We start from the raw sequence: 72,089 nt of genomic DNA, 5'->3' as shown, positions 1-72,089 counted from the left end.
GGTAATGCAGGAGTAGGTTTAATAATGAATAAGAAAATAGGAGTGCGGGTAAGCTTCTACAAACAGCATAGTGAACGCATTATTGTGGCCAAGATAGACACAAAGCCTACGCCTACTACGGTGGTACAAGTTTCTATGCCAACTAGCTCTGCAGATGATGAAGAAATTGATAAAATGTATGATGAGATAAAAGAAATTATTCAGCTAGTGAAGGGAGACGAAAATTTAATAGTCATGGGTGACTGGAATTCGAGAGTAGGAAAAGGGAGAGAAGGAAACATAGTAGGTGAATATGGATTGGGGGTAAGAAATGAAAGAGGAGGCCGCCTGGTGGAGTTTTGCACAGAGCATAACTTAATCATAGCTAACACTTGGTTCAAGAATCATAAAAGAAGGTTGTATACATGGAAGAATCCTGGAGATACTAGAAGGTATCAGATAGATTATATAATGGTAAACCAGAGATTTAGGAACCAGGTTTTAAATTGTAAGACATTTCCAGGGGCAGATGTGGACTCTGACCACAATCTATTGGTTATGAACTGCAGGTTAAAACTGAAGAAACTGCAAAAAGGAGGGGATTTAAGGAGATGGGACCTCGATAAACTGACTAAACCAGAGGTTGTACAGAGTTTCAGGGAGAGCATAAGGAAACAGTTGACAGGAATGGGGGAAAGAAGTACAATAGAAGAAGATTGGGTAGCTCTGATGGATGAAGTAGTGAAGGCAGCAGAGGATCAAGTAGGTAAAAAGACGAGGGCTAGTAGTAATCCTTGGGTAACAGAAGAAATATTGAATTTAACTGATGAAAGGAGAAAATATAAAAATGCAGTAAATGAAGCAGGCAAAAAGGAATACAAACGTCTCAAAAATGAGATCGACAGGAAATGCAAAATCGCTAAACAGGGATGGCTAGAGGACAAATGTAAGGATGTAGAGGCTTATCTCACTAGGGGTAAGATAGATACTGCCTACAGGAAAATTAAAGAGACCTTTGGAGAAAAGATAACCACTTGTATGAATAACAAGAGCTCAGATGGAAACCCAGTTCTAAGCAAAGAAGGGAAAGCAGAAAGGTGGAAGGAGTATATAGAGGGTCTACACAAGGGCGATGTACTTGAGGACAATATTATGGAAATGGAAGAGGATGTAGATGAAGATGAAATGGGAGATACGATACTGCGTGAAGAATTTGAGAGAGCACTGAAAGACCTGAGTCGAAACAAGGCCCCGGGAGTAGACAACATTCCATTAGAACTACTGATGGCCTTGGGAGAGCCAGTCCTGACAAAACTCTACCATTTGGTGAGCAAGATGTATGAGACAGGCGAAATGCCCTCAGACTTCAAGAAGAATATAATAATTCCAATCCCAAAGAAAGCAGGCGTTGACCGATGTGCAAATTACCGAACTATCAGTTTAATTCTAAAGGTGGCAGAGGTAAAATACAGAGAGCAAAAGGCTATTTACGATTTGTACAGAAACCAGATGGCAGTTATAATAGTTGAGGGGCATGAAAGGGAAGCAGTGGTTGGGAAGGGAGTGACACAGGGTTGTAGCCTCTCCCCGATGTTATTCAATCTGTATATTGAGCAAGCAGTGAAGGAAACAAAAGAAAAATTCGGAGTAGGTATTAAAATCCATGGAGAAGAAATAAAAACTTTGAGGTTCGCTGAAGACATTGTAATTCTATCAGAGACAGCAAAGGGCTTGGAAGAGCAGTTGAACGGAATGGACAATGTCTTGAAAGGAGGATATAAGATGAACATCAACAAAAGCAAAACGAGGATAATGGAATGTAGTCGAATTAAGTCGGGTGATGCTGAGGGAATTAGATTAGGAAATGAGACACTTAAAGTAATAAAGGAGTTTTGCTATTTGGGGAGCAAAATAACTGATGATGGTCGAAGTAGAGAGGATATAAAATGTATACTGGCAATGGAAATGAAAGTATTTCTGAAGCAGAGAAATTTGTTAACATCGAGTATAGATTTAAGTGTCAGGAAGTCGTTTCTGAAAGTATTTGTATGGAGTGTAGCCATGAATGGAAGTGAAACATGGACGATAAATAGTTTGGACCAGAAGAAAATAGAAGCTTTCGAAATGTGGTACTACAGAAGAATGCTGAAGATTAGATGGGGAGATCACATAACTAATGATGAAGTATTGAATAGAATTGGGGAGAGGAGGAGTTTGTGGCACAACTTGCCTGGAATAAGGGATCGGATGGTAGGACATGTTCTGAGGCATCAAGGGATCACAAATTTAGCATTGGTAGGCAGCATGGAGGGTAAAAATCGTAGAGGGAGACCAAGAGTTGAATACACTAAGCAGATTCAGAAGGATGTAGGTTGCAGTAAGTACTGGGAGATAAAGAAGCTTGCACAGGATAGGGTAGCATGGTGAGCAGCATCAAACAAGTCTCAGGACTGAAGACCACAACAACAACAACAACAACGGTAAGAATCCTAAATAACAGTAATAGGTCACCCAGCGAAGAGAAGAGTCCGCGTATTGTCTCAAGTTCTTGCAGTTTGATATTAATACAGTTCCCGATAGTTTCACACTAACGGGTTCTTTTGGCTATCGGAATACTCATATGGGAATTATAAATGTGTAATTGCTAGAACGCTAAACTACCTTAATAACACCTCATTCTGGATCGAATACGCCTCGGAAAGCGACGTTAATTTGACGTTTCCATCCATCTCCTGACGTCTTACTGAATGAAGTCTGAAGTGCACGCACAGTTGTGTTGCCTGCCGCATGGGTTCTGTGAAGTGTTGTGGCAGATGGCAGTCATTGCTGGACACAAACATGTGTAAACATCACCACTGCTTTAGGGGAAATCGTCTTTGTTGCATATTTTTCCATGCCGTAATTAGCACAATAACATAAGGCTTGTTCTGCTGAAGAACTTGATGCCCAGAAGTCCTTAAATAAGAATCTCCTAGAGGGAGTAATGCATGAAAGGAGACAGACTGTTGGACAAAAGAATGGACAGCTCCCTGCTTTTTGCGTTTCCGATAGCGCCTACTATAAGAATCTGGTGTCATATTATGCTTCACAACCTTAAACTGTTTTTTTCTTTTTTTTTTTTCACACTACAACAAAAGTTATGATACGAGAAGAGGAGATGACTGATATGCTTCTCAGGAACTTTAGTTTTACGTGTTTATTTTCTCACTTCATACTAAAACAAGGGCGTTAATATGAGAAGAGGAAATGAAATACACGCTTCCAAGACATAATATTTCCTTGTGTGCTACTACTGCATACATGAAAGCCCTGCAGTTAATTTTTGTATGTTGGATAAATTTTGATATCACCTCACATTTCTTTGTGAGAAGGTTCCTATTTTGTTGGGATTCAAATAGAGTGGACATTTCATCACTGGTTAATATTCTGATGACTAATGACGTGATACCCGTTGCAATTGCTACATGGCACCTGTGAGTAGAGTCTCACGTTGGTTACTATAAGAACACGCAGGCAGTGATATCCGCTCACTGCAGTCAGAGCGAAGGTGATTTCTTTCTGTTTGTGGCGAAGCGTCTGCTGCAGTGTCCACGCTCAGCCAACATAAACAAATCGCGGCGGCATTGGGCACTGCCTATCGCTGCACTTGTCTCGAGCCTCGACAACAAGTGCGCACTGTCTCTGCTAACGATACTATGGAGTTAATACATCTTACTTAACGCAATATGCAGGTCGTGGGTTGGGTAAAAATTCAGTTTTTAGCTTCCCATATTTGATGCAATATTTATTGTTGGTTGTCTCTCTAACGTTAATAGTATTGATTTAGATTGTGCGTGAACACGAAAACACACACACAAACAGTCATTGATTCCAGTGAGGGTGACAACTACTGTGTGTTGAAGATCACATGCACCAGTCAATTCCTCAGTTGGCGTCGAGTGGATGAGATTTTTCAATTGCCTTGCATTGCAAGAATTGTGAGGAGGAGACTGAAAGTAAATGGACTTGTATCTTAAGAGCTGCGACAAAGCAAAGCTTGACCGACTATCAGATAGCCGGCCACGGTGGCCGAGTGGTTCTGGGTGTTTCAGTCCGGAACCGTGCGACTGCTACGTCGCGGGTTCGAATCCTGCCTCGGGCATGGGTATGTGTGATGGTCTTAGGTTGGTTAGATTTAAGTAGTTCTAAGTTCTAGGGAACTGATGAACTCAGTTGTTAAGTCCGATAGTGCTGAGAGTCATTTAAACCAACTATCAGATAATTGTCCACATGAGTTTTGTGGACGAGTATACTTTTAGTAACAAACCCACCCACGATCATTACGTAAGATTTCTCGAGGGCGCAGGGGCACTGATTTCATTAAGTCGTCAACAGTGTAGCGTGATGGTTTACTTCCCACCATACGTTTTCTATATTCGTCCAAAGGTCGCTTGCATTTGTAGGTCCACATAGCAATGACATTGTTACCTCTGCCCACATATTCTCTATCTGGTTAATGTTCGGTGATCGTGGAACAAACGGCAACAGCTTTATCCTCTCTTGGCCCTGAAACCAATCTCGCACTGCTCCGCTATGATGGATGGGGCTCTGCTCCTGTAAATAAACTGTTATCTCGTTCGTTCATATATTTATATTTTAAGCACATTGTATTATTATTTTCAACAGTGTTTAAGAATTCAGGCCCTGTCATAAATATGTGATCTAGATTCAACCGTCCGATTATGAATATGGTTTACCCAGTCTATCAAATGATGAGAGTCGTGTTCGGATATCCACATTAAGCATGACTGGCTGAATCCGATTAGAACGATCTGGTATCGAAATGAAATTACAGAAATCGGATAATTTTAACGTCTGTATTACAACAACGCTGCGCACATAAATTCCTATGATGGAGTAACAGGTAGCAACTGCCTAAGAAAAAGTGAGAAATATGTCTACTAGCAGCAATGGCGTTGCCACTCCCTGCACCAAGTGCCTATCCGCTGCAGATCTTCCTGCATTTCGCTACAATTTTCTAATGCTGCAACTTCTCTGTATACTACAGCATCATCCGCGAAAAGCCGCATGGAACTTCCGACACTATCTACTAAGTCATTTATATATATTGTGAAAAGCAATGGTCCCATAACACTCCCCTGTGGCACGCCAGAGGTTACTTTAACGTCTGTAGACGTCTCTCCATTGATAACAACATGCTGTGTTCTGTTTGCTAAAAACTCTTCAATCCAGCCACACAGCTGGTCTGATATTCCGTAGGCTCTTACTTTGTTTATCAGGCGACAGTGCGGAACTGTATCGAACGCCTTCCGGAAGTCAAGAAAAATAGCATCTACCTGGGAGCCTGTATATAATATTTTCTGGGTCTCATGAACAAATAAGGCGATTTGGGTCTCACACGATCGCTGTTTCCGGAATCCATGTTGATTCCTACATAGTAGATTCTGGGTTTCCAGAAATGACATGATACGCGAGCAAAAAACATGTTCTAAAATTCTACAAGAGATCGACGTAAGAGATATAGGTCTATAGTTTTGCGCATCTGCTCGACGACCCTTCTTGAAGACTGGGACTATCTGTGCTCTTTTCCAATCATTTGGAACCCTCCGTTCCTCTAGAGACTTGCGGTACACGGCTGTTAGAAGGGCGGCAAGTTCTTTCGCGTACTCTGTGTAGAATCGAATTGGTATCCCGTCAGGTCCAGTGGACTTTCCTCTATTGAGTGATTCCAGTTGCTTTTCTATTCCTTGGACACTTATTTCGATGTCAGCCATTTTTTCGTTTGTGCGAGGATTTCGAGAAGGAACTGCAGTGCGGTCTTCCTCTGTGAAACAGCTTTGGAAAAAGGTGTTTAGTATTTCAGCTTTACGTGTGTCATCCTCTGTTTCAATGCCATCATCATCCCGTAGTGTCTGGATATGCTGTTTCGAGCCACTTACTGATTTAACGTAAGACCAGAACTTCCTAGGATTTTCTGTCAAGTCGGTACATAGAATTTTAATTTCGAATTCAATGAACGCTTCACGCATAGCCCTCCTTACGCTAACTTTGACATCGTTTAGCTTCTGTTTGTCTGAGAGGTTTTGGCTGCGTTTAAACTTGGAGTGGAGCTCTCTTTGCTTTCGCAGTAGTTTCCTAACTTTGTTGTTGTACCACGGTGGGTTTTTCCCGTCCCTCACAGTTTTACTCGGCACGTACCTGTCTAAAACGCATTTTACGATTGCCTTGAACTTTTTCCATAAACACTCAACATTGTCAGTGTCGGAACAGAAATTTTCGTTTTGATCTGTTAGGTAGTCTGAAATCTGCTGGCGTAGAACCGCTAGACCATCGCGGCCGGCGATGGAAATACTGAATCGAACAATGCACATCTATTTCAGTGGTGGGAAGATGCACCATACTGGATTTGCTGATGACATAACGACAATAATAATAATAATGATAATGAAAATCCCGTGCGGTCAATAGGGGAAACCCTCCCCCATATGGGTGGTACCGAGAAAATCAAATACTTGGGATGAACCAAATACTAACACAATCCTGAACGGCTACTCAATCCGTTGAATCTAAAATCCAGGCACGTCTGACTGAAAATCACCGCTACTCTGGTCACCCTCTGTTAGCTCCATCGGCCGCGGTGGTCTCGCGGTTCTAGGCGCTTAGTCCGGAACAGCGCGACTGCTACGGTCGCAGGTTCGAATCCTGCCTCGGGCATGGATGTGTGTGATGTCCTTAGGTTAGTTAGGTTTAAGTAGTTCTAAGTTCTAGGGGACTGATGACCACAGATGTTAAGTCCCATAGTGCTCAGAGCCATTTGAACCATTTTTCTGTTAGCTCAATGAGCTCGGCTCAAAATATTTGCTTCCAAAGGCTTCAACACCCTCTGGTCCTGTCCGGTCCTGGTATCACCCAAGCCAAACCAACGAATCACAAGCAAACATGAACTGTGCAAGCAAAGTCAATTTTACACCCCGCCTGTCGACAGTCGGCAGTTGGTTTTTCGGATTCTGGGGAGTCCAGGTTAGCACGGCAGAGAATAATGAAGATCTCTGGTAAACTTCCCTAGAAGCAGAAAACATGCATTTGAAAACTAAACATCGATACATTGATCCAAGCGCGAAAGCTAAATAATCTCACAAAAGAAGTCGACCAACAAAAAATTCTCATCCTTGTTCTTCGAGAACCACGACTAACTGACAGTGAAACCTTACATTACGGAAACCAATGCATCTTTAAGAGCGAAATACAACAAAAGGTAGCGAAAGGCGTACCAATCTTCGGCATTGCTTTTCTCGAACACAGATATATTATCTACTGTCAAAGATATCACACCCATCAACAATTGACTTATGACTATACTCATTCAGAGCCCCAGCAAAAAATAAACACACATCAATGCACATGGCTCCACCAACATCGAAAATAAGAAAAACACCGAAAATGTCGAAAAATTGTGGAACACACTCGAAAATACTATGAGCAAAATTCACCAAGATGACGTGAAAATACTAATGGGAGACTTCAACTCTCTATTTGGGACAGAAAAAACCTGTAGAAAAGCATTGGTACAAATTCAACCCACCGAATCGCTTAGACCAACGGCACTCGTCTGACTGACATTTGCCAACAATTCAACGACAAAAGGATGTCTTCCCACTTTAGGAAGAAAACGAGTTCCCAGATAACGTGCTTGCCTACCAGGTGCAAGCTGCTTTCGTTCGCCTTTCGAGACTTGCTGAAAGCCAGATTTTTAATTCTTTTGTAGCTGAGCTACAAGCAGGCAGATAAAAACTCAATAAGGGAATCGTAATAAAACGCTCGAGGAAAATTCGTCTTGCTACTTACAGTAACCCTTAGCGTCAGAGCGAAAACCTTACGTACTGCCAATTTCATAATGCCACTTTTGTTTCCTGCCGACACAAATTTGTTGTTGTTGTGAATACATAATTTTATCTATGAAATGCCACATTTTCATAATACTTGCGAAAGAAATGAAGTAAATACAATTTTTTCGAAGTCAAAAGTCGGTAATATCCTACTAATTCGTGTTAAAATAGGCACAATCGTCTTACAGACACTTAATGCTTTATTAAGATAGAATGCCGTCGTGATGTTTCTGTAGTAAGGTGGATTTAATTTGTATTAGTACGGTGAATATTTTAATTGCATTTTACATTAGTTTACTAATCGCAACAGTAATCATCAAAGAGAAATTAATCAGCACCAGAATTTTCTTTCACGATATCTAAAACAATCTGACAATGCAAAAAGTTGTTTGGAAATTCTACGCCTGTAGAAACCCACTGGTTCCAACGATGTCATTAAACCAGTGTAGTTTTAAGAGTATTTTCGTCTAGAAATGAATTGCCTTGACGGCTGATCGATCAAGAGTGGGAAAGGTAAAATTTTATGAATATATGACGAGAGGGACAAGTGCTTGAGAGAGGACTTCCTTATCAATACAACTGCCTGAGTGACGACTTCCCTATCTACATCCTGGATAGTTTTGTTTCTCAAATCAACATAGTGCGTTGTCATGCAGTAGCGTAGGTGACGTAGTTTCGTTGCTCGATTTTCTTACACTTCGACCAAAAGGTGTCTCAGTTGTCGACAACAAATTCCAGCTGTGTTGGACACACCACTTGGGGCAGAATTCGTAGTCCAAAACACGCTTTTGAAGCTATCAGATGTAAAATATTATGTTCACACTACTCTTTGCTCAAGTCTACGTGTTTTGGTGGGGCATAGCCTTTCATTTCTTCTTAGGAAGTTAACGATAAAGGCATCATAACACGTCACCAGTAACAGTACTGCATAGGAATGCTCAATGAGCGACCTGATGACGTTCCGTAATAGTCACTCTGTTGATTTTTGTTGTTTCGAATTAGAGCATGCAGTACTCCTAAACCAGACTTCTGAACTTTGCCTGTTGAATGCAATCGTCGTATGATGGTAAAATGGTAATCTGTCACACATATCAGTAAGCGACACTTCCTTAACGTGGAAAATCATTCATGCCAGAATTATCTTTGTTGAAACAAGAATATCTTTTTCTGGCGTATTTTTCCCGAAAGCACTCGCTCCACACACAGTTCAAATCTTTCTAGCTGCCCCCTCTACATTCACCCCTCTGTTATACTAAAGTAAACGTTGTGTTGCAGATGTTACACCTTTTTCCACTTGCGACTCAATTTTACAATGCTTAACTGCAGTTCACGATTTTCAAGTATGCAAAATTCAATGCTTAACTGCAAGATAATAACTAGAACTGCAAATTCGAAAACGACATTGATACATACACTGACAGCGTGGCGCCGCGCTCACATGGGCGGCGCCGGATTTCAGGCGGCGGGTGGCGTCTGGCCGGTGGTCGGTAGCCGCTGCAGCGCGAGGAAACGCCCGAGCGTAAGCTGTTCTGATCGCGACGCAGCTACGAGCTGTCTTGCGGAATTGTTTCTGGAAGTACTTGTTATTGCTGGTGTGTAGAATGTTAAGCGAATTATCTTCGATATTCAATCAGTCTCATAACTTTAGACTTAAATGTGGTTAAAATATATATATATATAGGTGGACGCGAACATGCGACTATAAGTTTAGAATGCATGACGATTACCACAAGACCACGGGCTCACTCACTCCACAGCATCTCGGAAGTAGACAACAATTCCTCCTAACACTTCCGTATTTTACAGTGTTGCCAGGTTGTGCAAGTGGCCGGACTTAAGAGTTGTCAGGGGCGGTCAGTTTTATTGGCCACCTTAAGTGAACGACTCGAACTTAGTCTCTGTGGCGGCCGACTGGCGGTCAGTTTGTGCAGTGGAGTGATACAATCGCACAAGGCGATACCCTCGCCAGAGCGTGCCTGTCTCATACAGTGTTATCTTCAGAAGCGGAAATTTTAGTGCCTGGAGTAACCAGCTCAGTCTACCGGACTGAACGCTGTTCTGTGGGCCTGTGCCTTCTCGCGGACATCTAGTCCACATATTTTCAGCAATATAACGATAAAAATTTCGTGTGGCCTAGTGCAAGTCTTTCAAATGGATGCCACTTCGGTGACTCGCGTGTCCACAACCTGTCTCTGTTATCCAACCAGGAAATGGGAACCTGTTGTCTAACACTCAATCCAAATCATGTGTCGTTTCTGGCTAACCTTTATATCAGGTCCGTGGTTCTCCTGGAATTCGATCTCGCGTCTTTCCGATTGCCAGGGACTCGCTTTAACGCTAAACCACCAGGCCCGGCCTATCCGTGCGGAAAATATATTTTCAAGGAGGACGCACTTTCCGCATATGGAATTTGTAGATGCCATGATTAAGACAACACAATATGTGTTGTACTTGCTCCGTCGTGGTGTTGTTTTCACGAGGGGCATCTGACTAAAAATTGAAACAATTACGCGTAAATTGACTTGGACTTCATTTAATTATGCGAATGTGTTCATGACTTGCGATGTGCAACAGCTTCCTGATATCATTTAGAACTATCAACAAATGAATGTCGCAGTGAGTTGCATCAGACAATTTTCCAAGTATTTAACAGCGTACGTACATTCAGTAATTTGTACTGTAGGAAAATTGAATTAAAATCAAACGCTGACCAAAGATTGTATCACACGAAAATAACACGCAAAAAGCTTACGCTACCAGGTGAAAAGTATCGTGACACTCCTATGTAATTTGGACTTGAGACCACTAGATGTCACCAGAGGCGGTCCTGACACTCCGAAAGGAGGCGGGGAGCGTTGTGTTATCAGCAGAGAAGCGGTAATAGCAGAATAGGTTGGTTGGGAGGCCTTAGTGACTCCGAACGTGTACCAGTCATTGGATGTCATATGTCTAGAGGTGTCATATGTCTAAAGGTGTCCAAGGCGAATATTAGGGATTTGAAGCAGAAACGGGAAGGAACAACCACAGTTAAACGAAGACCAGGAAGACCTCATGTTTCTGATATACAGGAACCGTTGAGCGTTGTAAAAAACCGCATGAAATCAGCGGAAGGATTCACTTGTGAGCTCCAAGGGCAACCCACAGTCCACCAAGAAATGACTGTGCGTAGGAACTTACACTACTGGCCATTAAAATTACTACATCAAGAAGAAATACAGATGATAAACGGGTATTCATTGGACAAATATATTTCACTAGAACTGACATGTGATTACATTTTCACGCAATTTGGGTGCATAGATTCTGAGAAATCAGTACCCAGAACAACCACCTCTAGCCGTAATAACGGCCTTGATACGCCTGGGCATTGATTCAAACAGAGCTTGGATGGCGTGTACAGGTACAGCTGCCCATGCAGCTTCAACACGATACCACAGTTCATCAAGAGTAGTGACTGGCGTATTGTGACGAGCCAATAGCTCGGCCACCATTGACCAGACGTTTTCAGTTGTTGAGAGATCTGGAGAATGTTCTGGCCAGGGCAGCAGTCGAACATTTTCTGTATCCAGAAAGGCCCGTACAGGACCTGCAACATGCGGTTGTGCATTATCCTGCTGAAATGTAGGGTTTCTCAGGGATCGAATGAAGGGTAGAGCCACGGGTCGTAACACATCTGAAATGTAACGTCCACTGTTCAAAGTGCCGTCATTGCGAACAAGAGGTGACCGAGACCTGTAACCAGCGGCACCCCATACCATCAAGCCGGGCGATACGCCAGTATGGTGATGACGAATACACGATTCCAATGTGCATTCACCGCAATGTCGCTAAACACGGATGCGACCATCATGTTGTTGTAAACAGAACCTGGACTCATCCGAAAAAATGACGTTTTGCCGTTCGTGCACCCAGGTTCGTCGTTGAGTACGCCATCGCCGGCGCTCCTATCTATGATGCTGTGTTAAGGGTAACTGCAGCCACGCTCTCCGAGCTGATAGTCCATGCTGCTGCAAACGTCGTCGAACTATTCGTGCAGATGGTTGTTGTCTTGCAAACGTCCCCATCTGTTGACTCAGGGATCGAGACGTGGCTGCAGGATCCTTTACAGCCAAGCGGATGAGATACCTGTCATCTCGACTGCTAGTGATACGAGGCCGTTGGGATCCAGCGCGGCGTTCCGTATTACCCTCCTGAACCCACAGATTCTGCTAACAGTCATTGGATCTCGACCAACGCGACCACTAATGTCGCGATACGATAAACCGCAATCGCAATAGGCTGCAATCCGACCTTTATCAAAGAAGGAAACGTGATGGTACGCATTTCTCCTCCTTACAAGAGGAATCACACCAGGCAACGCCGGTCAACTGCTGTTTGTGTATGAGAAATCGGTTGGAAACGTTCCTTATGTCAGCACGTTGCAGGTGTCGCCACCGGCGCCAACCGTGTGTGAATGCTCTGAAAAGCTAATCATTTGCATATCACAGCATCTTCTTCCTGTCGGTTAAATTTCGCATCTGAGCTCGTCATCTTCGTGGTGGGTTGCAATGGTCGAGTAGCTCCTCATAAGTCACACATTTCTCTTGAGTTGAAACTCCCGGGCTGAGAGGCCGTGGTCGATGTATAAAATTTCCACCTAACGTTTCGTCTCCATCTGCGGGAGGCATCTTCTGAGGTCGTCTGGCTGCTGCCACTGAGTCTCCAGGAACTCTCGCATTTATAGAGCGCATGGAGGGCACCACCATTCGGCACGTGATGCCGACGGTATGCCTATCCTTGGAAGGCGTCATCATTCTCGATTAAGAGTAATTGATTGTCATTCTGCTGGCGCAACGTCGACATCCATATTTTGTCTAACTCTAAAACTTCCTCTTTTCTATTAAAATTGTTATGGTGTTTGTGAATCTCTATTGTTTCTCTATACATACGCGCCTGATAATGGGATGTTCATGCTAGAACGCTTGTCTCATTAAATTTAATTTCGTGGTTCCCATCTCGAAAAACATGCTCAGCTACGGCCTTTCATCGCGGCATACCGTCGGCATCACGTGACGAATGGTGGTGCCCTGTCTGCGCTCCATAAAAGCGAGAGTACCTGGAGCGTCAGTGGCAGTAACCGGACGGCCTCAGAAGATGTCTCCCGTAGATGGAGACGAAACGCTAGGCGGAAATTTTATACATCGACCACGGCCTCTCAGCCCGGGATTTTCAACTGAAGACAACACCGGCCGTGAAAGCCTACATTGTATGATCACACATTTCTGTAGGCAATGCTATGCTGTGCATTGCTTGAGATGGAGGAAAGAACGACGGCATTGGACACTGGATGACTGGAAACGAGGTATTCGGAGCGATAAATCACGCCGCTCCCTGTAATAGTCCGATGGTAGGACATGGGTTGGTGAATGCCTGCAGGACGTCAGTAGTGCCAACAATGAATTACGGAGGAACTGATGTTACGTTCCGGGGGTGTTTTTCGTGGTTAAGGCGTGGTCCCCTTACTGCGATTAAGGAAAGCCCTATTGTGACAGGATATGAATGCATTTTACAGTATTGTGTACTGCGTAAAGTAGAGGAACAGTTAGATAATTGTGTAAGCATGTCAGTGCAGCTTGTCATAAAACAGCATCTATGAGGCAATGGTCTATGGAGAATAACACTCCTCGAACTGACTGCCCTGCCCAGAGACCCGATCTGACCCCAAAGCAGCACCTCCGGGTCGAATTACAGCGCCGACTTCGCTCCAGGCCCCAGCGTCCAACATCGCTAGCTGCTCCGGCTTCGTATTTTGAGATAGAATGTGTAACATTTTTCCACACACACTCAGACACCTCATTCAAAGCGCCCCCCCCCCCCCCCCCCCGTCAGATTTCAAGCAGTCCCAAAGACAAAATATCAACACGCCACATGTCAATGGCCGGCCATTGTGGCCGAGCGGTTGTAGGCGCTACAGTCGGGAACCGCGCGACTGCTACGGTCGCAGGTTCGAATCCTGCCTCGGGCATGGATGTGTGTGATGTCCTTAGGTTAGTTAGGTTTAAGTAGTTCTAAGTTCTAGGGGACTGATGACCACATATGTTAAGTCCCATAGTGCTCAGAGCCATCTGAACATGTTAATGTCCACTAATAGGTGTTCCCCAGTGCTTTAGGTGCAGTGTTTTTGAGTACTAGTCAAAATGTCCTCGATCCCGGCTTCGAACGCACCTACTGCTTTAACTTTGAATAAAAATCAGCAATACTGGCCGAAGACTTCCCGCATAAGAAGTCACCCTCGTTCAACAAGCGATCTTGTCAAAGAAGGCGGAGGAGTGCACAGAGGTTAAGGGACTCCATTGCCTTTGCAGTGGGAAGCTACCCCTAAAAGGCGGAAGAATCATCAGTGATCAACGACATGAGGATGCAGAAGGCAATGGAAACCACAGTATTAAAGGCACATAATGTGTATCCACTGGACATGTGGCCTGTAACTGAGAAAAAGTTCATGATGATCTCTCCACTAGGAAAAGATTCCGAAATAATCCTCTATAAAGATCTCCGGGAGGAGAGTGCCAACTGGGAGGCGACAATGAGAAAAAGATGGAATAACCAACGACTGGATAACGTTCTACGAGTCTAAGCATGAAATGTCAGAAGTTTGAACATAATAGGAAAGCAAGAAAATCTAAAAACGGAAACCCAAAGGCTCACTCTGTATGTAGTGGGAGGTACTGAAGTAAAATGGGAAAAAGATACGGGTTTCGGGTCAGAGGGATATAGAGTAATATCAACAGCAGCAGAAAATGGTATAACAGGAATATGATCCGTTGTGAATTGGAAGGTAGAGCAGAGAATGAGCTACTGCGAACAGTTCAGTGACAGCTTTGTTCTAATCACAGTCGGCAAAAAACCTACGTCGTCAACGATAGTTCGGGTATATATGCCAACGTCGCAAGCAGAAGATGAAGAAAGATAAAGTATATGAGGATACAGAAAGCGTAATTAAATATGTAAAGGGAGATGAAAATCTGATAGTCAGGGGAATTCGACCGCTTTTGTAAGGGAAGGACTAGAAGAAAGGGTTACGGGATAATATGGGCTTGGCAGTAGGAATGAGAGCGGAGAAAGACTAACTGAGTTCTGCATTAAATTTCAGATGGTAATAGCGAAAACTGTGTTCAAGAATCACAAGAGAAGGAGGTATACTTGGAAAAAGACCGGAAGACACAGGCAGATTCAAGATGAATTAAATCATGCTCAGACAGCGTTTCGTAAATCGGATATTGGATTGTAAGGCGTACCCAGGTGCAGATGTAGACTCAGATCACAACTTAGTAATGATAAAGGGTAGACTGAAGTTTAAGAGAATCGTCCGAAAGAATCAATGTGGAAGGAAGTGGGATATGAAGTACTGAAGAATGACGGGGAACGTTTGAAGTTCAATTTGGATGTGTATACTACGGCTCAGCTGAAGAAGTGTGAACATCTCTAAAAATGGCAAATACAGTTGCTGGACAGACAAACATAGGTACAAGAAAGGTAACTGCAAAGAAACCTTGGGCAACAGTTGGGATACTTCAGTTGATCGACAAAACGAGGAAGTACAAAAATGTTCAGGGAAAGACAGGAATACAGCACTACAAAGCCCTTAGGGGGGAAAAAAATAGCAGATGCAGGGCAGCCAAGGTGAAATGGCTGCAGGAAAGATGTGAAAAGTCGAAAAAGAAATGATCGTGAGGAGGATTGATTCCGCATATAGAGAATTGAAATGAACCTTTGGTGAAGTTAAAAACAAAAAAGAATGGTGTCATCAACCCATTAACTGTCATGATCCCATATGGGCATCGACTAAAATATAACGTTTACTTCCAGGTTATTTCATTTTTGTTTATCTTACATTCATTTCTCAGTCTAAATGTAAAAGAAGTAAAATGAAAATAAATGTAGTTTGAAGAAAATAATTTGATCTCTATGTCGATCAGGTAACCCAAAGCCAAATTTAGGTTGAAGAAAAATAATTTGACAGTTAATTGGTTAAGAGTGCAGTGGGAATTCCAGTGTTAACCGCACAAGACAGAGCAGATAGGTGGAAAGAATACACTGAACACCTCTATGAAAGGAATGACTTGTCTGACGACTTGTTTCTTCACCTCATCTCCAGTTGTTCGGGTTAATTGTTTTATTTGTTGTTCTAAACTGATGCACTTTTGCTATCCTCGGAATTATGTGGATATAGATTCTATCTATCCCTTCCGCTTTATTTGATCTCAGGCCTTCCAGAGGTCTTTCAAGAGAACTGAGACAAGTTTTGAGTAATAAGTAACTTTTCTTGCTGCCATGTTAAAAGCTGCGTCTTTTGCCAAAACACAACAGAGTGTCACTAACATTCTACAGCAGCTGAGGGCAAGACTATTCTCAGAATAAAAATCAACGAGTAACACCTCACATATATTGTTGCAAAACCCACGGCAATGCTCGTCCCACCAGCTATTGCTGCGCCTTAAAATTACATTATTTGTTTAAAAAATCAAATAGATAGGTAGATAATGAAGTTTCACATATTAATCGTATGGCAAAAATCTCTTATTTCCATGCTATCGTTTACTAAAATCTTGTTTCGATATGTCAGACCTTTTATGAGATACCAGGGATTTGTGAATATTGCGTTTTCATTGTCACTTGCGTTTGTGGCAGGGCTCTTTACATACATTCCATTTTCTCGAGACTGAAGGCTAATAGCGATATCTTGCCAATTAAAAATTTAATTCAATATGTTATCTACATACAACGTGTGACCTAAAGCAAATTCATAGCAACCATTGTTTTTCATTGCAAACTTTAAGAATTGTTGCAGTAGCTTAACCTAATATGAAAATATCACATTAACTATGGTCATTGACGACACAATAGGCAGTTCATGAAGCTGACGAAATAAGCTATAAGATGTGCGAGAATCAGAGTTTATTAACGAATAGTTTCTTTAAAATCGCTTGAGATAGATCGCAGTTCGGGCGGATTTCTCGGCTCGTCGTTCACGCACACGAGCGCGCCTACAGATACCGCGCCGAGTATGCCTGGCGTTGTCGCCACCTGCTGATGCGCTCGACGCACACTGGCAACTGCGCTTCCCTCCACTCGCTACGTACGGAAATGTCAAAAGTAGCAGCTAATTTTAAACGCACCACAAACTCTCTGTATAAACAAAAGCGATGGCAATCACAACTCTTTCACAGATTAATCAACATTAGAGGCTAAAAACTCATTAAAAATGTACAAGTGAGAACTAAATTCAATTTTTAACAAACTTGTCTCTGTTACTAGGGAAGTGGCGGATTTACATACAGGCCCACTAGGCACTGACCTAGGGGCGGTATCTTAAGGGGGGCGGCATTTTTTGATATGTTCTCATTTTAACCTTTTATGTTTTAAAATAACTGTGCTTACAAACGACAAAAATTTTTAATATTGTTAAACAACTTGCTAGTTTAAATAAGCCTTAAGAACGAAATTCGACAATACGAATTTGCAAATATACATAGTTTACTTGGTGACTGAATGGAAATTTAACATTGGGTTTCGCCGGCCGGTGTGGCCGTGCGGTTCTACGCGATGCTGTCTGGAACCGAGCGACCGCTACGGTCGCAGGTTCGAATCCTGCCTCGGGCATGGATGTGTGTGATGTCCTTAGGTTAGTTAGGTTTAGTTAGTTCTAAGTTCTAGGCGACTGATGACCTCGGAAGTTAAGTCGCATAGTGCTCAGAGCCATTTGAACCATTTTTGAACATTGGGTTTCTGTCTGATATCATCTTCATGATAGTTCAGAATATTTTGAAGTATTAGAATTATATTGTAATTCCTTCAGCTGCTACCGGGCGTTGATGTATATCAACGGGGACAAGAGAAAATATGTGCCCCGATCGGGACTCGAACCCGGGATCTCCCGCTTACCTGGCAAACGCTCTACCCATCTGAGCCACGAAGAGCACAGAGGATAGCGCGACTGCGGGGATTATCTCGCGCACGCCTCCCGCGAGACCCACATTCTCACCTTGTATGTCCACACACTACATTCGTGGTGTCCCACCCCAACACACTCATTACTCGTGGAAGATATTCTTACCAAGTCCCATAAGAGTTCGGGGAATATGTGCGCATCTGCCCAGAAGAAGAAGGGCATGACCGGTGTTGCCAGAACTTTGTACTTATACGGATATGGTGTCTATTCTTTCGGACATACAAGGTGAGAATGTGGGTCTCGCGGGAGGCGTGCGCGCTATAGCCCTGCAGTCGCGTTATCCTCTGTGCCCTCGGTGTGAGTAGATAGCCGGCGCGGTAGCTCAGAGTGTTTGGTCAGGAGCTGGTTAACCTCTGTAATAAAAAAACTGAGTCGAAGGATCAAGAAACGAACTTTAACGGACGTCATGTGACGTCCGCAACGACCAAACACAACGATAAACCACAAAAAAAGTGGATATAGCGTCTGCCATGTAAGCAAGAGATCCCAGGTTCGAGTCGCGGTCGGGGCACACATTTTCACCTGTTCCCCTTGATATAATTATATTAACGCTCGATAGCAGTTGAAGGTATTACAGTATACATCTAATTTCGTTCTAGACAGCTGCAGGTCATCAACGGTGTCTGTTCTTTCGGACATGTCCGAAAGAACAGACACCATATCCGTATAAGTACATATTTTGAAGTAATCTGTCAGGACGGCAACCTACAATACAATGTTTGAAACCATATTATTCTGAGAATGTAGTCGGCTTCTACTTAACCCTACCGTATTTTCCCCGTGAAAATACGGGGACTCCTGAAAAGCTGTGATAAACTAATCTGCAGTTTCTTAAATACTGTAACATGTGTGGGCGTGTATACGAGAGAGATGGTGAAGTGGTTAGCACATTGGACTCGCATTCCGGAGGACGACGCTTCAAACCCGCGTCCGGTCATCCTATTTTATATTTTCCGTGATTTCCGTAAATCGCTTCAGGCAAATGTCGGGAGGGTTCCATTGAAAGGCCACGGTCGACTTCCTTCCCTAGTCCGATGGGACCGATGACTTCACTGTTTGCTCCCCTCTCCCAAATCAACCAACGAACCAACCAACAGAAACAGTATATTACTAATCTACCGTGGTTTTCACAAAAATGGTTATGATGCTCACAAATGTGGAATACCCAATTAACACCCATATACCCCTAACCTATCCAAATAGTAGCACATACACACAGTACTGCACACATAAAACACAACGCAGAATACACTACCCCGTCATATTAATGCGACCACCAGTCAGAAGCTTGAATAACCACCATGGGGACTTGAAAACTACTGTGGGACTTGAAGGAAGAGAGTGAGTGAGGTTCTGAAAGGTACCAAGTGGAGCCATGCCGTGGAAGCTGTGCTAGGTTCCTTGGTTAAGAATCCATGGCATGTACAGCTCAAACGAGGTGGTCACACGGATTCTTGATTGTGTTTAAATCCGGCGAGTTTGGTGTCCAGGTGAATAGTGTAAACTCGTTCTGGTACTCTTTGAACAACGCATGTACACTGTGACCTGTGTGACATGTTGCATTGTCCTGTTGGTAGATGCCACAAAGTTAAGGAAATAAAAGCTCCATGTTCGGGTGGACATGGCTCCCAAGGATAGAGGCATACCTGCGTTGACCCACCGTGCCTTCCAGAACGATGGGATCACCCAGGGAATGCCACGAAAACATTCCCGAGATCATAACCACACTCCTCCGGCTTGGATCCCTGCAGGGTAGCTACTTTCATACGTTTCACGCCAACGGCCGTCTGCCCAATGGGACATTAAACATGTTAGTGAGGAAATTCCAACTTTCGTAGTTGATTAACAGCAGTCATCATGGGTGTATGGACCAGGCGTCTGCTGCAGATGCCCATATGCAGGAACGTTCGCTGAACAGTCGTTGAGGAAACACTGTTGTTAGCCCCTCTGTTCATCTGGGCAGTCAGTCTCTCAACAGTCGCACATCTATTCATTCGTACACATCTCTGCAGCCTTTGTTCACCCCTGTCATCAGTAGACCCGAGTGCAATATAGTTGCCTTGGTGCTGGTTTTGGATAGCGCCATTTTGCGATGCATGGTATACTTTAACCGCGGAAGTACGTGAACAGTTAACAAACTTAGTCATTTCGGAAATGTTTCCCCTCTTGGCCTGAAAGGCAATGATCATACCATTTTTGACGTCAGGTAAACTACTCCATTACCACGTTATGACAATGACAGCATTGTTTCCCGCGTCCCCCTGACACACTTTACATGCTCTCCATTGCTAGTGCTGCCATCTGCTGACTGTGAGTGGTTACTGCACACTGACATCGAACATACGGGTGGTCGTCACATTAATGTGATTGGACTATGAGATTTGTCAAAGGTATGTGCAAGTGATCTCTCATTCAAAAACAGCTTAATTCAACTGCCTTAAACTACTAAATCATTTTAGTCATATAATGAATTGTATACCAATACTTGATGTTCCTCATAAAAATATTTATTTTATATCTTGAAACATGACTATAAGAATCAGTAAGTATGCTCCCAGATTAGGGATTCTCAAAATCTCAAACAGATTTATGTACAGTTATTACCATTTCTTACTTTATCCCTAAATATGTAGATTGAGGATGTTCCTAATTAATTTCAGTCCCTTTCTCTCCACTCTCCAAACCAACCAACCAATATGATTAATGCTTTTTCCCCAGCATCAAACTTTGGGTATAGGTTAACTTCTTGTCAAAATAATTCTCTCTTGGACACGCATTGGTAATAAGTGTTTGACGTATCTTTTCCCGGCACGCTTCACCATTTTTCGGGAGCTGTGGAATTGCAATCACCCACTAGTTCTATTATTTCCCCGAGCATCAATTCTGCAGGAGTAAAATTTGTTGATATATATGGAAGATTTAAAATTGTCTCAAATGATATGACATAGTTAGTTTTTGTTGTGTGTCTATTATGACAATAAGTTTGGATAAATTTCATTAATTCACAGAACATCCGCCTGATTAAATTTTGGGTGGTGTCTTGAAGACAGAATTTGTTTGACCTGATTGTACTCCAGGAATTCAGTTTTGGTGCAAGTAAAGAATAATTTGAAAGCTGTGAAACCATTATATTGCCGCATTTATACAGTTCACCAGCCATACTGAAGCAACGTCTGTCGAATATTGTTATGAAGTGAGCCGTCCGGAGTGACCGTGCGGTTCTAGGCGCTACCGTCTGTAACCGCGAGACCGCTACGGTCGCAGGTTCGAATCCTGCCTCGGGCATGGATGTGTGTGATGTCCTTAGGTTAGTCAGGTGTAAGTAGTTTTAAGTTCTAGGGGACTGATGACCTCAGAAGTTGAGTCCCATAGTGCTCAGAGCCATTTTTTGTTATGAAGTGAGCCATGCCTGGCCCTCAATGTTCGCCTTTGCGTACATGTTTGCTGTGTATCTCAGCCACGTCACCGCAACCAGATATCACCGAAATCAATCAAAAGCATTCTCGATTATGACAGTCACTGTACTCACGTTCACCGCTCCTTATCTGCAGACACATTACTGACTATACATGACCCGCAATTTACAGTTTTCCCTGTATCTGGCGCACATTTGCTATCAGTACTATACATGCTGTTCTTTGCACATCATTAATCGTTATATTCAACCACCTTTATATGATTCTACGATCTCGAGAGGTGACAGTCTAACACCCACAGCTTCCATCTGAATCAATTCACTTCATGACGTCACAGAACGTTCGGCTCTTGGCTGTACTTTTCATAGGTCCTGACTGCTTTAATATTTTTCCTTTCAATAGCTTTAGTTTTGCACCATTGGGAACTGGTTTCAGACACATACATTTAGCCTAATTTAACCGTCTTTTGTCTGATTTGATTTTCAGCTTTGTTCTTTAAGGTTCCTTTTACAATCTCTGCAACTTTTATTTTAAAATTTGAATTTTCTTTCTCGCCTCTCCCGCCAATCAGTGGGTTTTCTCGATCCGTTATCGTATCCAAGCATCCAATTGATGCCACAACAAAGGCTAGTCTTTCTTTCCTCACACTGTTCAATTCATTGACATCGAAATAAATTTCGGAAAAATTATACCTGCGAAACGAAACATGATATTTATAAACCGATGATGATGTTAGCGTACTTGCTACCGTAGCTCCCTGCTATGCTTACAGATTATTATTGATGTCCTGAAAAATTTTTTCATTCTTTTTACCGAAGAATGATCGCCGCCGAATTCCCTCTTGACCAGTTGCGTATCACGTACTGAAGTTGAACAATTCCAATGTATTTTGAAAGACATCCTGCCACGTGGGCTGTGTTTCACCAGACCAAAGAAGGCACGGTGTTTAACACTGAAGATTTCTTTTTAGTAAAAGGTGAAATGTGTCTGCCCTAAGATTAATTGCTTTGCAGAGTGCAGAAGACTATTTTTTTAATTATAAACTGGCATGTTTTATACGAAGCTATTGCACAAAATGGCTGTACAACCTATAGTTACACAGGAATAGTAACTGTAGAAGCTAAGTTACGTAGCGCCAGACGAAGAAAAGAAAATATCAAACGAGTTATCAGTGTTTCTCGGTGTGATTGTAGGAGGTGCTGAAACGGAGGACAGCATCAAACAGGTTGAATGGCTGCTCACTGAGAAACGATTGACTCACAGATTCACTATAAGACACACTTCTTTATAAATAAAATAATGGGACCGAGCGAGATGGCGTAGCGGGTAGCACGCTGGATTCGCAATCGGGAGAATGACCACCGGACTGTGTCATGCATCACTGGACCAAGCGTCAAAATGTCATGAGCGAGATAATGGAGCTCAAAGTCTCCATTCCCTTAAAATACATTTATTTACCGTAGAGGGTTATTATTGTTTTACTTGGTAGTAGAACCTCAACGTAATTAAATTCTAAGCAACACGAAAAAATAACAAAAAATTGTCGTTAGCCTACTTATGCTTAATTGCCGCTTGTGAGCTTTTGTTATGCATCTCTAGATTAAAACACTTGAAAGTCCTTTGAGCTCATTACGCATAACTCATCAGTGCATTAGACCTATCGTAACAATAAGGCATTAGTAAACCACATGCCTTTCGTAGTCTGAAACAACTTGATGAGATCACTTTGATGGAAACTAAGCTTAAATAAATGGCACCTTATGTTTTGTAAGCTAAACGTTGTGGAAAATTATGCTGTAGGTGATGCAACAGCAGTTCTTGTAGTATGGAGCTATTGACTATTATGAAACACAAAAACTGCAACAGTGCAGATAACAGTACAGATTTATTTATATTTGGGCAATTTTTTAAAGTGTTCAGTGACCACTTCAAGACGGATATCATCAGGTTTACTTTTTCCACGACTTACTCCACGTAAATCACGAACTCCGTCAAGGCGTTTCTTATTTCGCAAAGCGGCATTCATTTTACAACTTGATACTCTAAATGTCTGTAAAATGAACTTCTCACATACAACTACCTCACATAGTTCGTATAATCTACTAAATTTTCTTTTGTTTAATGTTTCCACTCTTTCCCGTTTTGTTTCAAACACAGGAACCATTGAGCAAATCAGTGCACACTGTGCGTCATGAGATTCAGAACCATAAAATTTGTCAAATTCTTCCCTAGCATTGCCCTCTCCTACTTTTTCGAAATATTTGCAGGGTCAGAGGTAACGTCGAAACTCTTAGGTTCTTTGAAGATATTTCTTTGAGTAAAGTAGCCCTTGTTTACGATGCAACATTTTTTTCCTAGTCTCCCCATCTTAGTTTTCGTACTTACGTTTGCGTCCCCTTTTTCGCCTCCCTTTCAAAAATTGGTTTTTGTCTGGTTGAGGAATGTTATTTTGTACATCATTAGTACTTAAATTCTGCTGTGGAATCTCTTCATTTACGTTTGTTTGCTTGTCAACGTGGTTACTCTCAGATCTGCATTTCTCATCTTCATTACAAGCTACAGCCCCATCAACAGTTTCTTTATCTACTACGACACTTGAGATCAAATAATTGTTACGGTTATTTTCATTCCGATGAGAACCTTTGGTTCGAATGTTCACGCTTGGAGATGCACATTCTCCCTAAAGAACGGAAAAGAACAGAATGCGTGAGGGTTTTGTCATTTTGTTTAGGTCTTTTTGGAGTAGTTTTGAAATTACCCTTCAAAAGAAACTTACTTTTTCGTACCGTCAAACCACCAAATCCATTCGACATCCTTGTAGCACTTTTAATGATACGCTGTGTCTGTTTTGGAAGCCTCCATTATCCCACCTGGTAATCATGACATTCACGACGTTACAAGCAGCTCACAGAGCAAGAAACTAGGCTTTTTGCTTTGTCTATGCACAGACGATGCTGTGAACCAGTGTTGCCACATGTTCCGTCTACAATCACTAGGCCAGAGACTGGTAAGTGGCACTTCATCTACTGTTTCAAAACTGCAATTTGGATTATGGATTTGTGATGCAAAATTGAAAATCAAACATAGGCGAAGTGGAACTTAGTCTTTTCCAATATTTCATGGGAACCGTTGCTACGACGACAATCGTGATTTTTTTCCAAATGAGCTGTGTAATTTCCGAACAGAATGCGCTCACATCAGAAAGTTTAAAGGAACAGCGCTTGGTCTAGTGATGCTTAACACGGACCAATTCAAGTCCGTGTCCGGCCAACCAGATTTACATTTTGTGATTTCCCTAAATCGCTGCAGCAAATGCCGGGATGGCGCCTTTGGAAGCTCACTACTAATTTCCTTCCCCTTTCTTGAAACATACTGAGTTTGTGCTCCGTCTCTAATGATCTCGATTCAAATGGGTCAGATGGCTCTGAGCACTATGGGACTTAACTTCTTAGGTCATCAGTCCCCTAGAACTTAGAACTACTTAAACCTAACTAGCCTAAGGACATCACAAACATCCATGCCCGAGGCAGGATTTGAACCTGCTACCGTAGCGGTGAAAGATGGCTACACTGAGTCACAGCGGCAGAGATTGCGCCAAAGAGTTTTATTCCGCCGCGTCCACTGGCGGTGCTTGTTTAGAAGTTATGGTGGTTAGTGCTTTGCTGAGAGGATGTTGATAGCTGTATTATTTGAGGCCATGTCGTGTGCAGTTGTTTTGATGGGCTAGACAGCAGATGTTGTTCGAATGGAGATGTTGTAATGATCAGAGTGTATTGTTAGTCAATATCTCTCTCTCTATTCGTTTAGTCGGTTCCGACTCTTCGTGACCCCATGAACCAAATCACGCCACTTTTTCCTGTCTTGCACTTTCTACCGTAGACCTTCCAGGTTAGAACACATTGCTTCTGTGATGCCATCGATCCATCTCATCCTCTGACGTCCTCTTCTTCTAGTTCCTTCAATCTTCCCCAGCATTAATGTTTTTTCCAGCGAGGCATGCCTTCGCATTGTGTGTCCAAAGTAGGTCAGCTTTTGTTTTAAGATTAGACCTTCCAGGGAGAAATCTGGTTTAATTTGCTCCAATATTGATCTGTTGGTTCTCTTTGCAGTCCATGGAACTCTAAGAAGTTTCCTCCAACACCTCAACTCGAAGGAGTCAATTCTTCGCCGTTCAGCCTTTCTAATGGTCCAGGTCTCACATCCATACATCACAACTGGAAAGACCATAACCCTCACAATACGGATCTTTGTTGCTAGTGTTATATCTCTGGACCTTATAACCTTGTCAAGGTTTGACATCGCCTGTCTACCGAGCAACAGGCGTCTCCGGATTTCATGGCTGCAGTCACCGTCATCAGAGATCTGGGAACCGAGATAACTGAATGTGGTCACTACTTCCATGGTTTCTCCTGCTATATCCCACGAATTGGTAGGTGTAGTTGCCATAATTTTCGTTTTCTTCACATTCAGCATAAGACCAGCCTTTTCACTTTCGTCTTTCACCTTCAGTAAGAGTGTTCTCAAATCTTCTTCACTTTCTGCCAATAGGATCGTATCATCCGCGTACCTGAGGTTGTTTACATTTATTCCAGCTATTTTAATTCCTGTTTCTCCTTCATCTAGCCTCGCATTCCTCATGACATGTTCTGCATACAGATTGAATAAGTACGGTGACAGTATGCAGCCTTGCCGGACCCCTTTCTGAATCTTTATCCATTTCGTTGTTCCATACATAGTTCTCACCGTGGCTTCTTGGCCAAGGTATAAACTCCGTATCAGATGAATGAGGTGATCTGGTACACCCATGTTTTTCAGTACGTTCCATAATTTGTTGTGATCGACGCAGTCAAAGGCTTTGGCGTAGTCAATAAAGCAGAGGTACACATATTTCTGGAATTCTCTCGCTTTTTCCATAATCCACCGAATGTTAGCAATTTGATCTCTAGTTCCTCTTCCTTTCCTAAATCCAGCTTGTTCTTCTGGCAGCTCTCGATCTAGATATTGGCGAAGTCTATTTTGTAAGATTTTCAACATAACTTTGCTAGCATGTGAAATAAGTGCGATTGTTCGGTAATCTGAGCATTCTTTAGAACTTTTCTTCTTTGGAATGGGGATGAATACTGATCTTTTCCAGTCTTCTGGTCACTGCTGCGTGATCCATATTTTTTGACATATTGAGTGCAGCACTTTCACTGCATCCTTTCCAGTGACTTTAAACAATTCTGCTGGTATTTCATCATGTCCACTAGTTTTGTTATCAGCCATATTTTCAAGGGCCCACTGGATTTCGCTCTCCAAAATATCTGGCTCTAGTTCTAAATTAACATTAACATCAGCAGTAGGAGCCCTGTCATGATGCAGTTCTCTCTTGTATAGGTCTTCTACATATTCTGCCCATCTTTCCTTAACATCCTCTGCTTCACTCAGATTTTTCCCGTTTCTATCTTTAATCATTCCAATTTTTGCCTGGAATTTTCCTTTAATTTCTCTAATTTTCTTATAAAGATCTCTTGTCTTCCCCATTACGTTACTATCTTCAACTTCCTTGCACTGTTCATTAAAGAATATATTTTTATCTCTTCTAGCTAATTTCTGAAAATCTTTATTCAATTCAAACATAGCTGATCTATCTCCCTTGATTTTTGCTTTCCTTCGTTCTTCTGCAACTTGCAGTGCCTCAACTGATAGCCATCTAGGCTTCTTACTGTTCCTTTTCTTGGGAATGTGTTTCTCTGCGGCCTCCTTGACAGTATTAGCTACTTCTGTCCACATCTCTTGCGAGCTTTTGTCCTCCAGCTGTAATACATTAAATCTGTTCTGTACCTCTGCAGCATAGTCGGAGGGTATAGAGTTAAGGTCGTATCTACAAGTTGGGATACTTTTTGGTACATTCTGAAGTTTCAGCCGAGATTTTGCAATCAGGAGCTCATGATCTGATCCGCAGTCAGCCCCAGGTCTTGTTGTAGCTGACTGAACCGCGCTCTTCCACCTCTGATTACAAAGTATGTAATCAATTTGGTTCCGGTCTTGGCCATCTGGCGAAGTCCAGGTATATAGGCGTCGTTTTGGTAGTTGAAACAGTGTATTAGTAATTACCAATGAATTTTCTTGGCAGAATTCTAGGAGTCTCTGTCCAGCTTCATTTGTTGTACCAAGACCATATTTCCCTGTTATACCTTCTACAGCTTCATTTCCCACTTTTGCATTCCAATCTCCAACTGTGAAGACGATATCCTTTTTTGGTGTTGACAGTAGTAATTCTTGTAAATCTCCATAGAACTGGTCAATAATTTCCTTTTCAGCATCGGTTGTTGGTGCATAAACTTGAATTACTGTGATGTTGAGGGGCCGACCTTGAAGTCTGATGGACATCATTCTATCATTTTTATATTTGCATCCCATCACAGTTTTTCTCACTTTATCACTAACTATGAAGGCTACTCCATTACTTCTGTTGTTATCGTGCCCTCCTGCCGTCGTAGCGGAAGGAGCTCTCAGCCGGTGATGGCCGGTGCAACGGTAGCTATTGGGGTTTAGGCCTCGCTGACCGCTCTGCTCTACAGAGAGTTCCTTTCGAGGCGCCAGTAGCGCTCGGTGGATCGGCGGAAGGTTGAGCTTGCTCCCTTTCGTCGAAAAGCCGCGTAGCTCGCGGAGAAGCTCTATTGTCGTCAAGAGTCACTGACTCACAGTAACCCGTAACTTCGGTTACAAACCTAGGGAGACTCTCTCGTTCTGTGTTAGGGTTGATCAGTGCCAGGGGCCCGTTCACGTCGGACCACCCCGCGTACTGTAGGCCACTTCTCTTCCTCCGCACCTCCTTTAGGTGCCGCGCCACTGCACCAACGGCGCACGGTAGGCCGTAGGGCATTCCCCCTCTTCTGTAGGACCTACTGTTAGCCTTTTCTTTTCAGAAAAAGCATAATTGTCGTGCCCACCCATACCAAATAAAGCTCCTGCAAACACACGATGGCAGATTCCGCCGGTGTTTCCCCCGCCCTAAACCGCAGGAAGGCTGCAGCTAAAGAGGCGCGAGAGTCGGCTGTTCCTGTCGACGTCAGCGTCCCGCTTGCCGCCGTTGAGGAGGTGTTGGCCGACAAGGACCGGCAGATCGCTGCGCAAGCGCAGGAACTGCTGAGCCAGCGTCGATTGATAACCGACCTCTACGGCACAAGTGAGTCCCCCACGCGGACAAGTACACTGCACATAACATTACATTCACCTGCATCTGGTGACTCATGCACCACTGTCCCACTGCGGCAACCGACTCCAACGGCGGAACCGGCAGCCGCAGATGCGGACACAGAACAACACTACACTGGGCCCTGGCAGGTGGAGGGCCCACGACGCAAACAAAGAAACACCACGCAAACAAACGAGCAACCACACTCGCAAGGTAGCCGAAAGGCGCTGCTACCTACACCAAAACCCGCGCTTCCGGTTAGGAACACCAATACAACAACAAACACGACCCGACCTGCGGTCAGCAACACCACACAAGTACCAACCGCAGCTACGCCCACACAACAGAAGACTGGTTTTCCCCCAGTCGTAATCCAGAACTACGGGGACCTCAGCGTCCTCAACACAACATTCGCGGAAAGGCACTCACCTTACACGCTACACACGAAGTACTCTGGGGATAGGGCCTCACTGTACGTATCAACTAACAGTGAATATAAAGATCTCCTTATCTTCCTCAAAGAAAAGGAAATCGAGCTTTATACGTACAGGACCGCCGAAGAACGGACACAGCAGTACGTGGTAAAGGGAGTGGACCCCAACACCCCAAACAACACAGTACAAGCGGCGCTTAACTTCCTTGGATTCGACTGCAAAAGTGCTTCCAGGATGACAGGCTTCCGCTCCCACCACCGTCTACCACACTACCTGGTCGAGGTGGCCGACACGGCCGCCTCCCGCGGCCTTCTGCAGATAAAAAGCCTTCTGCGGATGGACGTAAGGGTAGAAACCTACGAACCGCCACAAGTCCCCCAACAATGTAACAACTGCCAGCGGTTCGGTCATTCGGGCCTCCGCTGCGGCCTGGCACCCCGTTGCCGCGGATGCGCTGGCAAACACGCTTCCAACGCATGCACACTAATACACGAAAACATACGCCGTTGCGCCAACTGTGGCCAAGCCCATGCGGCCAACTACAGGGGCTGCAACGTATACAGAGAGGCGCAGAGGCGCAAAAACCAACAGTCGAAGCCACCCAACGTCATAACACGACCAAGGCCCGCACCAAACCCTGTCAGGAACGGTGTGTCGTTGCCATGGCTACACGCCCTGGAGGAGCAGTGCAGGCCGCGGAATCTCTGCGCCCAGCACACACACCTATCACAACCGCTGCGACAGCAACACAATCGTCTCAGCCAACACACGACACTGCACCCACACCGGTACCAACACCAGCCCCCAGAAACAACACGACCCCACCCCCTGTAGCCACTGCCTGCGAACCTACACATGACACACAAGAAAACTAACACAGGGAACCCCAGAACCAAAAACCCAGAGAAGGCGTAGGCGAACACGTGGAAACAGAAGCGGGAACACACGCGCACCACAACAGAATACCCAGCGACAACAAAACAATGCCACACAGACACACAGTCAGCAAGCCAGCAACACCAGCACACACACTACTCCTCCCCCCACCACATCTAATACACAGGCACCTCAAAATGTTCCACATAACAACAACACAAGCGCCAGCCCATCCATAACGCCAACACCCGCACCAGCGGCCGCTAACACCACAACTGAGCCACAGGCCGACACACACAACGCCAACACAACATCTGGGGGTTTATTGGAAACACTATTCCCCCGTCACACGACCACCCAGATCCTTCACAAGATCTGGGCGGCCGTCGCCACACTCATCACACAGCTCACGGCTGCCCAACCCGGGCAGTACTGGGCTGCCATACAAACAGCGTTCACCACACTGTTCCCACTCATACATGGATAACACACCACACCCCGCCCCCATCGCAAACAACCAGACACTGACACAGATCCTGTTCTGGAATGCAGACAGGATCAATAACAAAAGGGCGGAATTCGCCGCGTTCATGGAGCGTAAGGGTATCCTTATCGCACTGCTGAGCGAAACTAAGCTCAAACCACGCAACCAACTAAACTTCACCGGCTACTGCGTCTATCGTACCGACCGACCGGACGGCTCCGGTCACGGCGGAACAGCCATCATCATACACAAAGACATAGAACACACAAACATAGTGCTCCCTGAACTCGAAAAACTAGAGGCAACCGCCGTCAGGGTCATGTTCAACGGAGCCTACACTACACTGGTGTCAGTATACAACAGCCCTAAAAACATCAAAACACGCGACATCAGCACAATACTCAACATATCACCGCGCGTAATAGCCGCTGGAGATCTTAACGCAAAACACCCGGACTGGAACTTACGAATACGAAACTCCAACGGCAAGAAACTATACGAACATGCACTAGGACGAAACTACATCACACTAGCGCCGACCGAACCGACGCACATTCCCTACCGGAGGGGACACAGGCTAGACGTATTAGACATGGCCCTCATCAAGGGCATAACAACGACACTCAACGTTGCCGTTGAAAACGATCTGCCCTCAAATCACCAACCCGTTATACTGTACATCGAAGAAGCACTGCAGAACATGGAACAACGCAGGATGTTAGACTACAGGCGCGCGAATTGGACCCAGTTCAAGGAAACGCTTGACAGTCGCATCCCACCAACTCACGCGATTAACGAGACAGCCCAAATTGACGAGGCAGTCGAAACCCTCACCGGCGCCGTCCAGGACGCAATAGCCAACACCATACCAATCCGCACGCCACAACAACACAGTGCTGCCCTGCCCCAGGATATCCTGGGCCTAATCTCAATGAGGAACCGCCTCAGGAGACACTGGCAGCGTACCAGGCGCCAGCACTTCAAACGGCACATTAACAGGCTCCAGGGTATAATCCGGGAAAAAATACAAACATTCAAGACACAACAGTGGGACCAGAAACTCGAAGGGCTAGACACCACGCGGCCTGGCGTGTGGCAGTTAGCCCGACACTTCACCAGGGAGAAACTGTACACCCCCACGTTACAAGGGCCAGACGGACCAGCATATTCTGCGGAAGAAAAAGCGGAACTGATGGCCCTCACACTCGCAGCGTCATTCACACCGAACCTGGATCCCTCAGACCCAGCATTCACACTTGATACGGACCAGGAGGTCACACGCATCTTGGCCCAACCAGCGCGCAACAACATCCGACAAGCTAGCACAGCAGAAATCAAATGGGCCATCATGCATACCACCGCTAGGAAGGCCCCTGGTCACGATGGCATTCAAAACCGTGTCCTCCAGGAGTTCACGGACAAAGCTGTAGACTACCTAGCACACATTACGAATGCCATACTCAAACACCAACACTTCCCCGCCTTTTGGAAGACGGCCAAGGTCCTGATGTTCAGGAAGCCGGGGAAAGACCACTCCCTCCCACAAAATTACCGACCCATCAGTCTGCTGAGCGCGCTCAGCGAGATCGTTGAGAAGGTAATATTAAAACGACTCACCAGGCACTGCATCACAAACGACACCCTGAGACCGGAGCAATTCGGTTTCAGGAATCACCACTCAACAACACAACAACTCCTCCGCGTCGTTGAATACATAACACACGGATACAACACAAGCAAGGCAACTGGGGCGGTGTTCCTGGACACCGAAAAGGGTTTCGATCGTCTATGGCATAACGGCCTAATACGCAAACTCAGTGATGCAGGGTTCCCCGACGGGCTCGTACGTCTCATACACTCATATCTCACGGACAGGAGTTTCAACACTGACGCGCAGGGCAAACAATCGACACGACATGGTATACAGGCAGGAGTACCCCAAGGAAGTATCCTAGGGCCCTTACTGTTTAACCTCTACATCAACGACCTCCCAGCTACACATAACACGACGGTAGCAATCTACGCGGACGACACTGCCATCCTTGCGCAAGATTGGAAGCCGTCTAACATTAACTCACGACTACAGACCGCACTCAGAACGGCGGAGCCTTGGCTGGTGAAATGGCGTGTTAGAGTAAACGTCGACAAGTGAGAGGCCGTTCTGTTCACTAGAAGACCGAAGCAACTGCGCAAACATCAGCACTGCAACCCAATAACACTACACACACGCCCAATACGTTTCCGCGAGAAGGTCAAATACCTCGGTGTCTGGCTGGACAGGAAACTACTCTGGGGGGACCACATTCAACACGTGACCAACAAAGCTAACGCGAGGCTCAAACAACTCTACCCTATGCTTAACAGGCGTAGCACACTAAACAGGAGGGTGTCTAGGTCCATGTACATGACACTTATTAGACCCCTGATGAGGTACGCAGCCCCTGTCTGGGGATACGCTGCGCCAACTCGCCTGCGCCGTCTGCAGCTCATACAGAACAAAGTACTCAAAATCATAAGCAACGCTCCGCGCTACACACGCATCGCGGACCTTCACCTGGAATACCGGCTAGATACTATCTTGCAGGTATTCCAAAAACTCTCCACACGACTGTACAATAACACGAGACACTCGCGCAACCCGTTTATCCTTTCTCTGGGTAACTACGACCACAACCATAGATGGAAGCATAACAGACCAAAGACATTACTGGCTAGGAACTGAACATCTATGGTCTATAGAACGCTAACACGACAGTAGTGGCGAGCCCCTGCAACACAGTTATTACTGGAAACCCAGATGTGCGACTAGCCGAAAAACAGGCAACCGCAGGGAAACCGTACTGTACACAGCACGCAAACCAGCCACACACACCCCCCTACACAGTCCGTGAGCCGATCTATGACCGATCACCCACTAATCCACAACGACCTTGAACTGTTGCAGGGACGCAGCAACTGCAGCAAGCGCCACAACAAGCTCCAACAACGACAAAGGTAACGATGCACGATACCTCGAACTAACACAACCACACCTTGCATGCACTGTCGCAGATAGCAAGCCGCTACTGCCCTTACTACCCGTCCTACTGTCGCAGAGGTTTTTTTCCCTTGGCGCTGGCCTTGGCACTTTTTTTCCTCTGCTCTTACAACCGCTACCCTTCGATCGTTTTCGACCACTTCTATCTCCTGATGGACCATGTTAATGAGTAGTCTTACCCAGACGCATGGATAACATCACAGCCTGCATCCTGTGACGCCTGATTCAAAACTAACATGCATACGGAGGTGACAGTAGAACTTTTGTGTTGGTCACCACGTTGGTGCGGGCGTGGAGGGGCCCCATCCTTTGTGTGTGCCCAGAATAATACACCATATGGCCATCCGAAGCAAATTCTCCCATGCCAGTCCACCTCATTTCACTTATTCCCAATATGTCGATGTTAATTTTCTCCATTTCTCTTTTCACTATGTCTCGTTTTCCTTGATACATGGATCTTACATTCCATGTTCCTATGCAGTGCTTCTCTTTGCACCATCTTACTCTTCGTGAAGCTCCTCTCAACCTGGTTCCCCCCGGAGATCCGATCGGGGAACTTGAAACTCCGGAACATTTTGAGCTGAGCGAAGCCATGGGGTTTTCTTGGGATAGTTCAGTGGTGGTTTCCCGTTGCCTTCCACTGTCCTCCAACTCCTATCTGCTCACCGACTCAGTTTCCCGCTGGGGTTGGTTACCCAACCTTCCGCTGAGTTGCTCGGCTTAACAGGGGCACCACGTGTAGGTAGGAAGTTGGAGAATTGAGGTGACAGAGGCTGTGAGAACTCTCTTGCTGAGTTCTTGTAATCGCGTATCACCCCCATTTTATGCCAGAGTCTGATGATGTCTGCAGAGACCCCCCCAGGTCATTTCCTGGGCCCTTAGTCAATATATATGATGGTAAAAAACATTTTTTTTTATTTTTTTTTAAATTTCCTAACTAACAATGCCTCTCGGTCACAGGTTCAGTCAACAAAGCATTTGGCTTGTGTTCATGTATTAGACTGTAATTCGGGTTTCTATGTGCAATTATAGTATTTCAGTTTTATTTAATTAATTCAGTGTAAATGGTATTTAAAATATCTTGTCTTATTGAGGAAGAACCGTGCCAGATGTGTACGTTGAATCACACTTCCACACACAAAACAGTTACACTTGTGCTTTGTTGTTCGTAGTTTTTGTTTCGTAGCTTTTATAGTTGCTGGGGACTTAATTAATTAATTGTGGTAACGGAAATTTCCTTTCATTCTTTGTTGTTATTCTATGCAGTCAGATTGCGTACTAATACTAGTCAGGGCCAACCGGTTACGAGACTTCGTAATCGGACAGTCAGCTACTAAAATTAAAATTATTTGCATTGTATTTAATTATGCCCCCATGCACGTGGCGACCGCTGCTTCGGATCGTCCTTTGGAAATCTTCTGATAGTAAAATAGCAGACAGTAGTATTGTTGAAATAATTTGTAGTTTAGTAATTGTAGTCTATATTGCATGTGTAGATTTGGTAATGAACATTTGTAGTTGTCTTGTCTTTCTTCTAATGGTATTTTTGCAGAATTTAAATTTTGATGTCTTGTATACGTGTTTGACAATTTTGTGCAGTTATGAAGATTTCAATTGTTCGTTAATCGTGTTTGAGGGAAGCACTTTGTGTGAATGGTATTGTTGTTGATAAAGTGTCATATTGTGTGTAATTTTCGTATATTTACGAGTTTTGTATGCATTGTAAATGATTGCGCGATCGATGAAAAAGGCAAAAATGATGGATAGGGAGAAGAACGAAAATGTTAACATGGCGAACTCGCCAACACAAGAGAACAGTATGATGAATAATGAAGTAGAAAACAATTTAGTAAATCGGGAAAATAATCCGGAACCAGTTCAAAATTTTTCTCAATCAAAAAATTCACAGAATACGAGATTAACGATAGAAGATTCTGAAATAGTATCGAACACAGATAGCTTTACGGCTCTGACGAAGGAAGTTAGTTTTACGGGAAATGTTAGGGGCGAAAAGAATTTTGAACCAGTTAATATGGAGCAGTTGATGGGTGCTATATTAAATTTAGGATCACAGTTAGGATCTGAATTAAAAACAGTGGCAACACGGTTAGAAACTGATATGGGAACAATGGAAACACGGTTAGACTCACTGGGGTCACAGTTAGGATCTGAATTAAAAACAGTGGCAACGCGGTTAGAAACTGATATGGGAACAATGGAAACACGGTTAGACTCACTGGGATCACAGTTAGGATCTCAATTAAAAACAGTGGCAACACGGTTAGAAACTGATATGGGAACAATGGAAACTCGGTTAGACTCACTGGGATCACAGTTAGGATCTCAATTAAAAACAGTGGCAACACGGTTAGAAACTGATATGGGAACAATGGAAACTCGGTTAGACTCATTGGGATCAAAGTTAGGATCTGAATTAAAAACAGTGGCAACACGGCTATACTCACAAATAGGAACAATTAAAACAGAGATGGAAACAATGCAAACACGGTTAGACTCACAAATAGGGACATGTTTCAAAAAGATGAAAGTTGAATTAAAGAAAGAAATTAGAGAAGAAGTACAACCGATTTTGAATTCTCACAATAATAGATTAATTGCAATTGAAATTAGACAAAAGGAACAGGATAGAGAACAGGAAGAAGGAGATCGTGTGATAGTAAAAAAAATTTCAGAGTTAAATTTACAACGTGCACACGATAAGGAAGAAATATTTGAAAGAATGGAGGAATCCATACCAAATGACAGAATAAATAACCTAACACAACAATATGAACAGTTAACTACTAAATGTGTTAATACTGAAACCCGAGTAGCGACACTTATGGAAGACGTAAATAAACAGAAAGAACAAATAGGTGACATCGGAAAGAGTTGAGGAGACTTCAGATAAATTGACAAGTCTTAGTTTAAATGGGGATAGAGATTCGGATGATACAGTTCCATTGCAATTTGCAGAAACCGGAGAGTACCAGAACATAAATAAACATGTTGAAAATCAGGGAAAATTTAATGAACGTGTTAAAAGGTAATTTGAGGCGTTACGAAAGCAAGTCAAACAAATTGAAAGCGAAATCGTAGGAAGAGACAGCAGAAGATATTTAGAATCACAGATAGTTGAGGGCTTTGAAGAAAATAATTTATTTCATTTACGAGATGCAAGAAGAGAGCGCCAGGCGCGCGAACTTGACAATAATCGACATTCGGACTGGGACAGACGCGGTAGGTCTTTGTCGCCACGAGGCGAAAACTTTGACTATAAACACTTTTTAACTGTTCGGAAATTTAAGATCTTTTGCAATTCTAAGAATGACATGAATCCATGTTCATGGTTAGATCAATTTATGTACGCACTTCCACCAAACTGGCCACTAAGTCACAAACTGGAATTTATGTGCGGCTATTTATGTCCTCAGGGGATTCACTACTCTAAGTGAATATGTGCCATAGCGTGCTCAGGGCCCCGAGCTGTAGTGGTGCTATTTCCCTTTTAGTTTTCTGCACCGCTGCCTACTCTTCTACTGTTCTTTGTATCTATCAAAACAACTCTTCAACTATCAATCTATCTAGAAAAGGACTCGGCAAAGAATAACCGGATATGACTATTTTACCCAAAAGTGATTTCGGAAATTACCGTTTGGACTTACTGTACCTTCAGCAGCATTCATTCGTAGTTTAAACGAAATTTTACCTGTTTATCTTCGTGACAATATTACTTCATATGTTGACGATATTCTTATTGCTAAACGTTCTTGGAGTGAGCATAACAAAATTTTGGATTCATTATTACATATTTTTGCAAGAGTTGGCATTACAGTGAACTTAGAAAAATCTGAATTTGGTCGTTCTCAGGCGAAATTTCTTGGTCGTGTTATTTCGACAGAAGGTATTCTTCCTGATCCAGAGAAACTAGACGCTATTCGTAATTATGCTGTTCCTACTACAAAACGTGATGTTCGTAGTTTTCTTGGTGTCTGTAATTTTCTTAGACGCTTTGTTAGATTGGACGATTTGGCCACACCTCGTTTATGTGATCTATCTGGAAAGAATTCTAATTGGTGTTGGGATGAGGAAGCTCAATCAGAATTTGAACAACTTCGAGATGCTTTAGTTGCTGCTCCTCTTCTTTCACATCCGGATTTATCTAAAGATTTTTGTTTGTCGATGGACTCATCATACAAAGGCCTAGGTGCACATTTATTTCAAGAGATAGAAGAAAACGGCGTTGTAGTACAGAAAACTATTGCATTTGGAAGTCGTGTTCTCTCTAAATCAGAAAAGAATTATTCGATTACGGAACTTGAAGCCTTGGCTGTTATTTGGGCTTTTACAAAATTTCGGACATTTTTGTTTGGCAGACATACTAAGGTTTACACCGATCATCGAGCTCTGGAATTTCTCATGTCAACAAAATTAACACATGGAAGATTGTCACGATGGGCGTTGTATCTACAGGAATTTGATTTTAGTATTGTTTACATACAGGGTTCTTCAAATATTATTGCTGATGCTTTATCACGTGCACCTATGTGTTTCAAAGTGCTGAGGAGGACTGCAAAGAAAACAATTATTGTTTGATGTATATTCAAGGCATTGCATTCGAAAATTTTATTTCGTCTTCGCTCCAGGACATCGCTATGGAGCAAAATAAGGATCCAACCTGGAAGGACATTAAGGAGAAGTGGAGAAGAAAGGAAAGCGTAGCGATTAGACAGTATTATTTAGTTCGCAATGATATTCTTTTTAAACGAAAATCGGTCGACAACTGTGTTTGGTTAGTTTGATTTCCTGATGAGTGGGTCAATAAATTGATTTGGTATACGCATTTCAGTTATGCACACTTTGGTCCCAGAAAATGCTTTCATACATTACGAGAAAATTGCTACTTCAGTAATATGGAAAAGCGTATTCGATTTGTTCTTGCCAAATGCGAATTATGTCAAAAGGCTAAGCCGCCAACTATTTCTCACAGAGCACCGTTGTTTCCTACTATTCCAGCGAAATTAAAGGAGATGGCTGCAGTCGATTTGTTCGGTCCAGTGGTTCGTTCTACTAACGGTTTTGCGTAGCAGTGGAATTGACATCAAAATATGTGTGTTTTACACCTTTACGCAAAGCAACAGCTCGTTCAGTATCTAATGCTTTCATCAAACATTTTCTTAAAGAAGTGGGTCATGTTGATAAGGTTATATCAGATAATGGATCACAGTTTCGCTCTAAAATTTGGCTTCGTACTCTACGGCGTCGTAAGATTAAACCAATTTTCATTTCACTTTTTCACCCTGAATCTAATGCTTCAGAGAGATGGATGAAGGAAATCAATAAATTGTGTCGACTTTATTGTCATCAGAATCACAGAACATGGGATCAGTATCTTCATATTTTTCAAAACATTCTGAATGAACTCCCTAATGATTCAACTTCTTTACCGCCTATATTGATATTAAAAAATAAAGCACTGACAAATCGCATTTCTGAAATCGTTCCTGTTCCGCCTTCACGAAAACTGTGGCATTCTGAAGTTGTCAACCTGGCTCTACAACATATTGCATCTGCGGCTGCTAGAAGAGAGAAATCAGCTAAACGTCCTGGTCGTTTAGAAACCTTGTCAGTTGGTCAAAAGGTGTTAATTAAGTCTCACCGTTTGTCTCATAAAGGAAAGGGCTTCTGTCGCAAATTTTTTCTGCTTTATAACGGTCCATATAGAGTTCGCAAAATTATTCATTATAACACTGTTGAAGTAGAAACTCTTAAATCTCGACGCTCCTAGGGAACACATCATATATCGAACGTTAAAATTTTTGTGGAATGACATACTTTTGAGAAAGTAACAGTTATACGTAAACACACGGAGAGTACAAGGATACCGCGCTGTGTTTTGGCGGCGGCACATACTCAAAGCAACAGTCAAGTCTGCGCGCCGCACAAGGCAGTCGTTGACCGCAAACAATTACTTCCTACGTCACGCGTACCTACAGCTGATCGAGCGCTCAGTGCGAATGCACTGACAGCCGTAAACAAATACACAGTCTAATTTCTCCGATTAAATTCAGTATAAAGCTATAGTGACTTGATAAATTATGTTATTAACGTTCAGTATTTTTCAGGATACGGTTGTATAAAATATTTAAGACTTTCAGGCAAATTCTGTGTGTGTCCGACGTTAAGAGGACTTGCTATCGAGAAATTTTCAGGAAGAATGTCATTTCGAAGAAGAAACTAATAAACTAAAAAGGTAACTATTAATTGAGTTTATTTTTCAGGTAACATATTTCCACTTAGGTACGTACTTTAGACGTAATTTGCTGCTCGCGATTACGTGATTTATACTTTGTGTTATCTAATTTTGACAATGATTGATTAATGAACAGGGTTGTTACTTATGTATATTATGCATCGCTTGGCTGCTATGCTTTTTCACTGATGTCACATTATTTTTTTATGAGTCTGCTGTGCTTATTTATTTAAATTATAATTGTCACATGATTAATTGTGCTGATATGGTTATGTATGTAGGTTATACTTTGTGATGTATCTGCTTGCGCCTTCATGTTTACTTATTAAGATTACATATGAACATTTATTTGCTAATGCTGATATGATGCTAATGACCTGTTTATTATGTAAGATATATATTGGCTGCTTTGCGTATGGATTGCATATTTACACATTTCTCTTTTGTTGTCATAACTACTCTTTAATTTGGTATATAGAAATGCTGATATACTGTGTACGAACATAGAATTTAGGTCACACTATGGTATTAATTATAGATTGTTCGCTTGGCAGAGCCTCGTTGTAGGAATTGTGCTGCATCCACTTGTTGACATTCTGTTCTCTACTGATATATTTACTCGCTATTGCATGTTTTGCTTACGCTCAGTGCCTTATATTTTAAGATAAGAAAATGAACTACTATAATGCTACGAACGACATTAGCACAAGAAACTTCATAGAAGTCACATAAGGCTGGAGGTTTTATGGAAGCTGTATAAATTTATGTTAATAGGAAGGAAGCTAACGACCTGACATACCAACACTAGGTTTAGACCATTGACAGTTATTACACTCCATTCTTCTTGAGCAATTGAAATAGGAAGTGACACTTGACACAAGAAATACTCCACATGTTTGCTTCTGTTTTGCCATGATTCTTAAAGTGGTGTTCACACTGTGAAATATTATGATCATTCACACTCCGCACTCGTACTTCCTTACTGAAAGTTATTCAAACTAAAGTCTGTTAGAGGTCATTTATGTATTTCTTTTATTTAATGATGGACAAGGCAACCAAAATGTATTTTATGATTCATAATGAGTAGAAGATTTGGGTCAGATGGATTACACAGAGGTTGTGTGTGGAGATTGTGTCTTCGGATTGTATGGGATGATGAATTGAAGTTTGCACTAGGATTTTATCTGTACTTGTTCGGGGAGACTGACTAGAGGAAAGACTTGTTATGGAAGTGAAATGATATTGGCGATAAGGTTTATATGTGTCGACGTATTGAAGAGGTATTATTGAGGTATTGAGATTGTGTGAAGTTGATGATTATTGGAGTTTTGGTGGACAAGAGGTAAGGTAAATGATATTGACGATAAGGTTTATATGTATCGACATAAGAGATATTATTGAAGTATTAAGATTATGTGATGCTGATAATTATTGGAGTTTTGGTGGATAAGAGGTAAAGTAAGTGAGGAGCATATTTTTTTGTTGGTTTATATGGAACAAGGAGGATGAAGATGGCAGACTAGAACACTCAAGTGGAAGGAAGATTGTCTACACACACACTTTGTTAAATCAATAAGCAGTATATATATTTTTTTTTGGAGAGAGGAAGTAATTGCATATCTTGGCACATTGACAGTTGTTCAGCAACCATACATTTGATTTGGCTTGGCAAACATTGGTCTTGACATGATGACTATGACGTTGACTAACAATTATTGACTGTTATACACTGTTGCCACTGCTACTTGACACACATGTTGAACATCAAATTTTGACAGAATTGCATTTACACAGTTAACACTATTCAATTACACAGTAGCACTTAATGTGGATGAAAGATGAATGAGTGTGTTTTCCTTTCCTAATCGCAAATAATTGGTACCGACCTATCTCCTAAATATTATTTTACTTGTTTGTTGTGGCTTGCACTGACACCCATAAATATTATAGGTTTACTGTTATTTGTGTATTGTAATAGTTAATATGACAATTATCTGATATCATTTGTGTGTTTATTACAGTTTGTATGTTTAGTGTAAGAGCATTGATAATAATTTTGTAAAAGCAGTTGTGTGTGCGATCAAACTGTTGTTCGTGCTTACACGTATTAACATTGGTGGGTGCCACTTGGAAATGTTTAATTTCTGCTGATGAATTCTGATGAACTGTCTGATTAGTGATAGTGAATATTATGGACTGTTACCTGCACTTGTTCAACATTGGTGGGTGCCACTTAGAAATGTTTAATTTCTGCTAATGAACTCTGATGAACTGTCTAATTAGTGATAGTGAATATTATGGACTGTTACCTGCACTTGTTCAACATGATGAGTGCCACTAGGAGATGTTTAATTTCTGCTGATGAACTCTGATGAACTGTCTGATTAGTGATAGTGAATATTATGGACTGTTACCAGCACTTGTTCAACATTGATGGGTGCCACTTGGAAATGTTTAATTTCTGCTGATGAACTCTGATGAACTGTTTAATAAGTGATAGTGAATATTATGGACTGTTTCCGGCACCTGCTCAACATTGCTGGGTGCCACTGATGGAATTGCTTCTACTGAAATACTGTCACTTGTTGCTGTCTGCACCTGTTTAACATTGCTGGGTGCCACTGATGGAACTGCTTCTACTGAAATAATGTCACTTGTTGGTGTCTGCACCTGTTCAACATTGCTGGGTGCCACTGATGGAACTGCTTCTACTGATATACTATCACTTGTTGCTGTCTGCACCTGCTTAACATTGCTGGGTGCCACTGATGGAACTGCTTCTACTGAAATAATGTCACTTGTTGGTGTCTGCACCTATTCAACATTGCTGGGTGCCACTGATGGAACTGCTTCTACTGACATAATGTCACTTGTTGCTGTCTGCACCTGTTCAACATTGCTGGGTGCCACTGTTGGAGCTGTTTAATTACTGCTGATGAAATGTTATGAGACTGCTATTTGCACCTGTTGACCATTGCTGGGTGCTACTGTTGGAACTGTCAACTTCTCTGAGGAGTGCTACTTGTTATTGAACTATTGACAAGATTTTATGTGAATATTTGTATAAACAGATTTTTTGTGTATTTACTGTTTATGAAATGTTATGAGACTCTTACCTGCACCTATTCATCATTGCTGACGCTATTGATTGAATTGTTTAACCACATGATACTTGTGTAAACTATTATGTAAAATCACATGTATGCAAGCATTTGTATTCCTTAGTGTTTTTTATATATTAGGTTATTGAAGGGTCAGTGCAAAGCCAAAATTTATTTAGTTATGTGATATTTACTTATTAATATTATCTTTTATTTTTGTCTGTATTTTTTTACGAATTTGGTGGTATTTTCACCACCAATGCTGGCAAAAATACCATCAAATTCTAGCCCGTGGAGGAGGGGCATATGAATGGTGGCTACACTGAGTCACAGCGGCAGAGATTGTGCCAAAGAGTTTTATTCCGCCGCCTCCACTGGCAGTGTTTGTTCAGAAGTTGTGGTGGTTAGTGCTTTGCTGAGAGGATGTTGATAGCTGTATTATTTGAGGCCATGTCGTGTGCAGTTGTTTTGGTGGGCTACACAGAAGATGTTGTTCGAATGGAGATGTTGTAATGATCAGAGTGTATTTTTAGTCAATATATATGAAGGTAAAAAACATTTTTTATTTTTTTTTAAATTTCCTAACTAACAATGCCTCTTAGTCACAGGTTCAGTCAACAAAGCATCTGGCTTGCGTTTATGTATTAGACTGTAATTCGGGTTTCTATGTGCAATTATAGTATTTCAGTTTTATTTAATTAATTCAGTGTAAATGGTATTTAAAATATCTTGTCTTATTGAGGAAGAACCGTGCCAGATGTGTACGTTGAATCACACTTCCACACACAGAACCGCTACACTTGTGCTTTGTTGTTCGTAGTTTTTGTTTCGCAGCGTTTATAGTTGCTGGGGACTTAATTAATTAATTGTGGTAACGGAAATTTCCTTTCATTCTTTGTTGTTATTCTATGCAGTCAGATTGCGTAGTAATACTAGTCAGGGCCAACCGGTTACGAGACTTCGTAATCGGACAGTCAGCTACTAAAATTAAAATTATTTGCATTGTATTTAATTAAACCCCCATGCAGCGGTCGCGCGGTTCCAGATTGTAGCGCCTAGAACCGCTGATCTCGATTCGATGGGTTGTTAAACTCTCCTCTTCCTTGCTCTCTTCCTTTGTAAATGGTGGGAAAAGCCGCAAACTTTCTGGGAACGAGAATCGAGTAAACATTCACCGTTGTCGACGCATCTTATCGCGTCATTCTGTTTGTGTCTGCTGTCACCGTGACGCTGTACTGCATACGGGCGATAGCCGCCTATCCCTTTCTACACGTCATGGGATGTGTGAAGAAGCGCTACACCCAATTCATCTCAATCAGACTGCACACCTCGTAATTAATGCATCGATACCAGTTCTCCTAGCTGCATCGCATGAATAATTACATGTTTCAGGTGCATTAACTAGTCACATAGCTTTTTAAACCTTTTATTCAAGGAAATATCTGCACCATTTCAGTAGTCAAAAATCTGTATTCAGCCAGTGATTAGAGGCTTATCTGTTGAGGAAACGTAAGATTAAGGTCTGACGATCGACTGTCGGAGAGGTCGCTGGAAATGGAGCTGTTGAGTCCTGGTACTCACAAGGCAATGGTCCAGTCCGACATGTCGAAACCTACCCCGAAATTTTTTCACACAGAAAGATTAAACAGAAAGAAATATGGTGTCATAATCTTAGCTGATAAGGTGCAATGAAAGTACGCCTACTGTTAATGAATAATTTCTCCTTTTTTCCGCACGAAGAACCGGTAATAACAGCGGATTTGGACAGCCCTTCCTGCCTGCAGCGCGTATCGGAGAATAAACAGACGGGGAGTGGGGGGGGGGGGGGGGGGGGCGTGTCGAGAGGACGTAGCGCCGCGAAGCGCGAGGTCCCGGTCTTAAGGACTTAATTCATATCAGAAGCGTCTCAACTCACTGATATTCTGAATGACTTGCAGTTCATATCGACAGCTAAACTGTTGCAAATGCAGTTGTTAGACAAGTGACTAGCAGAAGAAAGGAAATCTAAGCAACCTGTGATGTTACATTACAGACAACTTATATCACTTGTGACTTTAATTTGTTGACGTTAAATACCTTGTAACAATTCGCGTACCACAGCTGTTATGGCGAATAATGTATATTTTTCTTACAGTGAAAGAGTTTTTATTCATTTCCTGTAGTCGTCACAAAAACGCGAAGTTTCCGTTGGATGACGACAACATAACAAAGATTTTGCTTAAACAAGGCACACCTGACAAAACAAGAATTAATGCGCTCAGGCAATTCACTGTAATTACTTGTTTTATTTACACAGAACTGGAATGTAGTCAGAAATGGTCGTGGCCAGTGTTTTGCATATTGCACTGCATACCCACCGTTGCCACCCGTCCCGATGTATCGAGACCGTCACCTATAAGGACCTTCTTGTCCCGACATCACGACAAGACCGAATTTTGTCCCGATTTTACAAAACACTGTTACGAGCTTGGCTCAAATACTGAAGTAACACTATCTGTTAGCGCAACATGTAAATGCAACCTAATTCAGTTTTATTTATATCAACAAGTTTATATGGACAACGTCGTCTCACAGATGGTGTTCCATGTTGCGTGTACTGTGTCGACGCTGAAAGCACCTTCTACACTCCTGGAAATTGAAATAAGAACACCGTGAATTCATTGTCCCAGGAAGGGGAAACTTTATTGACACATTCCTGGGGTCAGATACATCACATGATCACACTGACAGAACCACAGGCACATAGACACAGGCAACAGAGCATGCACAATGTCGGCACTAGTACAGTGTATATCCACCTTTCGCAGCAATGCAGGCTGCTATTCTCCCATGGAGACGATCGTAGAGATGCTGGATGTAGTCCTGTGGAACGGCTTGCCATGCCATTTCCACCTGGCGCCTCAGTTGCACCAGCGTTCGTGCTGGACGTGCAGACCGCGTGAGACGACGCTTCATCCAGTCCCAAACATGCTCAATGGGGGACAGATCCGGAGATCTTGCTGGCCAGGGTAGTTGACTTACACCTTCTAGAGTACGTTGGGTGGCACGGGATACATGCGGACGTGCATTGTCCTGTTGGAACAGCAAGTTCCCTTGCCGGTCTAGGAATGGTAGAACGATGGGTTCGATGACGGTTTGGATGTACCGTGCACTATTCAGTGTCCCCTCGACGATCACCAGTGGTGTACGGCCAGTGTAGGAGATCGCTCCCCACACCATGATGCCGGGTGTTGGCCCTTTGTGCCTCGGTCGTATGCAGTCCTGATTGTGGCGCTCACCTGCACGGCGCCAAACACGCATACGACCATCATTGGCACCAAGGCAGAAGCGACTCTCATCGCTGAAGACGACACGTCTCCATTCGTCCCTCCATTCACGCCTGTCGCGACACCACTGGAGGCGGGCTGCACGATGTTGGGGCGTGAGCGGAAGACGGCCTAACGGTGTGCGGGACCGTAGCCCAGCTTCATGGAGACGGTTGCGAATGGTCCTCGCCGATACCCCAGGAGCAACAGTGTCCCTAATTTGCTGGGAAGTGGCGGTGCGGTCCCCTACGGCACTGCGTAGGATCCTACGGTCTTGGCGTGCACCCGTGCGTCGCTGCGGTCCGGTCCCAGGTCGACGGGCACGTGCACCTTCCGCCGACCACTGGCGACAACATCGATGTACTGTGGAGACCTCACGCCCCACGTGTTGAGCAATTCGGCGGTACGTCCACCCGGCCTCCCGCATGCCCACTATACGCCCTCGCTCAAAGTCCGTCAACTGCACATACGGTTCACGTCCACGCTGTCGCGGCATGCTACCAGTGTTAAAGACTGCGATGGAGCTCCGTATGCCACGGCAAACTGGCTGACACTGACGGCGGCGGTGCACAAATGCTGCGCAGCTAGCGCCATTCGACGGCCAACACCGCGGTTCCTGGTGTGTCCGCTGTGCCGTGCGTGTGATCATTGCTTGTACAGCCCTCTTGCAGTGTCCGGAGCAAGTATGGTGGGTCTGACACACCGGTGTCAATGTGTTCTTTTTTCCATTTCCAGGAGTGTAGTTATTGCGCCATCATTCGGGAAAGTACTAGACTTTTCTAGTAGTACGGGTGCTGGAATTCAAAATGGTCAAATGGCTCTGAGCACTATGGGACTTAACATCTGAGGTCATCAGTCCCCTAGAACTTAGAACTACTTAAACCTAACTAACCTAAGGACATCACACACATCCATGACCGAGGCAGGATTGGAACCTGCGACCGTAGCGGTCTCGCGGTTCCAGACTGAAGCGCCTAGAACCGCTCGCCCACTCCGGCCGGCTAACTGGCTGGAATTATTCAAGCAGCCCCACGCGGAATAATCGGGCAGATCCCATTTGAATAGGTATCTGATAAGACGGTTCTTTCTAAATGTGTTGCGAATAACGAGTGCAAGATAGTAATGTTTGAAGATCTTACTGCGATATATAGGGCGTGAAGTGTATTGTGACGCGTACTTCGATGACTAAAGTGTTACTGTCAACTGTTTACCGTCTAATAAAATTACCTTATCATAGCTTACGAAAATGCCTGAGGATGGAGAGAGAAAGCGTCACTTCTCGAGTGATTATACAAAAGAATGGTTTTTTTGTCTAGAAAGGACGAACGCCTCAGGAAGCGTTGTGGAAGGTTTGAAGCTGCTTCATCTCAGAAACTCTCAGGGATAAGGCAGATGTGAGGCATCACATTTCTGCGACGAATCTTACAAATAGATTCGCGGTAGTATCGACGTCAAAGCCTATTTCCACATTCGTGATTAAAGAAGATGCCCAGGAAGAATTGCCCGTTGCTGCTGCAGAACTAACAACAGCTTATAAAGTTGTGAAGCATCATCAGTCCTTCAGTTCTCTTGATTGTACCGTAAAACTAAAGGCCGCAATGTATCCCGACTCCAAAATCGCCGCAAAGCAGTCTACAGCCAGGACCAAAGCTACAGCGGCTGTTGAAAATATTATCGCACCACACTCCGTGTCCGAATGCATTGCAAAAAATTTCATTTTACGGCTTAGACACCGGCGCATTGAATCACACGGCTGAAAAGATGTTTCCTTTAGTTGTTCAGTACTGAAGCTGACGGAATATAAAGAAGCTGTTGGAGGAATTGGATGCCCCGTCCATATTCTCCACAATACTATACCAAGCGCTGCTGGAGTCTTAAGTGTCGACATTGAAATAACCGACATGAATATGTTTAATTATTTTTCAATATACATGGTAAGGACAGAGAAGCTGAAAGAATTCTGCTTATACGACGATGTCAATCATCTCACTCAAAAACAAGATGGACGTCATTAATGCCCGCAGTTGATAGACTTCTTAAACTTTGGATTCCATTAAAACAAGTTTTGACACCCAAGACAGGCCACCTAAGATAATATCACATTTTTTCAGTAGTCGATCAGTGAAATTTACTTCATGTTTCTACAGTCGAACTTGACTCTGTTTGAAAAAAAATATAAAAAGCGTGAAGAAGAATAAAGTCTCGATAATTGAAGTAAGAAATATATTAAACGACACTCAAAGATGTCTGAATGAAAGGAAGACTGCCAATTTTATTGGAATGCAAACCAAGATGAATTTGCATAAATTAAAGAATGACAACCCTAAACAAGAAATAATGAATTTCATTTCGATATTTGAGGAACAGGCAATTCTGTAACATAGCATTTGATTATTTAGAGAAGTGGTCTATTTCTTTTAATAAATATCAAGTATGTGATTGGGTGACGCTGTCTGAAACCCCGGACTGGGTGATGATTGATGATGATGTTTGGTTTGTGGGGCGCTCAACTGCGCAGTCTTCAGCGCCCGTGGATGATTATTGACAACACTATCATATACCTGACTAAAATGGTGTGAAGATTTCAGGCGACAGTTGTTTTCGGGAATGTATGTATTTGAAGAACTTTTAAGAAACTAAGCGTGACTCGGAAGAGAGGAAGTCTAAACACTCGGGATTTACCTTCTTAAGGAAACCGAAGCTCCTGAACGCAAATGCCAACTGTTATAATTATGCGAGTATTTGTTTTTTATCGCCTCACACAACGCCACTGTGGAAAGAGTATTTTCACTGATGTCGGCCCAGAAGACTGCCGCCAGGGACCGTGTAATCAGCCTTACAGTGCCAGTTTAACTACAGGTTGACTTGCGTGGAGTTTTATAAATATGTAAAAGGTAAAAGACACTTCCTGATACAGGGGAAATCTTCCCGAAAATATGTGAGCCAACTACTTGTGCTGCAATATGTTCCATATAATTGTGTTCTAAACAAAAATAAATTATGTTAAGTAATTTTTTTACTTCATTTCTACACCTCCCCTCCCCCTCCCCTTTCGGAGTGTCCCGACGAAGTCCCAGCTAGATATGGCAACCCTATGCGTATCAGGCATACTTGATCAAATTAGTAAAAAGTGGTGATGCAAACAGACAATGTAGAAATGACTGAAGTTTAAGAATACTGTTGATAAACCTGAAATGACGAAGAGGTAAGGGAGATTATATTGCCCGACAGTTATCCAAAAAATGCTTTATACTGTTGAATTTTTTTTCTTGAGGCTGAATCACACCATTAATTCTGCTTGGAATCCGAATAACAGTAACAGTCTCTTGATCGTCCTCCTAAAGACATAGGTTTCATTACGTCCATGCCAAAAGTTCAACAAAAGCAATGAATTATTTTCTGCAGCTGGAATAAAGGCTTTTGGCTGTAATATTGAAAATTATTCTGTCCCATGTGCCCAGATTTTGCTATCTCGATTACTAGAGATTTGTAACTAAATAGTGGTATTTTTTTACTCCTAATTTGCCCTAAGGTTCGTAAAAATAGATATAAAGCTGCTGAAGCATTAATCCACTTACACTTACCACTGGCACTGTTGTGTACGAAAGTATCATATCTTTCATCGGCTGCACAACTGACTCTCTTTTTTTCACTCGAAATGATGAAATGCGATTTGCACATAAATCTTGTACGAAAATCTTTAAACATAGCATTTTAAGGGACCAAAAGAAGCTTCGTCTTTCTTTTACGTATAATTTCTTGAATCTGTGTAACCGGAAGATGCAGTCTCGCAGATCTCCTTTGGCAACGGTGCATTGACTATCACGAGCAGTTCTAAATATTTCAAACAGTTTTTGTTTCACGCTTTTAGAAGTTTTATTTTGGCACATATTTTGTCCTTCGGGTAAATCTGTCTTCCACTAATACTTCTTAAGTTCAGATTATACGAAACGAAAGCAGCTTTGCACACTGCTTAACTTAAATTGCTTTCTCTCTCCTTCATTCAACCGAAAAATTTACAGCCTTTTTCTGTCACTGAAAGCTGTATTGTCCATTTTTTCTTTTTTTTTTTTTTTTTTTGCAATTGGAAGATTCTGTATTTTTGTTTTCGACTTTAATTAGCAAAACAGTCACCGTTTAGCCACAATTCATGGAATCGTCAGTGTTGTTCCCCGTTTCTTCTAATGTCTGCACAATTTCTAAGAAATATCGACATCATTCGAATGAATTGCCAAGAATTTAGTTAATAAATAGAATATACTGGGTGATCAAAAAGTCAGTATAAATTTGAAAACTTAATAAACCACGGAATAATGTAGATAGAGAGATAAAAATTGACACACATGCTTGGAATGACATGGGGTATTATTAGAGCAAAAAAAAAAAAAAAAAAAAAAGTTCACAAAATGCCCGACAGGTGGCGCTGGACCGCACGTAACTGCTACCGTGGCGGGTGAGAGGTACGCCGATATGTTACAGAATCGCATCATCCCTAGCCTGGCTGATAAACACCTGCTGGAACGTACGATGTTTATGCAGGAAGGCGCTCCACCCCATATTGCTAGACGCGTGAAAGATCTCTTGCGCGCGTCTTTTGGTGATGATCGTGTGCTCAGCCTCCACTTTCGTCATGCTTGGCCTCCCAGGTCCCCAGACCTCAGTCCGTGCGATTATTGGCTTTGGGGTTACCTGAAGTCGCAAGTGTATCGTGATCGACCGACATCTCTAGGGATGCTGAAAGACAACATGCGACGCCAATGCCTCACCATAACTCCAGACATGCTTTACAGTACTGTTCACAACATTATCCCTCGACTACAGCTATTGTTGAGGAATGAAGGTGTACATATTGAGCATTTCCTGTAAAGAACATCATCTTTGCTTTGTTATGCTAAGAAACGCCATCTGTCGGACATTTTTTGAACATTTTTTTTTCTTTTGGTTCTAATAAAACCCCATGCCATTCCAAGTGTGTGTGTCAATTTCTACCTGTCTATCTACAGTATTCCGTGATTTATTCAGTTTTCAAATTTATACTGACTTTGTGATCACCCTGTATATAGGTCTTCAGGAGAAGTGATTTTGACTGCAAACCACGTTCTTCATATTTCATATTTGCAAAGTTTAGTTTCACATTACTGTCAAACTCTGGAACCTGCACATACAGAGTCCGCCAGAAAAATGTATTCACACTTTGAGGAATGAAAAGTACTACTTATATGTTTTATTTCACATTTAATAATTAATCACAGATGTTGTACAATCGTCAGTTTAGCACATGGTTGCTTTAAATGTTCAAAATACTCACCGTTGGCGGCTATACGCATAGCACAACGACGAGCGGTCGCCGCAATTACGTCACTCAGTGATACAGTGGAGATCACTAAACATGTCGCTGTAATCTCCTGCATGGCTTACGTCATACACGTTATCTTTCACAGTTCCCCACAGGTAAACGTCCATAGGTGTTAGATCTGGTGACCGTGGAGGGAACTCAATGGGCCCTCTTCGTCCAATCCAATGCCCCAGAAAACTGTCATCCAGGAAAGCTCGTATGGCTAGGTGGTAGTGAGGTCCATAAAGCGCTCGTATACCTGGAAAAATTGATGTGCGTAAAATTTCCAGGTACACTTCTCCAGTGACAGTAGCATTAAAGGAAAAGGATCCTACTAAGCACCTAGATAATAGTCCACACCACACATGAACCTCTAGTAAACTGACCACTTTATCTACATAAAAATGCGGATTTTCCGGTGTTCAGCACACTCTGTTATGCCGATTCACAGTTCCATTAAGTTTAAATGGTGCCTCGTCACTCCACACTACCTTCGTCACAAATTGTTCGTCATCAGTTACCATTTGCTGATACCATTCTCAAAATTGCATTTGGCTATCACGATCGTCATCATTAATCGCGCGCAGCCATCGCGGAATGTAAACTTTCCACTTTGCAGCTTTCAGAATTGTTTGTACACTTGTACTGCTAACCCTCATTTCACGTGCACACTACATATCAGACTCCTGTAGAGGATTAACAAACATTTAAAACACGAGAGCCGACGAAGCAGGACTTGTAGCTGTACGCTGTCTCCCTGATCTTCCTTTGTGACTATCACAAATCGTTCCATGTAATTCAAACTTGTCATGATGCGTTTAATTGTTAGGCGGGTTGGTGGTTCTAACTCCCGCCTCTACTGACGTAGCACTTCAACGGCATTATCAAACTTGAAAAACCACTTCACAGTACATTTTCGTTGCTCCAATGTCAAGCGTGCTCCTGCCACCTTGTTTTCTCAATACCAAGAAGAAAGTACTAACATCTGTTAAGCCAAAGACCATACTACAACACACTAGTAACTCAAATCGAACGACAATATCGATATCTCGATGGAGCCTGACAAAGAGTGTATAAATTTTTCTGGCAGATGCTATTAGCAAATATGAACAACGAAAATACAAAAAATTAATTCAGTTTCAGCTGTTAACAGCGATATCGCAAGGGAATAGCTAACAATCATCTATATTAATTAATGAGGTTCGAATTCTAGTGCAGAGTTAGTATGAACAATTGTGATAGAGAAACTGTCAACGAAAACTGAGATTTGTTCACAAATTACGACCACGTCGTGCTGTGTTACCTGTTTACCGATGTTCGGAGAACCAGGGATATGCTTCTGCCGTGTTGTGTATGTAGTCTGTTACAACTACGGTACTGGTGTACAGTCGTGGAAAAAACGAGCGAGACCTCTCGCCTTTTCGCTATGCTGATCCGATCAGCTTTAAAGTCAGCTACACAGCATAACAGGCAAGGAGACGAAGGGCTACCAACATACTATGCACAGGCGTGAAATTGAAAAACTATCCGAATTATGTCAGACTGTTTTCAATCATGTGTAAGACTATATTAATGCTGATTAGTGTGTTAAACACAACACGTAAATATAAGATATAAATGAAAGAAGATACGCTAATTAGTATGAACTGTACTAATAAAAAATGAATTTCAGCTTATCGAGATAACATAACTGTTTTAGTAATACAAAGTACCCGAGATCGTTACGAATTAGCAAAATAATGTGCGCATTCGGCCGCGAAACAATCTGTGTCAACGTTCAGACCAGTGATACTAGATTACCGTTGCTCACCTACCATGAAAGTGTGCAAATTTAGCAATGCGTGAAGATTCATAACGAAATTCAGTTAAAAATCATTCAGTGCCACACTTAAGTCAATTCATATTGACATTCACAGGGCGCCGGTACAGAATAAAGGTAGCAATAAAACGTATTGGGGGCGCGATAATTTCTTAAAATTGCTTTACTGGTAGTCTAACTGCCTCCATCGAGATTAGAACCGAAAACAAACCAGACCTCCCTTGCAGTAGCATACACCTTTCACAACGCTGGCAGACAACCCAGGCAAACAGCCCTCTATTATAACCCCAGACATGAAGAAGTCGGCAATTTCGCAATGAAAATGGCAAAATGATCTGCAGTTTCTGTTGCGTAGAGCTTCCTGGACTCAAAAACATGAATTTTCTACTTTTATGTCACCGCTTATGTGACAATCATTCGGGATGTTTATCGAAATAACATAATACTGTTATTGCCGGGTAAATTTAGTATGATAATTCTGTGCCACCCCAGGAAATAAACGGCTACAAAGCTGCCAAATGTGTTATACAAGGTTTCGAATTCTCCATTAGACTCGCCACAGCCAGAAAACGTTAATTAGCCGAAGTGTTTCTTACGCTAGCTAGCAACGGGAATGCTCGCATATCTAAAACGCGGTGGCGTTAATTTTGGGATCTGAATTACCACGTGTGTAGGCAAATGGATTTTATTTGCATTCCTGTAACGCGTAGCTACGAGTAATACACTGATGTATCGACTGCAACTTGAACGTTTCGAATAAAGAATAGGGGGTGTTATTTATGCGGCCCTCATCTTCAGTAACATACCTATTTTCGTTGTTAGGATTTCGTCACCTAAATCGGTAAAAATGGAACCCTACTAGTCTCACTTTCTTGACCGTCTATCTGTCTACCCAACCATTAAAATATGTTTACCTCGAGTACGGGTAGACATAATAAGCGGAAATGTATCACACTTCCTGCGGTATATGGTCCGTTGGTGGTGTAAAAAAGTGAGCTTCTATGTCAACGCAATCGGAAGATACGACCGTTTATGTAAAGAAAATTTACGCGAAAGGACAAAAAATGGCTCTAAGAACATCAGTCCACTAGACCTAGAACTACTTAAACCCACCTAGCCTAAGGACATCACACACATCCATGCCCGTGGTAGGATTACAACCTGCGACTAAAGCAGCCGCGCGGTTCGTGACTGAAGCGCCTAGAACGCCGGCACGGTAGCGCAGCGTGTCCGGTCAGAGAGCTGGTTGACCTCTGTAATAAAAAAAACTGAGTGGAAGGATCAACAAACGAACTTTAACGGATGTCTTGTGACGTCCGCGACGACCAAACACAACGAAAAAAAAAAAGAACTGCTCGGCCACCGCACCCGGTTAAACCCTTTTCACCTAATGTATAATGATAATATATATTGTCTAGTGAGGATAAACTGTATTCGCCAGCAACTCAGATCGTTTGAACACGGGACTTTTACGAAACTACATTCAAATTTTGTTGGAAGTCTTCTGCGATAGCCACATATAAACAACCTAGGAAAGTCGTATGCGATATCCACTTCTGAAGACGCTGGCAGATTCTGCAGTACTATAACAAGTAGTTAAGAATTTATTGTTATTGGTCCATGCATGACACTTTATTTCAGTATCTGTCTAACGCACCTAGGTGTATGTATATGGTTGAAAATAATAACACAAAAAATAAATAAACAGCAAACAACTTCGATGTTCAAATCAAATGTAACTCACATGTCGCAATTACAACATAATATCGGTGTTACATCTACATGACTACATCTACAGGATTTCTTTGCAATCCAGACTTACGTGCCTGCCAGAGGGTTCATCGAACCAACTTCGGACAATTTGTCTACCGTCCCACTCTTAGACTACCAGTAAAGCAATTTTAAGAAATTCTCGCGCCACCAACACGTTTTATTGCTACCTTTGTTCTGTACCGGCGCCCTGTGGATGTCAATATGAAACTGTCGTAGAATTTCATACTTGTTACCGCCTACTTTTTCCTCTCCTGTCAATAACTGAATTGATGTAAGAGTGGCACTGAATGATTTTTAACTGAATTTCGTTATGAATCTTCACGCATTGCTAAATTTGCACACTTTCATGGTAGGTCAGCAACGGTAATCTAGTATCACTGGTCTGAACGTTGACACAGACCGTTTCGCGGCCGAATGCGCACATTATTTTGCTAATTCGTAACGATCTGGGGTACTATGTATTACTAAAACAGTTATGTTATCTCGATAAGCTGAAATTAATTTTTATTAGTACAGATCATACTAATTAGCGTTTCTTCTTTCATTTATATCTTACATTTACGTGTTGTGTTTAACACACTAATCAGCGTTGATGTAGTCTTACACATGATTGAAAACAGTCTGACATAATTCGGATGGTTTTCCAATTTCACGCCTGTGCATAGTATGTTGGTAGCCCTTCGTCTCCTTGCCTGTTATGCTGTGTAGCTGACTTTAAAGCTGTGCGGATCAGCATAACGAAAAGGCGAGGGGTCTCGCTCGTTTTTTCCACGGCTGTACATTCCTCCGGCCGGCTGGCAAGCTACGAATTTGGCAATTTTAACCATTTTTTTATGCTTGTGAAGTGTCTAGCAGCAGAAGTTTCGACATGTGTCACTGTGCGCAGGCGTTGACTGTGGTCAATGCTGTCGCCCCGTAGCAAGTGGATGCGGCGGCCGTGCGTCCCCGCAGGCCACTGTGGCTGTGGGCGTCTGCCGAAGCCTTGGTGCTCTAGATGAATGAAGCTATGCTTAGACTCGAGCCCAGGCTACTGCATACCCCTGTCGAGGCTGCATGTCATAACCTACATAGGTTTGCATAAAGAAAAGTTCTGACACCCTGAAGTTAAACACTAGAGCAACCGAGAGCGCTGACAGGCTCAGAAAACAAGTGCACATTCGGTCTCCATTGTGGGTGGGGAGGGGGAGGGGGCGAGACCATGTCACCGCCAGCTATAAAATCTCCACTGTCCTCAAGCTCGTTCTCATTTCTCAGAGTGAGGTCACTCATCTGCATCCTGTTAGTATGTTTACTGTATTTATTACCCTGCCATTAAAGGGTTGGGGGAAGATGCCGCACTTCTTGCTTGTATGTGAAATTGAAAAGGTAAATTTGGAAATATTCAAAACGGTATTAAGTACACAAGTCTGGCAAAGTATTTACAAACTGAAAACACATGTACATGAAAAAAGTGCAATATTTCTGTTCCACAGCATATTCTTTTTTCAATGTTATTGTGCTGGGCATCTCACACCGAAGATTGGGGTAAGATAGCAAAATAAAATTGATAGAAATATATGCATTTTACAATAATAATACGTGACCTATTGCATACAATAACACAATCTAAACAGTTTTATTGTAATTTCCGCCTTCGCTGAGGTTGATATCTACTGGTTTTCAGCACAGCCGTTACACATATCTGCTTCATCTACGCCTGTTTCATGAAGCCATTTTTGACAATGAATGCAATGGATCCAGTCCACTAGCGGTCGACTGGGTTCATAGTAGTTTATTTTGCAGTGAACACGGTCATTGTCTTCAGCTGTCGATTTTCCTTTTCTGTGTTGTTTGCTGATTGATGGAGTTTTTCCCTTGCTATTGCTTTTCTGCTGCATAGACCTCATGATGTTCAGGTTTTCCTTGTCTGTCAAACCACTGCTGATTTCTGCCTTCTTTTTTAAGATGGTCCCAAAACCGGTATTGGGGCAATACACTGAAGCGATGTCCCTAATTTAGCTGTAATGTGCATATTAGAAGCATGGTGTAACAGTAACATTGGTTTTGTCAGGCTTCATATTCGTCAGCGCAGAACCAGAAATAGAAAATGCTTCCTCTGGGTATTCAGTAGGAAGACACCGCAGGTTTCAAATGTGCTAGTGGTATTTGATAGCCTCTTACATTTTTGCCACACCTCCTTCAGGAACAGTCAAAACTGGGCTCTGGAGACTTCCTACCCGGACGAGAGATCGTGCAAGTACGCATCGCCTTGTAGAGGAAATGCTTCAGCGACTTGAGGAGGCATCGATCTAGTGAGTGTAGGAAATGTTTTGAATTAGGAGCCAAGCATACCAAGATAACGTTATGTCTGTCTGCATGTTCCAACATCTCAGTATCAGACGTGTGCGATGTATGACCCTCAAGGAGCAACAAAACATTCCCTTGTGGTTTCCTCTGGATGAAATGTCCCTTTAAGCATAATATGAAAACTGACGAATTGACATTCCCAGAGGATTCATTCATGAAAACTCTCGAAACATTTGGAAGAGAATCGTCCCATTCAGATACCTCGTTTTTCCCCACTGAAAACAACCTGGAGGTAAAAAATGCCGTTCAGCGCTACAACATGCTATTATAGTAATTATTTCCCCCTTTTCTCCACAGGTCATGTCACTGACAATTGGGGAACCTTTTTCAGCAATGACTGACTCAGCTCTGTGGTTCATCTGCAAACGGATTCGTCCATATTAAATACATGTCCAGGATTGTCAATCAAATTATTCCGTAAGAGCAATTTGGAATAATTTTAAATTTCTTCCCTGTTGAGAGCCATTGCTCTGTCGATAGAAAATCCTTTCGACTTCCTCTTCACAAGACCAGAAAATCATCTCAAGAACTACTGTAGACATTCCTCTCTGCCATGACAGCATCCTTGTTGAAGGGATGAGCAATACCAGTTGTTTCGGCAAACGGAAATGCCTGTTTTTGGACTCCTCCTCCAGTAGCAGCATATCTGGAAGCCTGCAGCCTCTTAACGTATAACGTAAGTTGTTCCTCGCTTTCTGCACCAACACAACCTAAAAACAAACCCAATATTCTTTATTAAAAGGGGTATTATCATTTATGACAATTATCTCTCCTGTTTATTTGAATGTGTTATTACAATAGCTATCTTAACATAACTTTCATTTGTTATTGCTTCAATAGATTAATAATTGATTAATTAAATTTAGTGCTAGTTCGAAGTCAAAAACAAAAGAAATGCTTTTGTAAGTTGCTCACTTCGAGGTCCCATTCGGTTCCTGGGTTCGATTCCCTGCGGGGTCAGGGATTTTCTCTGCCTCGTGATGACTGGGTGTTGTGTGATGTCCTTAGGTTAGTTAGGTTTAAGTAGTTCTAAGTTCTAGGGAACTGATGACCACAGATGTTAAGTCCCATAGTGCACAGAGCCATTTTTTGAGGTTCCATTCCTATCTTTTTTTCTCATCGTCCTTCCGTAATCGTCTTTTTATAGACCAATGTGGAGCCCCATAAGCCTCAGAAGTTAGAACGCAGCTCATGCCACCAGTTTTCACTTGATTCATTGCTAATTGGAGGCTTTCTTCACTCCACTTTCCTCTGTTGTTCTTTCGTAATGTCTATACGTTATCTTTAAAGAAATAAATGTATATAAAAATTAATGTGAATGACCATTATACCTCGAAGAAAATGTGGCGCCTTCCCCAGCGTTCGGAGTGAGACGCCGGTTGAAATATTGAATTTAAAATGGCAAGAAGATCCATGTAACTACACCCAAAATATAGGTTAAGATAGTTGCTAAGTGGTAAACACACCGTTATACCTAACACCGGTAGATACAAAGCGCTACTATTGCTTTAATATACATTTACAATTAATTTACAGCGTAAATCGACACTTACCGCAGATTTTAAGCCCACAAATGCGAAAAAAAAATCCATTACGACTGCATCCAACACTTCTGACCCAAGGCACTGACGCAAGCAACCTGCAGATTGATGAGTGCTGCACTCTCTTGCCAGCGTGAACCACTGTGAGTAAATGCGCATCTCATCCCGATCGCCGACCCAATCTATTACCACATTAATAGGAGGTTGATTTTTTTTTTTTTTTAGCCAGACTGCAGCGTTTAATTGGTATCTGAGAACGCTTTCATTCCAGGCTAATCTCTTCAGAGTCAGATTTCTTACTGTCTTTATAATACGGAACGAACTGACGGAAACATATATGGAAAAACAGAAACTCTTTGGCACATATTATGGATATAGTGAAGCATAAGGAAGGAAAATGAAAAACACGCTAAACGTATGATAGCTTTTTTTACGTTTTCTTCTAGAAGCAGCAAGAAAGCTTATAAAAATGTTATTGCGCCAAACAGAAATACTGTGAATTTATCTGATGACTTCCTTACAGCTGCAACTGTCACGTCAAATAATGAACCGTTGCCTTCCATGTAATGCTTATTTTACTTGCTTGTCACCAAAATTAATTTCTTGTTTCTAAAAATAAATAATTTTGTATGAAACATTGCATTTAATTACTGTAAGTCGACAGTTTTTCTTTTTTATGGCCAGCAGCGCAATATATGGTTATTACGACAGATGCACCAAATAGTTGCTTATAATAACAAATCTTTAATCGCGATAGACTGTTTCGGCATTTATCGCCATTGTCAAGTATGTCTAAATTGATGTGACGTCCATATTACGTCTTTAATGAGCTGTCTTATAACTGTCACTGTTTTAATAAGATGGTAAATGATGTACATATACTGAAAATAAAATGTTAATTGCGGTGTGACAGTAGCTTGAGAGCTCCACTCTTCGGATGCTATATGTTTATATGATATTTTCAAATGAGCGGAGTTTCTATGATGTCTTAACAGTTTTGCCTGTCTTAAAAATGGAAATTTATGTTAATTTGCAGTAGCTTCCATTTTAGAGTGTTTCTAGCAATTTTAACTGGTTCTTCGTAATACAGGGTGGCTATAATAACACATTCGCTAATTGAAAGGGCCTGAATGAAGAATGAGCTGTCGAAGGACGATGAAACTTCGTGGAAACATTTGTAAGGTCATGTGGAAACGAAATAACAAATGAACCATTGAAAGAAACACATTTTAATTTCCACATGAGTGGATAATATTTGTTGATTTCGTACGATGTTTGTGTGCCAGGTTGCAAATGTTCGTCAATGTGACGACCATCTGCATCCACGACAGCGTGAAAGCGAATCAGAAACAGAATCAGAATCAAAAACATATCACCATTTATCACAGCACTTTTCGAACGGTGGGTCATGGAGTGATCAGTTGTCGTGATGCAGCTCGTGCCCTGTTTGAAGACCGCACATTACGTCTAGCATTCTCAGCCAGTCACAGTTGTACCTTGTGAGGTAATGGGCGAGTTGCGGCGCCCTGAATATATTCTAAGTTAGGAGTTGGCGTGCCCGGACGGGCCGCTCGGCAAGCAGGGGCCCGGCAGCAAACAGGTGGTGCCGAATGCTAGCTGAGCAAGAGCCACAGCACATGGTCCAGGCCGAGCGCGTGGCTGGGAATTCCATGTTGACGCTGTGGCGAGGACGGTGCTTCGTGTCGATGAAGGAGATTTCCATGCTGGGAGTCCCAAACATGGCGGACTTTGTGAAACATTAACGGCAGACATTTCATAGTTCATATAGAAATTAATAGTAGCCAGAGGAATCACGATACCTCAAAAAGAAACATTTACATTACCATTATTTGCACGACGATTCTGATGGTGTAATCCGATTTTCAATATCTTTATTAGTTTAAAGTTTAGTATCTGACGGTAAATTATACAAGTAACACCTAGCAACGAATTCCCAAAATCTAAACGCTTCATCCGATCTTGTCGATCGACATGTCTTTAGAAAGCTATTAGTGTAAACCTAAATTGGTATAAATTACAGGCATGTAACTTGAATAGTACATGAGTTGTTGGAGGTCAAAGTGGCCGATTACTATCGATCGCGTCAGGCCATAAGTACTCCACAGTAACACGAAAACACGGTAGCAGCATGCTTATAAAGATATTTATTCGTTTATGTCTTTGTTTGTATCAGATTTATACCATTCATGAAGAAATTGGTTAAATTTTTATTGTGTTTTAGAAAGCACAGAGACATTAGGCTACTGGCCTACCTTTTGTTCTATTCCTCTGATATATGTTTACTTAATTTGTTTATGTATTTAGTAATGTGTGTTAGAGTGTGTCTATGGTTCAACCGTAGGAATATTTATTAAATTTCAAGTTATTTAATTGTAAATCCAGTACTTCGAACATATTTCATTATGTTTCTGAGGGTGCGTTGGTTTGAAGACTGGTGGGAGCGCTCTAGCCAATCACAACGCTCGTGAATGGGAAGACTGAATGGAAATGGGAGAAGAGTACGGGAAAGGATACAGGAGAGTCTGGGACAGTATGGCGCGACGGACGCACCGCCGACGGGATAGACTTGGAGTGGAGAAGTTTGCGCGTGATCGCGAGAGATAGAAACATTTCGTAGAGCCGACTTGTGCACTTGTGAGATTTCCGTGGCTTCTGCAGTGAAGACGTAGAACGCGTTTGGAAGAGAATATCTCGTGAGCTATGTTGTTGTTCATAACTAATTACGTGAAGTGGGAATCTATTGTTTCCCTGTTATTCAACTTATATTCTAATTATCCGCTGGACCATCGACACCAATAAGTGTTTTGCAGAAATATACCACATTCTCAAAAGTACTTCTACTATCGTACTCATCATTTAAAGTCTTTAAGATAGTACCTGCAGATTTTAATTATTTCAATCTTTTATTTATAAATTTCTACGTTACATTCGCAATTGCCGAATGATAGGAACCTTCGACCATTGGATTCATGTGTATATTCATATTGTATACTATAGACTCAGCAGTATTTGGCTTGTAATGCGGCAACTACGTATCCCAGTCCCTAGACAACGAAACCAGCCAAAACTTTTAATACTTCAACTCTGAGTCGGAGGGTACGTAGTTGAGGGTCACACCACACCACCACATCATTTATATTTTGAAAGCCCGCAACCTGTCAGAAACTTGGACGCCAAATCAGCCTGTAAACTGCACTACCCCCTACAGGAAGGCAAAAGCAGAATTCCGTAACTTCATCTACTTCGTAATCACCAACTCTGCTACTTCTCATTGCTTTCGTCTTTCTTCGTTTTCCTCTCCATGCATATTCTTTGCTCATTAGACTATTCATTCCATTCAAAAGACCCTGTAGTTGTTCTTCACTTTCACTGAGGATAACAACGTCATCAGAAAATCTTAACATTGTTATCCTTCCACCTTGAATTTTAATCCCACTCTTGAAGCTTCCTTTTATTTGCGACATTACTTCTTCGATGTGTAGATTGAGCAGCAGGACCGAAAGACTACATCGCTGTCTTTACACCATTTTTTTTAATCCGAGCACTTCGTTCTTGGTCTTTCACTCTTGCTTTCCCTCTTGGTTCTTGTACATGTTGTATATTACTCTTCTTTCCCTATAGCTTACCTATATTTTCTCAGAATTTCGAACATTTTACATTGTCGAACGCTTTTTCCAGGCCGATAAATCCTATGAACGTGTACTGATTTTTCTTCAGTCTTGCTTCCATTATCAACCGCAACGTCAGAACTGTTTCTGTGTTTCTTTTACGTATCCTAAACACAAACTGATCGTGATTTAACAGATCCTTCATTTTCTTTTTCATTCTTCTGTATGTTATTCCTGTCAGCAACTTTGATGGATGAGCCGTTAAGCTGATTGTGCGATAATTCTCGCACTTTTCGGCTCTCGTAATCTTCACTGTTACCTATATTATCATTCTGATAGTTAATATTTCCCTCTAAACTAAGTTACAGTAGTCACCATTGGGCCAGCAACCAACACTAACTCATTGTGAGATATTTTCTCGTGAAAAAAAGTTGTTCTACTTGCTAATACCGGTCGCCACGTCCTGAATCGATGGGTTTAGAAAGTAAGCCTGTTCATTCATCTTACAATAGTTAACGAATTTATAATTCGTGAAATGTACCTATTGCTTTCTGTACCAGAATGAAACTACCAAGATATTTTATAATTTCTTTTTTAAACATTAATTCAAGAGCTCTGAAATGAATTTAAACAAGTAAATTTAATCAGATAAGGTAACAATGCAACACATCAAAGTTGTGCGCCTCCATTTTATTGCTTTAATAAATCCACAAAGAAGACACTCGCTGTTCTTACTTTTACACACAAGTAAAGTAAAGTAAAATAATAATAGATACTTGGAATAATGTGGTAAACTCTTTTAAATTAACTGTCAATATACTGAATCAGAAGCACTTTTCAGCATAATGTACGAGCACAATCTGGCTCTCCTGCGCGTGTATAATGAAATAAAGTGTCTGTAGCATGTTTTGTCATAAGCAGTGGAGATAAGAAAGTGATGCAAAAATGCTTCTGCACGTTCATCACGCCCCTTATTAATTAGATACACTGGACTCCATAATGTCAATGTTTGAGAACATTCTTGAAGTAAAGTATCGTATTTCTTGCCATATTTTAGCCTGGAAAAGTCTTGCACCCGTGACTACGTTTTGCATGAGCTGACTTTTCAGTGAAGAAGTGCTAATTATGGCCTTCTTCGATGATTTGCGATAATGTGAGCACAAATATTTAATATCTTGCTGAGCGCACCGAAACGTGATCTCACCCTTACATTGCTGGCAGCCTTCTCGCCACAGTTCATTCTGTCTGCAGTACACATCAATTTAAAACGTGTTCATAGAAACTGAAAATGACGGGGCATCCCTGTCAAGACTCTCTAGGCGCTGAACAATGGGTGGGCCTCCTGCACATTTACCTTCGTAGTAAAGTTGTCCCCAAAGCGGAACGACAAGTGCAAAAGCTTGGCCATCCTCAGGCCTAAAGCAGGGTTTTCCTAGGAGACATTATGTGAAAGTAATTTTATTACAGTATTTATAAATTCGATGATAACTAAACGTCTTAGAAGCCTTTAACAGACAACAGCCTCTACTGTACAAGGCTTTTGTTTTAACTTGAAACATCTAAATATCTCTAAAACGACGCGTTGTACGAAAATAATATGGTAGGTGAAAAGTTAATATTAGTAAAGGGGACATATGTCTGTGCTACAACTGCTCATCATCTACCCACCCCGCCTATGTGGGCGGGGTCAACGTTCTGTTTTCAAATGGGAACTGCCTATTTTTACTCCATATTCGAATTGAACTGGCCATTTTTATTGCGTATTTGAATTCTACGTTTAAAAACACGTGCGATTTACTCAACCATTGTTTTTGAATCATGTTAGAGGGCTTAACTTTTCACCTTGAGCATGTCTTTCGTACAATTCGTTGTTTCCAAATATGTAGTTGTCTCAGATTAAAACAAACACTCTGTATAAAACCGCAAAACAAGTTTCGTAGTTTATAGTGAGTTTTATAATGCATATAACCTCTCCCCAGTTTCTCACCGAACTTAATTATTCGCATACGCTGAAGATGAAGTTGTATTTAATTAATTTAGCATAATCAGTAATAACTCCTTTGCATCAAACTCATTGTTGGGCCCTACTGTTATTGTGAAACCTAAAGAAAACTACTAAATGATAACATGTCCTTTCTCAAATACTGGATTTTATTAATTAAAGACCCTTTTGTAAACTAACAGTTATAAACACTCAACAGAAATCAAATACTGTGTACATTACACCTACATTCTGGCACTAATCTCCGGCCTCGCTCCCGAGCAGCCGTCTCTAAGCTCTCCCACACCCGACTCCCGCTCACCCACTCGCACACTGCTGACAGCACTGAAGTATTTGCTTCAGTTTATGATCGCAGTATAGAGCGTATAATCGATACTATGTAAGGGCACAGCAATATAAGGGTACTGTACCCAAGGTGGCTAGACATATTACTGTACCCTTACAAGCAGGTAAAGTATGTAGCCTTATACAAACCATCGTACTGTTCTGTATTAATTGTTGTATTAGTACTGCTTATCAGTAAGATCATTTAGTGAGCAACCAAGTGCTTGAGTGACAATGCCAGTCGTCTGAGTGACTTCACTAAGAGGTGTAGGTGTGCTAGTTGTGGACCTGGGGAACGCTGCTGACGAGTGCTGCGAGGACGAATGACTGTCATTGTAATTCACTTATGAACTAGAACAGCACAAACGCTGTTGGTTTAACACTTCCACTTCTGCGTTGATTCGAAAAGCTCCGAACTTGGTCTGCGTAATGACAAAATTTTTTCATTGTCGTAGTCCTGGTTTTTCATCTTCTTATGGTGGTGGTTTCGAGAGCTCTTCCAAACAGTTTTTACAGTAAAATATGTCCTATCGTTTAAATACTTGAGAAGGGCATCACTTTCATCCCTCTTTTTGGTCGGAGGATGTTGTCGTGTGGCTACAACAGTTGGTTCTGATGTTTACTGACATTCAAGGAAAAGTGGTTCACATTGACTTGTTTCTGGACCGTTACCGAAAGCACTGCTGCAGAGGTCGTTACTGGGTTCCACTGACACGTTACGACAGCTTTCCTTATCTTCAGCGTGCTGTATAAAATCTGAAAAAAAAATGTTCCGTTTATCTTTCACACATTCTAGATATCCTAGTCTTTCCCAGTGGCTGATTCTATTATTTTTTGCAGCAGACGCTGTGATACTTATTTCTTTTTTTCTTTGCGTCTTGTTGTGATCATCGATCCACTGTCTTTGGCACCCATTCACTAAAACGCAGCGTACAGCGCATCCTGTAGGTCTGGTTGGCGTCTCACGCCTGATGCAAGGCGTTGGCGTACTGCAAATTGCTTTGTCTGAAAACACCTCCACTTTTTTGTCAGTGTTGAATGGACGACACACTACGCCGGGCGCAGTACGTACTATGCGGCGCAAAAGTCCTGTTCTTCGGAAGGTTCAAAATGGCTCTGAGCACTATGCGACTTAACTGCTAAGCTCATCAGTCCCCTACAACTTAGAACTACTTAAACCTAACTAACCTAAGGACATCACACACATCCATGCCCGAGGCAGGATTCGAACCTGCGACCGTAGCGATCGCGTAGTTCCAGACTGTAGCGCCCAGAACCACTCGGCCACCCCGGCCGGCGTTCTTCGGAAGACCTCGCTTAAAGGTTTCCTCCCTTCTGTGGCAGAATTTTATGCTTTTCGCAATAGTGTATTGTCATACATTAATGAAAAGCTCAGACTTTACAAATTGGTTTGTTTCATGTTCTTAACTACAGAATATAAAAATAAATGTGCAGCTCTTAATCCAACTATACTTTTACAGTGTTTTGTTCATATCTCTCTATACAGTCATCAATACATAAAAACTAATTTATAAAGTCAGATCTCGACAACATACTATGTGAACGTAAAATAACGCTGTTACGTTATTCAGAGGCACACGCTACATGAGAGGCTTTGTGCATTACAAAGAAGTTTACTGTTGAAATTCGGAGAGCGTGCGACTCTGGAAGAGTCAGACTATTTACTAACTTGTCCCACCGGCATCTTGCGAAATGGCAACGAAAAAAAAAAACCAAGAACTAATAGTTAATACGGCGGTGTATCGACAATCGTTGTTCTCATAGGCCATTCGCGAATGAAACAGGGAAGTGGGGACAAGACTTTTTTCAGTTTTCTGACTAGTTTGATGCGGCCCGGCACGAATTCCCCTCCTCAGGCGACCTTTTCATCTCACAGTAGCACTTTCAACCTACGTCCTCCATTATTTGCTGGATGTATCCCAATCTCCCCTTCTTTTTGTCAGTGTTTTCCATATATTCCTTTCGCCACCGATTTTACGGAGAACTTCGTCATTACTTACCTAACCAGTCTACCTTCTTCTGTAGCACCTCATCTCATATGCTTCGATTCTTTTCTGTTCCTGTCTTCCCACAGTCCATGTCTCACTACCACATAATGCTGTGCTCCAAACGTACAGTCTAAGAAATTTATTCCTCAAATTAAGACATATGTTTAATACTAGCAGACTTCTCTTGACTACGAACAGGGAGACTACATGTTGTTGTTGTTGTTGTTGTTGTTGTGGTCTTCAGTCCTGAGACTGGTTTGATGCAGCTCTCCATGCTACTCTATCCTGTGCAAACTTCTTCATCTCCCAGTACCTACTGCAGCCTACACCCTTCTGAATCTGCTTAGTGTATTCATCTCTTGGTCTCGCTTTACGATTTTTACCCTCCGCGCTGCCCTCCAATACTAAACTGGTGATCCCTCGATGTCTCAGAACATGTCCTACCAACCGATCCCTTCTTCTAGTTAAGTTGTGCCACATGTTCCTCTTCTCCCCAATTCTATTCAATACCTCCTCATTAGTTATGTGATATACCCATCTAATCTTCAGCATTGTTCTGTAGCACCACATTTCGAAACATTCTATTCTCTTCTTGTCTAAACTACTTATCGTCCACGTTTCACTTCCATACATGGCTACACTCCATACAAATACTTTCAGAAACGACATCCTGACATTTAAATCTATACATCGATGTTAACAAATTTATCTTCTTCAGAAACGCTTTTCATGCCATTGCCAGTCTACATTTTATATTCTCTCTACTTCGACCATCATCAGTTATTTTGCTACCCAAATAGCAAAACTCCTTTGCTACTTTAAGTGTCTCGTTTTCTAATCTAATTCCCTCAGCATCACCCAACTTAATTCGACTACATTCCATTATCCTCGTTTTGCTTTTGTTGATGTTCATCTTACACCCTCCTTTCAAGACACTGTCCATTGCGTTCAACTGCTCTTCCAAGTCCTTTGCTGTCTCTGACAGAATTACAATGTCATTGGCGAACCTCAACGCTTTTCTTTCTTCTCCATGGATTTTAATACCTACTCCGAACTTTTCTTTTGTTTCCTTTATTGCTTGCTCAATATACAGATTGAATAGCATCGGGGATAGGCTACAACCCTGTCTCACTCCCTTCCCACCCACTGCTTCCCTTTCATACCTCTCGACTCTTATAACTGCCATCTGCTTTCTGTGCAAATTATAAATAGCCTTTCGCTCCCTGTACCGCTACATAGCGGTACGAAAAGTACCCTCCGCCACTGACTCGGTCTAGCTAGCCGCGTGTTGGACGCCGCGCTGTCAGCAAAGGCCGTGGGTGTTGTTGGTACACAGTCGAGACGAAGGTCACGACGCAGCAGATGTGAAGTAGTAGCGTGGGGCTGAGACAGGAAGCTCCTGCTAAAGGCTAGCCGCCGCCCATGTCGCTGACGCCCCAAGTGCCTGCAGTGCGTGATTTGCAGACTTGTACCTACACCGATAAGGACTGGCGCAGCTGCAGTACTCTTTTCAGTGCATGGCGAATCTCTTGCTGACAACGCAAAATAAGTATGTCTAGCTGTGACGAATAGTTCAACGTCTGTTCCAGGGTGACACTTTTCTAAGAGTTTTCATGGGTTATCCCCCCCCCCCCAGTTTACTATCATTACGTGTAAAAATGTGGAATGTGAAATTTGGTCTGTCCCTCAAAATCGAGAAAACCAGCCAAAAAAAGTCCACCAACTTCGCAAAATTATTACTTCCAAACGAAAGACGCACTCAGTGCGTAACGTGTGTAAGTAGGCTGTATAGGTTTTTATGTTGGTAACTCTGTATGAAAATCACTGGCTGTGCTGTGTGCAGTCTATGGCTGGTTGGCATTGTTGGAATATTCGCCATTGTAGTGTTGGGCAGTTGGATGTGAACAGCGCGTAGCGTTGCACAGTTGGAGGTGAGCCGCCAGCAGTGGTGGATGTGGGGAGAGAGATGGCAGAATCTTGAGAGCGGACGATCTGGACGTGTGTTCATCAGAAAGAGTAAATTTGTAATATTGGGTATCATGAACTGACATATATATTATGACTTTTGAACATTATTAAGGTAAATATATTGTTTGTTCTCTATCAAAATCTTTCATTTGCTGACTATGCCTATCAGTAGTTAGTGCTTTCAGTAGTTAGAACCTTTTATTTAGCTGGCAGTATTGGCGCTCGCTGTATTGCAGTAGTTCGAGTAACGAAGATTTTTGTGAGGTAAGTGATTCATGAAAGTTATAGGTTATTGTTAGTCAGGGCCATTCTTTTGTAGAGATTTTTGAAAGTCAGTCTGCGTTGCGCTAAAAATATTGTGTGTCAGTTTAGTGTTGATCAGAATAAGTAAAGAGAGTAATGTCTGTGTACGTTCAGTTTTTTTCATCTGTTTGAAAAGCAAATAACGTAAGAGGTTTTCCAGCACAGCAATTCATTAATTTTTGTAAGGGGACGTTTCACGTGCACAGGTTGTTCGTATACAAACATATTTCCATTTCAGAGAGCGCATTCGTCTTGTGAGTGACGTGACTTGCCCAGTGAGGCCAAACTAGCTAGGCAAAGGGCAAGAGCGAGCCGAGTCGTTCCCTGTTAAGATGCAATACGGACCACTCCAGCCGTTGTTCAGTTTTCAGGGAAAGTAGCAGTCGCATCAAAAACAATCTTCTCGTCTTAAGTTCGTTCACGAGAGAAAATTTATTTCCTTGGCTGTTGTTCCCATGAAATAACTGGAAGCGAACCCTTCGTCTATGCACCACACGTTTGTGGTTTTCTTTTAGAACTTCCTGTTACGTAGTGTGCATCGAAGTATGATGAGCTAACAGAGTAGTGATAAGTTGTGGTGACGGAGCAAGAAATCCTATAGAAGAGATGAGAAGCTACATACTAAATTAGAAATTTGTATAAAACAGAAGCTACTAGAAAAGTAAAATAATGATCGTGAGGCAGAATCATCAGACGATGATATTACCGAGAGTTCAGTAGGAATCGTTCAAATTCCATGAAGTATCAGTAACTGAACTGAACTGTTTATAATAAAACAAAACTACTTTTTTACCAAATTTGGCTTCAATGATGAGTTCCTTCTGTCAGTCCCTTTGCAGTGATATAAAAATGAAGATTCAATCTCAGTCTACACCTGCAATAACAAAGTAATGGAAAGCAGTAGGAAAACTATGATAATTACAAGTTCTTAGAAGCATCTGTCTAAAAATTTACCGAAGGAAAATTGCTAAATATTGTTTTGTAAGGAAAAATAGCTCTCTTAGGTTTCTTAGGGAATGTTTGTAACCTAGTTAATAAACTAATAATGTATAAACGACTTAAATGATTACATCATTTCCGTAGAAATGAGAACAAGAAAACTGAGTGTGACATCTCATAATGTACTATGCTTAATATTCACAGTAAAACGAATTCATTTATATGATGTAACAGAAGCTTAGTGCCTATGGGACTATTTTAATTAAAGTACTGTTGGGCCTTCAACGCCTTTTAGGACTGTGTTCGTTTGCGTATAAAAATAGAAATAAAAGAAACTGTAAGACATCTCGTGCAAGCTGAAAATGTGATTGTGGTTGTCTCAAGACGTGTAGTGGAGATGGAGTTGATACTTTTTATGGTAAGATTACTAGTCCGACGACCATTGCTGAGAAAGTGGAGCCAGCAGAATTTTGAAGGTTCTTCAAGAGTATCAATTGTTTCCTACGATGACTAACCAGTAAATCCAACAGCTGTTTGAGACAGTCAACAAATTTTTAGTTTATCTTCATTTTATACTGCTGTTGACATTCTGGTATGGTCTGTTTTTATTTCTGTTCCATCATTTACTTAAAACAAGAATTAAATACTGAAAGCCTTATACTTTCCCAGTGATTCTGGGAAACACCCGAAAATGTAATAAATTAACATTATCTTTGCCATTAAAATATCCATGTACCTACTAGTAAGTGTAACTGGAGCTACAATCAGCCAAAAGTTATTCCCCCCTCTTTCGAGAGACTATTCTATAGACGACCGCATTTTATAATGGTTACATTTGAAGATCATTTGAAATATTTCCGTAGCAACGAGAACAAGAAAACTGAGTGCGACATCTCATAATGTACTATGCTTAATATTCACAGTAAAACGAATTCATTTATATGATGTAACAGAAGCTTAGTGCCTATGGGACTATTTTAATTAAAGTACTGTTGGGCCTTCAACGCCTTTTAGGACTGTGTTCGTTTGCGTATAAAAATAGAAATAAAAGAAACTGTAAGACATCTCGTGCAAGCTGAAAATGTGATTGTGGTTGTCTCAAGACGTGTAGTGGAGATGGAGTTGATACTTTTTATGGTAAGGTTACTAGTCCGACGACCATTGCTGAGAAAGTGGAGCCAGCAGAATTTTGAAGGTTCTTCAAGAGTATCAATTGTTTCCTACGATGACTAACCAGTAAATCCAACAGCTGTTCGAGACAGTCAACAAATTTTTAGTTTATCTTCATTTTATACTGCTGTTGATATTCTGGTATGGTCTGTTTTTATTTCTGTTCCATCATTTACTTAAAACAAGAATTAAATACTGAAAGCCTTATACTTTCCCAGTGATTCTGGGAAACACCCGAAAATGTAATAAATTAACATTATCTTTGCCATTAAAATATCCATGTACCTACTAGTAAGTGTAACTGGAGCTACATTCAGCCAAAAGTTATTCCCCCCTCTTTCGAGAGACTATTCTATAGACGACCGCATTTTATAATGGTTACATTTGAAGATCATTTGAAATATAGTACGCATAAATGTAATTAACGACGAATATTGAGCTTTCTAGGGTAGTCAAATTAGTTTGTTTTAGAAATGCTGTTTCTTACTATAAGAGTTTGAAATAACTATTGAGAATAATGTAGATGTGGTACTGTCTTTTACATCTAATGTCTAAACCAGCGAAATAATTGCTGCATAGCACGAATTGTTGTCAGCGATTTCTACATGTTTTGTTATACTTCTCAATTTGGTTACATTATCCTACTTTTTTGTTAAACTACAATGATAAATATTAACAATATCATGTAAAAAAGGCGGAGTTTTAAATTTTGAAACAATTTTAGAAAACAAATTTAATACTTCTTTATTGTTTAAGAGTCTGAAACACAAGAGCGACGAACGTTGTATGTCTCCCATAACAACAGTTGAAATGACACATAAATGAATACGTGGACATAATTACATAACATACTCTCACATCATGAACATTATTTTTCACAACAAAATGGAAATTATACATAAGAAGATTGGCTAAAGGTGTTTTTTTTTCATGTACAGTAAATCTACAATTGACTGATTGTGAAAGATACTCTGTTCGAAGTGTTCCGA

The sequence above is a fragment of the Schistocerca americana genome, chromosome 2 (genome assembly GCF_021461395.2).
Source record: "Schistocerca americana isolate TAMUIC-IGC-003095 chromosome 2, iqSchAmer2.1, whole genome shotgun sequence".
NCBI classification, from domain to species: Eukaryota; Metazoa; Arthropoda; class Insecta; order Orthoptera; family Acrididae; genus Schistocerca; species Schistocerca americana.
The sequence above is the reverse complement of the archived record's forward strand: the minus strand, read 5'-3'. Positions refer to the sequence as shown.